The 72089-nt window shown below is 33.2% G+C and overlaps 1 protein-coding gene across 1 annotated transcript; it reads left to right on the top strand.

The window, feature by feature from the left end:
- Positions 1–35345: 35345 nt before the first annotated feature.
- Bsg (immunoglobulin domain-containing protein Bsg) lies at positions 35346–54923 on the top strand. Its single transcript, XM_073970404.1, has 8 exons — positions 35346–35382; positions 35501–35716; positions 36704–37981; positions 45523–45643; positions 51355–51515; positions 51588–51695; positions 51953–52147; positions 52318–54923. Exons 1-8 carry the CDS (start codon positions 35346–35348, stop codon positions 52449–52451), a joined length of 2250 nt encoding a protein of 749 aa, XP_073826505.1. The 3' UTR covers positions 52452–54923.
- The last annotated feature ends 17166 nt before the right edge of the window (positions 54924–72089 follow it).

Raw genomic sequence — 72089 nt, 5'->3', positions numbered from 1 at the left:
GCAATGTCTTTTTAAAATTATGTGTATGTTATGTATTAGAAAACAAAAACAAATGCAATATTCCCTAGTGTCATATTTATTTTGCTACAAAAAATGTTGTGTGGACATATTTTGTTTAAGTTTTTTTTTTAACATGTGGCTTATTAACATTATTTTGTTTTTTTTCACACAGAAACAAAAAAACAACATGTATGCACTTATATATTATGTGAATACAACAGTCTGTCAAGAAAGTCGCTGAAACAGAAATACATATGTTGAAAATGTGGTGGATGTACTGACAAAACCGGTAAAATTAAAATGCTTATAATATCGGTAATTAATGAAATTACCGGTATTGCCCAATTTACATCTAACAGCTTTTATAAAAAATGCGTCATTTAAGTTATCAATTCCACATAATATCTGTCCAATAAATGACGTATTTGCCTAAATACTCGTTTTGAAGAACCTAAGTTAGCAACCCAAATGAAGTTGTCGCTAAATCCTGCCGATAGCAACGGTGTTGTCAACTTTTATTGATACTTTTCATTTATAATTTTGAGTTATAATTTTATCGACTTATGTCGGTAAACAAAAAATGAGTTGTAAAATTACAATACTTGGGAATCTTTCTAATTAAAAAAATTAACTTGGTCAAAATTCTTTCTTGACAGACTGTACCGTTTATGTATTTTATACTTCTCTTCAATTGATTAACATACAATTAAATAAGCATATTTATTTATTTATTTTTTTCTTCTTTTTGTTTACAGCTCCCGTTAATTTATGACGACAACGTTAACGCGTAGTTACAGAGATAGAAGAAAAAACGGTACGAAGACAGAAAGAACAAAAGATTGCAAGACGACGACCTCTAAAATAAAAAATAAAAACCAAAAACAGCAACAAAACAAACAAATTAAACAACATCAAAAATATAAGCAACAACAACAACAAAATCATACAAATCATTCTAAGGAAATAATCTAAAAAAAAATAAAAAAATAATTAATTGAAAAAAATTATAATTAAATTGCAAAACAAAAAAAGTTGTATAAAGCAAATTCTGTTTAATAAGTAAAACAAAAGATAATCATCATTGCAACAGCAACAAAAAAGAATAATAATTGTCAACAAATCAATAATAAAGATTTAAAACGTCATACTTACTACCTACAACCTACCTATCATCTAGCTAATTCTAATATTACTACTACTACTATCTAACAACCTCTACCACACACGTGTTTATTGAAAAGGTCATCCATTATTTCAGCAACAACAGCAACTAAATACTACAACACCCCCCGACGACAACGGTAACAAAGCAAACGCAAAAGAAACAAATTATCATTTAGATAAATTTAATCCATTAAAGATAAGCTTTAAAGTACAAACCACGGATCAATACCAAAGATGGAGGCAAAATTTTTGGCAGGCCTACTTTCATTCCTCTCAATATTTTTAGCGATTTATGCTCAATCACCTGGTAAGTTAATGTCAATTTTTGTTAATTTTATTTAACTCTGTCTCTATCTGTAACTCTCGATCTATCGATCTTTCACTTTATCGATCTATACCTCTTGAAACATATCAAAAATAATACAAAAAATAAAACAAACAAAGAAAAAAATCAAGAAAGAAAGTTTTACAACTATTTAAGAAGACATTTGTCTTTAACTACTCTATATAATTACAGTCTACTTTTAAATGTATTTTGTTTTGGATTTGTTTCATTTACATTGTTATTTTTAATTGTAAAAATATTTGTTTTTATTGATTTATTTTTTAAGCCTATTAAACATTTAATAAATAATATAAAGTCTAAGTTATTTTATCTTTTTTAGTTTTATTATTTTGATTTGATATATAAGTAACATAATCTTTAATTCCCCTTTTTGGTTCTTATATTGTTATTTTTTTTTTTATTCAAATATATAAGGTATTTGTTATTTTCCAATCTACAAAACCCTCATATTTTTCGTATATATAGGTACTTTATTTCTTTCAAATATCAACACTGCAATACGGTTTAATAAAGTAAAATATGGCAACTCCATTTGTGATATCATGAAAAATCATAAATATTCCAAAGATAACATAAGCCAATTCAAACATCTACTACTAAATCGCCATATAAGGACCTATTTTTGTTCATTTAAATCGTCTCAAAGTGTAAACTATGGTGATTTGATTTATTTGTCGGTACGTTGAAAACGCTTTAATATTAAGCGTTTTTAATCGCCCGCTACAGTGGCTTTGATTACCAAACTCACTTATCTAGTTTATGTGAACGTAGTTTAAGTGTAATAATGACCATGAAAAACTCTAAACTAGAGTTGTATAGTTCATGAACGAACTAGTTCAATTGAACGATTCATTGAAAAGAGCGTATGAACTAGATCAGTCGATATAGTTCAGTAGTTCACTGAACTATAATCAGAGTCGGTGATCGTACGATCAACGAACGATTCACAATCTAGTTCAACATGTCGTTCACAAATACATAAAGTGACGGCGTCGTCTATGTTAAGGGATGCCTTCGTAATGTGATCAGTTTATGTTTTGGATCAAGGTACATGGAATAGCTTTCCGAAAATGAATATTTCTACAAAAACATACGAGACATAACATATTACAATATGTCGAATTTATTACCTATTGAATCTGCCTTTTTGGATAGAAAAAAAGGGGAACAAATAAAAAGAAACACACACGCACAAGCTTTTTTGCAATGACAATTTCTACACACACACACACAACATACGATTTTTGCCAGCAACCTAAATGAAAGATGTTTTTTCTAAAATTAATTAATCTTTCTTTAAGAATACAATAAAACTATGCAAATGTATTATTTTTGTTATGGAGTAGTTAAATTATATTAGTATTTTGTTAGTTTGTATTTTGTGTATGTATGCGTTTTCATCAAACGACCGATTAAGAGCCGGTGAACGATTTTGATCCGAATGATTGAACTGGACAGTGAACTATGAACTAGATTACTGACCTAGTTCAGTTTAAAGAGCTGAGCTATTGAACTAGATCTTTCAAATGAACTAGATTGTACAACTCTACTCTAAACTCGTGTATGATTTTTAAATTTTGTAGATGTTTTAAAGAAAACACAAAGTCAATATTGCCATGAAAACCAAGGTTTAGGTGTTTTTTCATTCGCAATCATTTTCTTTTAAAATAGTGAAACTGGTTGTAAATCGGTATCGATTAATTTAAAAAAATGTAATATCAATAGATAGTTTTGTCTATCGATATTATCGGATTAGAAAACCCTAACCTAAAATCTATTGAAACAAATAGAAATTACGCGGCTTTTTAATTTTGTGGATGTGAAAAATTAAGTCCGTAATCACACGTACATATTAAACACGTGCAATGGTATAACTGTTTATATCAACAAAACAGATATATCATATACATAACAGATATAATATGATATAAATGTGGGAATGAGTGTAACAGTTATGATATTGTTTGGGTTGTGTATACTCACAATAACATAACTGTTAGAAACAGTTCTGTGTTGTATATGAACAAGTGAGAACTTTATTTGTTTTTTCGTTCTCAAGTATCTGTTGTACAACAGATATTTTTCAAATACTACAGATACCAACAGATACTATAGGTGTAACAGGCTTGTGTGAATAACTTCTAAGGAAATTTTCATAAAAAATAACATTTTTGAACATTTTTATTATTTAGGGGATACATAAATATTAAAGACATGAACTGTTATAACTGAACGCATCAATTCTGGGTTCAGTGAGTGGAATGTACGAGGGCTACTAGAAAGGTTTCCGACCTAATAATGAAAACGCGAATATTTTTCAAAAATAGTTTTATTATATTCCAAATATTTATTGCAAATAGTTTTGTTATATTGAAGCGTTTTTTGTGGTTATTTCAAAACTAGGTTTAAAATACCTTCAAACCAATTTATTACCCGCAAGTCCGAGCCCGATCGGAGTATCTTACGACACAACTTGTAAATAAGTTTTCATGTCTGAAATACTCAGGCCACCACCGCCGAAAATGTTGTTGTTCTGGTCGGGGATTGACCTTAAGAGAATAATACCTTCAAAAGCCCTTAAAACGACGCGTCACTTTGTAAGGTAGGGGTTGTTTCAAGCTGAATAGGCCTACAATACATTTACCGAAGTATTATCCACCTACTTCGGACATTAAAGTCATTTCCACAGAAGTACAGTCATGGGGCTATATCGGTGTAGAAGCAGGCTGATAAAGAACATCTACACTTTATATGATCTTAAATTATTATTTCGAGGAGAATGACAAACATAATATACCCTCCATAACAAATTAAACGATTTTGTTATTTCTAATGGTTTTCATAATGCAGAATTTATTATTGGTCCATGGAATGATTCAGAAGAAATTCGAAATTCACATTTTTGATTTGGTTTGTTGTAGTGTTGTGCCAAAGGAATTATATGGAACTATATCGTTCACTTCGCAGTTCCGATGGCCCACATTTTTTCTTTGAGCAAACTGCGTATAATTAATATCACACGTTATATTTCACAATGTTACTCATACGTTTTGGAACTAGTACAAGGAACTAGGAACTAGATTACCAAACTCTAGTTTGTAGTACTCGGTCCAGTAGCACCATGTCTAACCAGATTTTGTATCCTGACTTTCGGGTCAAATAAGTAATAGGTGCTTTATATGTGCATATCATTATTATGTGACTTTCAGGAACACGATATCTTATAGAGAATTTTACGGTCGTTGTCTTTTGCTTTAGTCACTTTTTGGTAAGGCTCACAGTTTTTGACATATATAAAAAAACCCAAAAATATGACCTATGACCATGAATAAGTTTCTTTGCACGCATGGGATCAACGGAGATTCTTAGGACCTCATTTGTAATGACAAATCCTACATTTCCACCAAAATTCAGCTCTGTGGGAATTTTTCTATTTCAATTCCTATTTTGTTTGGGCTACATACAATAAATACTTATTGTATCACACCAGTATCCATTTATATCAGTTTGTACAAACCAGATATAAACAAATATGTTCCTTTTTTCTGTCTATACCAACTCATATCATACCTGTTTGAAAAAGTATCAGTATCAACTTGTAACTGAAACTACATTCTACATATCCATACTCACTCAATGTTGAAAAATGTCGGAACTGATATATTCAGTTGTATCCATGCAGGTGTTTAGTACATATTTTTCGGAAAAGTAAATTGTATTTTTGTGTCTCATTAAATAAAAACTATTATTTTTTGTCATTTATATTTCTGTGAAGTACTTGTGCAAAATGTCAACAAAAACAAAGACATTTCCGCCATTTTTATTTCCAAATAAATGGTGATGACAAATTAACGATAGTATCGATAGCTATAGATTTTTTGAAATTAAATATCGAAAATATCTAATGTTGGGAATATCGGTATTTTGACAGTTCTGTACAAACCATCAGTTTTGACTGTCGATTTTTCGGAAATATCGATTACTGTCAAACTGTCCGGCAACATCAAAATATTTTGTGGTTGCCTGATGACTGTCAAAAATGAACGGCCACACCGGTAAGCAACCGATTATTAGAGCAAAACTGTCTGTCAAAACTGAAATTGTTGGTTAAATGTACAAATAATGAATTCTTTTGTCGATTTTCGGCATCATAACTAATAACATTTGGTCTGTTCCAGTACTGCAAGAATTTACTAATTGTTACTATTTTTTTCGATAACATAAAGGAAAATATGTTATCGTAGTAAAAAAATAGTAGCTTCTTGCAGGTTCTGGAACAGAGCATATGGTAAATTTCAAATTTCCTTTACAATTCCATCGAAAAAAAAATAAAAAAATTTTGTACAAGCACATTCACGATTTTTGGTACATGGGTTAAGAAAAAAATCGTGGTTTCAAATCTGTTCGCGTTCACAAAATCGGATGCTGCGCCCAAAAGTTAGGGGGATTTTATTCCCTTATAAAGAAAAAAATTTTAAAAATTCCCTTTGTGTTGTAATAAGAAAATTTATATATAAAGCGTTAACAGCATTTAATATCTATCTGTAGATGCCTAAATATTTACTAAATGTATTTCTATTTTCGCGGAAAATCAAGAAATACTGAAAAAATCTTGGAGTAAATTTAATTTATTCTAATTTAGAGTCCAAATAAAACTCGAAAAAATAAATTAAAAATACGTACAGATTCTGGACAACGCGTAGAAAAATATGAGACCAAAATTTTAAAGATAGGATTTATAACTGCCATATTACAGCAACAACAAAAGACGAAAACTTATTGTTGGAATATTATTTCAAAAATATATTTTTTGTTCAATACGAAAAATAGAAAAAACATTTTTGGGAGTTATTCTACTACTTCGCTAAATTTCGATGCAAGGACTGACGGACTTTGCTGAAACTTCTTCAGGGAAAATGCGATGATAAACCCGAAAGTGTATTTGCTTACTTTGATAAACAATAGGATTATGAAATAGAAAGTAATATTGAAATTACAAGCAAAGAAAAAACATAAAAGTTAAAAAAAGTATAATTCGCGAATTCGTTAAAATCAGTTAAGGCGCATGCGCTTTTCAGATACAGCTAGTGCATCTCTGTCAATATGTAGCGATTTTTCCACTTTTCATTCAGCGGCCAAAGTGTGCTGTCAGCTGCATCTTACTGTTCAAAAAACCTTAATGTGGGTAAAAATTGCGCGATCTACATAAGATTATAAGGCGCATCTGATTTCAGTGACCGCCTATAAAAAATACGTCATTATAACAAATTTTAAACAAATTCTTCAAGAACCGCGGATGTGCTACCAAATTCTATTTTATATGAAATACGAATATTACTCCAGAATCTCGGTAATTTATGCCCCACGGTTTTGGAAAATAATATCATCGCGAATAAAAGGTTCCATTTATGTAAAAATAACCAAAGAAAATCGCGGTTCAATGCGCGGAATCATCAAAATATAATTTTGCAGAATTTCCTACTTTCAAGGTATCTATAACCGCCGTTTTAGTGGATGGATTTGAAAGCGGAAGGGTTCATTAGATCCGGCGCGTAAAAAAACTAAAATCACGCGGGGTTCAAGGGTACCTAAGTCACAGTTGTAAATTTTGAAACCAAAAAATAGGTTTTTAAAGAAAAATTACACACCAAAATCTCGACTTTGGACTTCTATTACTAGGAAGCTGTATGAAGCACATTCATGAGATATACATCAAACGACGTGGAATCACGAGTTCTACAATCCAGTAAATAGTTTGAGTAATTATCTGGTTGCGCCCTCCAATTGTAAGAAAAATTCAAAAAACCCAGATTTCAAAACTTCAAAATGTCAGCATCGATTTTAGGGGGATGCAGTGTATATATCGAAAAGTCATACATTAGAACCATGTTGCCCAAGGGGTATTCCTCAATTCTTTCTTTTAGCTTATGTCTGAATTTTCCGTGGTTTGACCAGAAATCAAGAAAGAACACAAAAAAACTTGTAAACTTCAACATATTTTTACCCATTTTTTAATATTACCACCAACGCAGCTTCCACGAAAATTATTTGTTATGGTCCATACTATGAGATCGTGGCTAAAACACTTCAATTAATATAAATATATTCATATTGTATAAAATATATTGACAGTTCGCGACTTATTAAATGGTGAACCTCAACTTCAACGATTGTAAAACATTTTTGAATATTACCATATATTTGATTAAAATCAACATTTTATACTAAAGCAAATTCATTTTTTTCGCCTTGTTCACAAATATTGACTTTTGCTTTTCGTTGTAGCAATTTCCAGTAGTGCGATTCTGTAACTAGTTAACGACAGAATTACCGACAATTTTCGATACCTGGAATTTTTTATTTGCTTATAATTTCGATAATTAACGAAATTTGTCGGTAAGTTGCAGACCAACATGAAGTTGTCGTTTACGCCTACCGATACCGCAAGTGTTGTCAACTTTTAGTTCAACTTTTCATTTATAATTTTGCGTTTTAATTTTACCGATTTTTGTCGGTAACGGCAAAAAAAGTTACAGAATCACACTACAGATGCATATAACTTTATTATTGTGGCATGCGTTTTACCATGGTACCAATAACAGGTACAAAATACAAAGTTTTAACATTTAAAGTGAAAAATCCTGATCAGCTCTAGAGTTTGAACGATCTAGTTCACTATATAGTTCAGTGAACATTAGTTGTTTGTATGAACGAACTGCGAATGAGTTATATTATATCTTTGTTTTCTGAAATAAAGTCCTCGACACATAAGAAGCATGGCATTCTTGCATAATTCATATCTGATAAAAGACTAAAGACCAAGTTCGACCTAATAAAAAGATTTCAGAATCACATTTGAATTAGATCGAACTTGGTCTTTAGTCATTTACCACATATGACTTAAGCAAGAATGCCATGCTTCTTAAAGCGCTCGGCACATACGATGCGTTGAGCGTCGCGGTATAACAACCACATGTAAAAAGTGTAAATGATGCCAAGTTTTTTGAAAAACAACAATATGACTGCCGCATTAAAGTTAAACTTAATTTAACTTTTTTGGGACAACGTGTGTCCCAACGTGTCACTAAACGGACCGTATGTGCCGAGGGCTTATGTGTCGAGGCCTTTACTCATACACAAACGAACTATGGTACTGAACTATGTAGTTCACTAAATTTGGCAAACATCGCCAATTTTTCCCATTAAAGTTGTTTTAATAAAATATTACAACAACGACTATGGGATTAAGCCTGACAATTTTGAAAAGCAAAAAGAAGTCGTCATCCCAAATAAAAAACGCCAATCCTCCAATTTTAACAACTCTAATCAGCTGTTTTTGCTGGCAGGCCTGTTAATTGGACCATGTGCTTCGCCTATTGCCAGTGTTCCCAAATTGTTGTCTGAGAAACATTTTATTCTAATTTTCTAGTCGACATAAAAACAGTTTTCACAATTAAAAAGCGGCACTCGAGTTAATAAAAATAAATGCTCAAAAATAATCCAACCATCCCTTGTAATCAAATTCCTGTATACATATGTAGCATTCCAATTTCAATATCAATTTCGTTTGGCTCTCAATTAAAAGTCACGTGTTTTTACGACAATATTGCTCGTCGTTGGGAAATTTATTTATGTTCATTCAATACTTTCGGGCCGATGTATTCTCGCAATAACTGGCTTCCATCATTGGTCGAAATGCATGCATACATACATATGTATGTACGACATACCAAAATATTTATGTATTTATAAATACATCGATAACATGTACAAAAAAGAATTGTTATACATGCGTATCATAAAGTGGTTCTACATATTCTGTATAATTTTATGGGTACAAAGGTCAAATAATTCGAATAAAAATAAAATAAAAGTATTGTTTGTAAATATGCAAACAAATGTATTTAATGGATTTAGAGATTGACACAGTTTAACCGGCTTTTACGTTTTTTGTGTGTCAAATACATGGCGGAATAAGAAGGTGTTAAATACAGTACACATTGTCAGTTTTGAATGACGATTTTTTGCAATTATCGATATCGGTCCAGCAACCACAAAATATTTTGTGGTTGCATGATGAATGACAAAAATGAACGGCCACACTGGCAAGCAACAACAAAGCTGTCATTCAAAACTGACAATGTGTACCCAGCTTTAGTTACATCGATAACAATAATCGGGCCATTTACCACACGAAACGTCAACATTTGTTCGCCTTATCCACCCAAAGCAGTTTACCCCTTAACCCATTATGTGCTTTTGTTGACTAAATGTGACATTTATTATTTTTGGTCAACCCACTTTAATGTACATACCACATATTTTTTTGCACACTTTTAGCATCATCCACAACTACAGTTTACAAAAGCATTTTTTTTGTATGCATTTTTTTTTGTTAGTCGACTCAATTGTCTATTCAATGACAGTTGAGTATTTTAGATAAAAAATGTCTAAATGTCATAAAATGTGTGTAAAATGTCATTAGTTTTGCTTTAAAAAACTTGTGAGGCTAATCAGTTTCCATCAATAAATTTTAATTTGATGCGTGGCCATATGCCTTAGGTACATGTAAGGCATCAACATAATAGTACGTTTATATATAACCTGTAGTGGGATTCTGTAACGCATTTTTGAGGTTATCGATAGTTGTCGGTAAAATTAAAATGCTTATAATTTCGATAATTAACGAAAATTTTCGGTAAGTTAACGATGAATAAAAAGTAGTCGCTAGCCTCTACCGACACAAACAGTGATGCCAATTATTCTTTATGTTTTTAGTCATAATTTTGCGATTTAATTTTACCGATTTTTGTCGGTAACAGCAAAAATGAGTTACAGAATCCCACTACGGATTTAACAAACCCACTGAGTTTCAAATGTCAATTCCTATTTATATACGTCAAATAAATCCTCATTAAGAAGGTTAACCCTGCAAAAGGCTATAATATAAACATGGCCTAAGTTAAGGGCTTTAACTTAAAATATACTTCATGGAAAATGTAAACTTGGCATCATTACCAAGGTTTCCTGTACAAGGTCCTCCGACAAATTACATTTATTACATTAAATGCCAAAATATACCTACTTGTTTACATTTTGCACTGTGCTCCAATCACAATAGTGCATTTTAACAATTACAATCATGAACATCTGTTATTACTTGGCCGACAAGGTCCATAAAAAAGGTCACGTAAGGAGTACAACAACATCACTATTGTCTTCATTTATCTACAAATAAATCAAATAGAACAATATCATGAAAATTATTGCTGATGTAAATGTAGACTAGAATTTGGCAGCATTTTTTTGTATGGGAGAATTTTCTCCAGTTCCTTTAATGGTTTTGATAGGAAATATTTTTACGACCCTGCTTCTCGGAACATCCCATCCGTACTCAATAAATGGGTGAATAGCTTAACACAATAGCTCTGTTCTTTTACGTGCAAGAATCTTCAAGATTTATCGCTTTTTACTTGAAAAGCGTTCCTTTACTTCAGACACCACACAATTCATATGGGAGCAGTTTATAACTTTTACTACTTTTGCCGGTTTTAGCATTTTCAAAAGTAAAGGAACAGACCAAATGCCTCAGCTCATGTTTCAATATAGTGCTTGGTTTACATTTACGAAATCCACTCTCAATTCCTTTGCGTATACGTCAACTGAAAACTCATCTGAAATCCATTGGATTTCATTTGACATATACGCAAAGGAATTGACAGTTAAAATCGAGTGGATTTTGTAAATTTAAACCAAGCATAACCTATTGTTTACGTTACATTTTCTTGTGGCCTTATTGAGAACTAATTTCACGTAAATGCAATGGAAATCTAGTGGATTTATTAAATCTGGTTATTGTAAACGTATATAAATCTTAATTTGGTTGTTAAAAAACTGTTATTGTGATTTACATTCAATTACCTTCAAATTTCAATAATGGTTTTTGACAACAAAATTGATAGTTATTTTTTTGTGGGCTCATTGAGAACTAATTTCACGTAAATGCAATGGAACTCCAGTGGATTTATTAAATCTGGTTATTTGTAAACGTTTTATAAGTCTTAATTTGTGATGCACATTCCATTACGTTCAAATCTCAATAATGTAGGCTGACTTCCGTATCGTCAGATGATTGGCACATGACTGCAAATGTCTGGAGTATTGTGTTTCATAACGCCGTGCGCAAATGCGAAGCTATTTATTTCAAAACGTCACAATTGTGCATTTTTAACGCCTGTAAAAAGCAAACATGTATCATTTTTATATCTAACGCATTTAGTTGCGTTTTCGAGGAACAATGCATGAGTGTGCAACTGAAATATTTTGACGAAGTTTAAAAATAAAAACTACATAGCATCTGACAATACGGGAGTCAAAAGTATTTTGACAACAAGATTAATAGCCAATTGGGCTTCTTGCATTGGGGTCATGTCTTAACCGAATAATATTTTCTTGGTTAACGTTGGGCCTTTACGAATCATATTCTAATAGCATTTACCCCCTTTACACTCCTTTACAATAGAATTCTTACTCTTTTTGGCAATTACATAATAACCATTATTATGTAGCAATTTATGTACCAAACATAGTATTTATTCAGTAGTTACTTTATCAATAAACAAAATTCCACTAAAGCAAACAAAAATGTACTCATTTACCCTCTGCCTTCGTAATGACCTATCCTCACATCTGTCTTTTTTCTCATCCTATGGCCATTGCCACCACAATTTACCTCGGTCGTCGGACGGCTGTCTTCAATACACAAAAAAAAAAACACTTTTTCAATTATTCTTCCTCTCTCTCTTTTGGTTTTCTCTCTATTGGTACAACCAACCCAAACCTATTATCCTCACTTGATTATATTGCCTGATTTTGTTATTTATAATTTGATTGTACAAACAAAATAAAATAGCCAGAATTTACTTTTCTCTTGACCACATTTGCCAGAGTTAGTGGTGTTAATAGTTGAGCCAAATAAAAAGAAAAAAAAAAGAACAACAATCAATATAAACTTTTTACAGTAACAAAACATACTTGTGTTTTTTTATTGCACATAAACAAATAGTAGAAAAGAAATATTTTTTGTTTGGTAGGGGTATTTGTATGTTGTACGAGTTGCGGAAGCAAAAACTTGAGCATTAAATAAATACTTGAAAGGAAATATAAATTAATTACATTTTTTGTAAATACTTATTTAAAATCTGTTTTTTTTTAAAGATTCGAAGAGGAACCAATGAAAAAAACTTGAGAAACCTCAAAAAATTACTAATGACAACTTTTTATAGAAAAAAATTCAAAGTCTAAATGAAGCTTGACTTTCTAACAGTGTTGCCAAGTTGAATTAAACGCATTTTTCATTTAACGTGTTTTATAAAACATTCATCATTTAAGTTGTCAATTCCATACAATATCTGTCAAATAAATGACGTAAACTCCCAAAACACCTGTTTAAGTGCAAGTGAAGAATGCGTTTTAATCGGCTTTTACATCTAACATGTTTTATAAAGCATGCGTCCTTTAAGTTGTCAATTCCATAGAGTATCTATCAAATAAATAACGTAAATTCCCAAAACTCCTGGTTTAAATATAAGTGTAAAATGCGCTTTACACGTAACGTAAATTTTTGTTTACTTTTCATACGATCAATTCACAAAAACAATGAATGTGACAAATTGTGTAAAATCGGCTGGCCTTACTGTTTCACCTTATGTATTGATCATGGTTGTAACCATGGCGGAATAAGAAGGTGTTACATAAATAACAATAATTGTGCCATTAACCATGCCAAGTGTCAAATTGGTTCACAATTGGCCTGCTCGATAACTCAAAAATTTGTACAATAACAAACTTAATCAATAAAAGAGAACCGAGAGAACTTGCGAGTACTTGAAAGTACTTTTTACTTGTACGATAACAAACTTAATCAATAAAAGAGAACCGAGAGAACTTGCAAGTACTTGAAAGTACTTTTTACTTGCGAAGTTATCGAACAGACCTAATAACGCATTACTGTGAATTGCTTGTTTACCTTTTGTATCAGATTTTATTTACAAAGATGAATTTTGACAACTAGTGTGACAATCAGCTGTTTTTGCCGTTGTTCCTTTATTATTGTGCCATGGTTGCACTAGAGCTGGCAAACTATCGATATTCCCAACATTAGATATTTTCGATATTTCATTTCAAATTATCGATAGTAATCGATAATATCGTTAACTTATCATTACCATTAATTTGGAAATAAAAATGGTGGAAAGTTCTATGCTTTGGAGGACATTTTGCACAAGTAAATCACAGAAATACAAAGGAGAAACAACAATTGCTTTTATTCAATAAAAAGACACAAATATATCATTTACATTACCGAAAAGTTTGTACGTTTGACATCCACATAACCGAAAAGCCGCGTAAATTCGATTCATTTCAATAGATTTTAAGTTACTGTTTTTAATCCGATAATATCGATAGACAAAACTATCTCTCGATATAGATGGTCTGTTCCAGAACTCCAAGAATCTACTAATTTTTTACTATTTTTTTTTCAATAACAAAGAAAAAATTGTTGTTGTAGTAAAAATTAGTAGCTTCATGCAGGTTCTGGAACAGATATAGAATTTTAAAAAATTAATCGATACTGGCGATAGTGTCATCGATTTTTTGCCAGCTTTACGTACAGTACACATTGTCAGTTTTGAATGACGTTTTTTTGCAATTATCGATAACTGTCCAACCGTCCAGCAACCACAATATATTTTGTGGTTGCATGATGAATGACAAAAATTAACGGCCACACTAGCAAGCAACAACAAAGCTGTCATTCAAAACTGACAATGTGTACCCAGCTTTATGCTAAGTTTACATTTATGAAATCCACTCGATTTCAACTGTCAATTCCATAGCTCAAACGTCAAATGAAATCTCATCTGGATTTCATTTGACGTTTAACCTATGGAATTGACAGTTGATTAGATTGCACATAATAAAACTTATAACGTATTTACATCAACCCGGTTCTAATAAAACTCATCAATAAGATTGTCAATTCAATTCCAATGATATTTTCTATCGAAAATACATGTTTTATATGCCTGTGTAAATCTGTCTCTGTCACACGAAAGATCTCATTCAGAATAGTAAATCGTTGACATTTTATAGAGTATTTACTGTTGTTCTCTGTCTGTCATCATCTGTGCCAATAGATTCGAAAACCAGTTAAATCATGCTTTCATTAACATTATTTTTTTTATTATTAGCACCTGGTGCCCCAGACCAGAGCACTTGTCATACAACGGAACTAGGTAACCTACACCTACTCACTCACACACTTTGTTGAACCAGATGGAACCGGGGGAACATTTGTTACTCATTTTGGTAGTTGTTGTATTCAATCATATAAATACATACATATATAAAGAGAAAACAAAAGAATAACATAGACTAAAAGACAGGGCAACGGACATAGACATAGGAAATAAAAAAGAAAATATGCAACTTTTTTCCATTAATCTATTTTTGAATGCTTAACAACAACAGAAACGGCAGCAACTACAACAGCAACAAAGAGAAAATAATGTAGAACATTTCTGTTTAGTTTATTTGTGCTGTGCTCTTCTTCCACTTTTTCTACTTATTCAGTGGCGTTATCTGCAGTTTGGCCTGGTTGGCGAACTGAGTGACTGGTCTTTGTTCAATTGTTCCATATATCCTCAGTTCAGTTCGTCTATAATGTATTTTGTTGTTGGCTTTGTTTTTTTTTTTTTGCTTCTCTTATCAATTTCATCGCGCTCTGTATTTTAAGGGGAGTACACACTATCATTCAAAACTGACAGTCAACGTACTTTTAGGACAATTTTCGGGCAAATAACAACTTTTATTTAACTAAAAACATTTGAAATACAATATATACGGTGTTATTTAGAGATTACAAAAGAAATTTTTCAGATAGGCTTTCATATTCACGAAATAGACCTCGATGACTGTCAGTTTTGCTTGTCAATGTGTACTATACTTTATATTCCACTGCTTGCAGCACTCTACTGAACAATAACAAAATCGAATGAAGAAGAGTAACAATGAATAAAATAAAAAAAGACAAATGAACACAAACGAGACAAAAAAAAAAAAAAGCTCGACACATGACAAAAAATAATAATAATAATAATAAAAAATGAAACAATGCAGTTCAAGGAGATTTTAGTGGTAGAACAAAATCGTTTATATTCCAAATGCATATTTATGCAGTTTCATATATTGAAATTATAATATTTTATGATGCAATTAATAAGGTGAAACAGAAACTTACTTTGATTGAAAATATTTCAATCTGTCATAAGTTTTGTTTACGTTTACATACGAATAATTCACAATAACAATGAATTTGGCAGATTGTGTGAAATCAGCTGGCCTTATCGCTTCACCTTATGTATAGCACATGGCACAATAATACAGGTACTACGGGAAAAACAGCTGATTATCACACTAGTTGTCAAAATGCATTATTGTGAATAAAATCACATACAAAAGGTAAACAAGCAATTCACAGCAATGCGTTATTGTGAACAATTTGACGTTTGGTGTGATTTGATGTAACACTTTCTTATTCCACCATGGTATTGCACCATGCATGCATACCGTGGTACAATTACAAAGGTAGATGCATCGGCGAATTGCTATAACAAAGCAACTTTTTTTGTAATGTAGACTGTCAAAATTTTAGCCAAATGGTCTCTTTTTATCGTTCGTGTTTGTTTATAAAGTGTAGACATGCTATTTCTTATGGGTACTTTACACGGTATGTTTTTTGCATATGAGTTGTCACTTTGCATATACATTTTGTATGGGAGAAGTGATTTTGATTTTTCATTGCGAATTCCTAGTTTTTTGACGTTTTAGATTCGATCAGCTGGGCTGAGTCATCTACCTTTGTAATTGTACCATGATGCATACACAAGTGGCCCATTAACAGCTGATTAAGGAAACAGCTCCCAGCAAAATAAATTGGAAGTAGTGCAATGTAGACTGCTTCTATCACGGCATGTTTTGATGCCGTTCAAACGGAGTCGTGAAAAAGGCACTCCAATCCTCACATTTTAACCGCATTTGGATGCAATCTAAAGAATCACATCCACTTGTCACATTTTAACAACATCCGGATGCAGTTCAACGGAGTCGTGAAAAAGGCACTCCAATTCCTCACAATTTAACAGCATCCGGATGCAGTCCAAACGGAGTCGTGAAAAAGGCACTCCGTTCGCTACATTTTATTAGCAGTTGTTAGAGATCCCTATATGTACATAAATCAGATTGTACATCTCTACAGGCAGCGGCTTTCATTTTCCAAAAAGAGATAAGCGTGTTAACATGTCCAAACATTTGTTAATACAAACTAAATAATAATTAATATTTAAATAATATTTAATTTGTGAAGGTTTTTCCGGCAACTCACCAGAAGAAAATTTCCGAATGGAGTGCTGTTGGAGTACGTGTCGAAATCTTAACTGGTGATGGGAAGACAACCCATTTAGCAAATGAAGCAAAAACAGTTCAGCTTGGAACAAATGCAAGCGGAGGAAACACGCATGTTTGCGATTGAATTCAATGGAGAATTTTCATAATTTGTGTTAATGTAATAAAGTTGTTAATATTTTTGTTTTGCACAAATAATAAATGCATTTTATTTGTTCTGGCATATTTTGTAATGGCTTGCACAATTTCCGCAGAATGCCTGTACCAAACACGTGCTTTGGACTGCCTCCTATTCTACCCCAAAGGGTTAGTTAAAATGCAATGCCAAAGGGTCAGTTAAAATGCAGTGCCAGAGGGTCAGTTAAAATGCAGTGCAAAAGGGTTAGTTAAAATGCAATGCCAAAGGGTCAGTTAAAATGCCGTGCCAAAGGGTTAGTTAAAATGCAGTGCTTTGGAGTGCATCTTTCAGTAGTCACGCTCTTGTAAAAATCATCAGTGAAAATGCATAATTTGATGCACATCCAGATCACTTGTACATATCATTTAACTGCATCTTTGGAGGCAAACATTTTGCTGGGCTGTTTAAAAACATGTATCTTTTTCGACAAACAGCTGTAGTGGAATTTTGTAACTCGGTAAAATTAAAATGCTTATAATTTCGGTAATTAACGAAATTTGTCGGTATGTTAACAACAAAGATAAAGCCGTCGCTAAGTTCTACCGATAGCAACAATGTTGTCAACTTTTATTGATACTTTTCATGAAAGCTTCATAAAGAAACTTGGCTTCACTTACACTTTTTTTATGTGGTTGTTGTTTTTAATGTTTGACGCGACGACAGCACATTTTACTTACCTATAGTTTACACAAGACAGTTTGTTTAGAAAATTATCCCAACACATTTAAATTCATTTTACATTTAGCATGTTTTACAAAACATGCATCATTTAAGTTGTCAAATCCATACAATATCTGTCAAATAAATGACGTAAACTCCCAAAACGCACGTTTTAAGTGCAAGTGTAAAATGCGTTTAATACGTATATTTTAGTCATTCAGTAATTTTACAAAACTTTTTCAATTGATAAGATTTCTCATACAATTGTAATTTACTTTACAGTTAATACAGGACATCGATTGACTTGTATTTATATATTTAAATCGACATCAGTGTTTTCATGTCAAACTAGTTTCCCAACATTTTGTAATATAATCATATCCTTCAGTCATATAAAGCAGCATTTAACAAAACATGGACCATTAAGGTTTACAATTTCCATAGAATATCTATCAAATAAGCAACATATTTGCCACAAATTCTTGCTTTAGGTGCAAGATTAAAGTGAGATTTAATGCTCCATTTCCTTATGCGTGTAACTAGAAATTTCTTTGAGGCAACTGAGTAAGTTTTTGCAACAATATTTTGTTTTGTAAACCAGTGTTATTTAGGAAAGAACAATTACAAACACACAAAAACAAATCGATGTGATGTAAACAATAATATACAGATTTCTAATGTAAACACGCACATTGTATAATTGATGATGATCTTGATATTTATGTACCACCTTGAGGGAACATTAATCAAGCTACTTATGTATTTGTGTTTTTAAAATTCGAAATTGTTCTATTTTAATTTGAAGAACATTTTTCGATGGAAGTGGACAACTGTTTAATGTTTACATTCTTTGTCATGATAATAGTTCGTTTTCATATAACCGGATTTACTAAACCCACTGTGTTCAAACATGGTGGAATAAGAAGTTGGTACGTCAGTTGCTTAAGTCGTCAAACGTTGCGGTGAAATGCTTGTTTAAGTTTTGTGATTTTATTCACAATAATGCATTTTGACAACTAGAATGATAATCAGCTGTCTTTGGTGTAGTACCCGTATTATTGTGGCATGTTTTAAATACCAGTTACGTTTACATGACTACGTATATTAATAATAATTTAATTTTATTAATTTGATCGAATACATCAAAATGAACAGTTTCTTAAGCTGTTGTGAGCTGGGTGTTTCAGTTTCATTATGGCCAGTCCAACCCATAAATACCACAAATGTTATATTGAATTTGGGAAAGCATAAAATGGTTAATAATTATTAATATATATTTGCATTAGCTTTACATATGTACGTTCTTTAATTGACTACCACTCCTGGTTTTTAGAATTGATAATTTCTTTAGAAGACATACATTAGCAGTTTTCTGCTACCACCATATCCACCAGCACCCGACAATACGATTTGTTTTCTTTTTATTCCCATTAATCAACTGTCTTCAACAACAATCACGCACATAACAAACTTGGTGGGAACTAAATTAGAAGCACATGTGCTTCGGCTACACTTTGCCTTCAATTTCTTACCTTGGCCGTTTAGGTAATATACCAAAACAAACAAGTGAATTGGTTTGTTGGTGGTGATTGGTCATCCATCCAATCAACCGAGCCAACCAACTATCGCCAAAAAACCATATGAAATATATACATTTATACATTATACTAATGTACAATATATTTGAACATTTGCATTAATTTAAATGTGTATTTCTGTATGAACTTATATGTGAGTAGTGTATATGTCATAAATATGAAAAAAAAAAAAACAAAACATGCATACAAATTGTTCAACTTGAAATTTTTTCAGCCAACCCGGCTAATTGTTGAGAGTAATTTCAATATTTTTTTGCTCTATTTCTTTCTATTACGGATTTAAAAGGATTATTTCAATATCATTGTATATAAATAAAAAATTTAAAATCAGGCACATGGTACAATAAATAGCTAGGTCAAGTGCCAGTTATAATTTATGTATTATTTATTTATTTAGAAACAACTTTACATTAATTCAAAGCCATCTGGCCAAAAAAAAAAAAAGATTGATAAAACTGGTACTGATTGAAATCAGAAAAGAAAATTTAAAGCTGAAAACACATCCAACGTTTGAGTAAAGTTTTGTATCATTTCTGGTAGAAGAATAAAGACAATATTGAAACTTGGCAGCACTTTGTCTTTATTCATCTGCCAGAAATGACACAAAACTTTACTCAAATGTTGGATGTGTTTTCAGCTTAAGCCGTCCGTTATGTGACGCGCAACGCGTTGAAAACAAGAACAACATGAAAAATGTGTAAGTGATGCCAAGTTTGTTCTTGAAGTTTTCACCATATTGGTTGTCAAAATGCATTATGAAATCACATACGAAATTAAATCACAAGAAAACGAAATGTAAACATATTTTTACGTTTGCTCTGAATTTAAGTGATTAATGGAACACCTTAAAGGCCGCTGCACATACGGCGCGTTGAGCGTCGCGGTACAACAACCGCATGAAAAATGTGTAAGTGATGCCAAGTTTTTTGAAAAACAACAATGTGGCTGACGCATTAAAATTAAACATAATTTAACTTTCTTGGGACAACGGGTGTCCCGACGTGTCACTAAACGGACCGTATGTGCCGAGGGCATAAAGGCCGCTGCACATACGGCGCGTTGAGCGCTGCGTTACAACAACCATATGAAAACTTCAAAAACAAACGTGGCATCACTTACACATTTTTCATGTGGTTGTTGTTCTCAACTCTCAACGCGTCACACAACGGACCGTATGTGCCGCAGCCTTTATTCCGCCATGTATTGGATAATTGGAAAACACTTAAATTTATAAAGTGTCCTTTGCCGTAGGATTTTGGTCATGAGTAGTATTAACAATAACGTGTTTACACGTGGTGAAATGCAAAATACAAACGGCGCCATCTATTTGTTAGATTGTAATTCCTCTTGCCTCATCATTTATTATAAATGTAGCGTTTCATTTCATGAAAAAACGTCATAAAGACAAAATAAACGTCATAGAATTTAATGAGTCAAATACAAATTATTAATTAAATGTTTGTAAATGTTCATATAAATATATATACATATGACTTAATGGCGTCTAAATAATTCTTCATTATAAATTGCATTCTAAAGTGGTTGAGTCATATGGATAGGGCGCACGTATGTTTATGTATGTATGTGTAACATGTAGCAAACCATTTTATAATAAAATTTTTAGTGAATCATTTAACAATTCGTTACTTGTTTTGTCGAATGTAAAGCCCACACAACGTAAGAAAAGTATAAATCTCGTAAAGTGAGTAAAAAACAATTTTGAAGAAAATAAAAACATGACTATTGAGAGGAACATCTAATTCTGTCTTAAGCAAATAGAGTCCGTAAATTCGAAGACAGAATAAACGCCTTATTTTGGATATGGCGTTTCGTATTGTTGTTGCTTTTCAACTATCCACTTAATATTTAAGAGTTCATTGATTCAAACTGAAAACACAATAAACGTTGATTAAAGTTTCACGTAATTTCTGGTATGATCATAGACTAATGAATATATAGACGACGGAATGCTCTCACCGAGTATGTTCGAATTGAGTGTGGTAACTAAGAAACTCAATATAAAATGAAAAAAAATACAAGTTAATAAATATTTTGTTCTGGCAAAAGACTACGTGGGGTTAGCTTTTGATGGGAACTATATTCTCAGATAAAAATATCCAAGAAAATATTGTCATTTTCCACAAAAATCGTCTTCGAACTTTTTTGAGTTTTCGGGTTTGAGTGTCTTGACCGCGGAAAAATTGAGTAATCCTTCGTCTATGGTAAGATAATAAAAGATACAAGTTCAAAATTGGCTGGACAGTTGTTTACTCATTTATTGGAAATGTTTATTGTCTTTGCAGAGTTTATAAAATGCATTTTTTTTCTTTTCATAATCCTACATTACAACACAATGAACATTTCTTAATAATATCTTTCTTTTGTTGTGATTTTGATAAAAATTTTCCATTGTATGGAGTAGAAAAACTGATACACATACATTGCAATTACGATATTTTCCTTTGTTCGTTTCTGTTTTGCTTGATCAGCTTTATATGTTGTATATACAATGATGATAATAAATAAGCTAGCTTTGTGCAAAACAACGAGATATACAATTTAGTTAATTGGGGATATAATCAAGAACCTTTAATTAAAGTAGACATCGGTAGCAAAACAAAGCGTTTTTAAAATATTTTTAATACAAATCTTTTCAAATCTTAAATTTTGTTAAGAATTCACTCTAGGTTAAAATGCCTCCAATTAAGGTGTTTATTATCATGATAAACTGGTCTATGTTGCTCTAATTGGCATAAAAGGTATTAAAATGTAGACGAAATAAATCACAATAGACGTATTATCGTTATTATGAATGCTAATGTAAATGTTGTTTGCAAATAAAACGCATCCATGCTACAAGGTGTTATGCTTGGTTTACATTTACGAAATCCACTCGATTTCAACTGTCAATTCCATTGCTAAAAGTTAAATGAAATCCAATAGATTTCAGATGAGAATTCATTTGACGTTTAAGCAATGGAATTTACAGTTGAAATCGATTGGATTTCGTTAATGTAAACCAAGCATTACACTAGTTGCAAAGACATAAATACAACAAGATAAGACATTTTGTTTGCTATCATTCTTCAGTGAATGGCTTTTGAATTTAACATAATGTTATATCACGATATGGTGATATAACATTTTTTTCTTTTATACATGTTTACGTATTTAACCGAATTTACCGATCCAATTGACATAGAATTATTCTTGAATAGCTCCTTGAATTCATAAATTTCGTTTCTGATACCATTACATGAAATGTTCCTCCTTGGTTGCGATTTTGAATTAACTGCAACCTGTTAAGGGTAATGTTTCTATACAAAGTTTCGAAAACATTTTTTTGTTGCATGCATTTTGTCTAGTCTTAGTTGTATTTATGTCTTTGCTAGTTGTTAACAATCGAAATAAATAAATTTGTTTTATTTTCGTTTACTATTTCTACTGTGAGTTCAATCACAATAATTAGTTATGACTGTTATAGTAAGTTTACATTTACGTCGATTTCAACCGTCAATTCCTTTGTGTATTCGTCAAATGAAATCTCATCTGAAATCCATTGGATTTCATTAGACGTTTAAAAAATGGAATTGACAGTTTAAATCGAGTGGATTTCGTAAATGTAAACCTAACATTAGCTGCATTTACACCGAACGTGTTACATTAACCCTGGCCATTTGGTTTGTTTGGTTCAATTGTAAATTTAGTAGAAAAAAATGACGCATTTGACTCGAAACGTACCCAAATTTATTGTAATTGCGATTTCATTGTACGAAAATTTCCATTTTATTTTCTCTTTAATGAAAGTCGACTATTACGAAAACGCCTTTTCAGCAGTGGCAACGTGACTCAGCGATTTTTATCAGGGTTTAAAATGCTAACGCCATATTAGCAAAAGCACCGAAAATGTGCAGCTTTGCCTGTTCTATTTCTTTGAAATATGTTTAGCAACAATGAACAACGGCAACATGTAGCAACAACTTTCACAAAAACATTTGGTGTGTCTTTTTAGTTACTAATGTTGCTGAAACATTTTTTTTTCAGCAATTTTTCCTTTATACAACTGTCAAAATCTGCAACATTAGCTGTGGTTACCATTTTTGCCATTTGTTACCATTTTTAACCTGCAAAGCGTTCCTTAACCCCAAAAAGTGTAAAACTGGCAGCAATTTTTAAGATAGGAGAGAGAGCACATATGCCTTTTTTACCACAAACTACCAGACAAATTTCTGCAGGTAAAAAAATGGCAGAACTGATTTTTCGACTTTTGTTTGACGATGAAGAAAAAATGGATGAAAAACAGAAGAAAAAGTCGAACGCTGACTAAACTAAAAACTGCGAAATAAAAGACGAAAATTGATTTTTTATGTTTCTTTTTGACACTGCTACCAGATCTACCATTTTTCCGTTCCTTTATTTTTTTGGTAAAAATGTTCATGAGAGAGCAATTTTGGCACTTTTCTCTTTTACCACTCTAACCATTAAAAAAGTAAAGGAACAAAGCTATTAGTAATAATTATTAATAATCACGTAAAAAGACACAGCTATTGCTAGCGATGCTGATGCTATTTGACATTGTTGCTATAATAAAACAGCATCAAACACGCATACTTATATTTTGCAGCACACATGATCAACACATAACAGAAAAGAGAATAAGCAACATATGACCTGTAAAAGTCGTAAACGATTTTGTATACGGGAACGCAAAATGTGTAAAAGTGGTAAAAATTGTAAAAACTTTTTAGTTCTGGAACAGAGCTATAGTTTCAACGGCTTAGCCAGGTTTTCAGCAAACAATTGTTTTTGATATCAGGGTTACAAGTGTAATGCATTAAAATCACGATATAATTAATTCCATTTTTTCGTTCAAAGGACATTTTGGTGAATGCGTTTAATATTTGTTTTTGTTATTTTAAATAATTATTATAACAATTATAATAGGTATTTTGTATGTTCTACCATATGATGGAGGCATTTGACATTAAATGACACCCATTTTTATTACTGCATTGGCAACACTACTCGCAAAAACACCCCTCGATTGTGGATTTGCTTCGACGATTTGTCAGCCGTGTGCTAAATATGTAGCGTTGTTGTCGATTATGCCTAACGAAAAATAGCTTAGGCGTAAAAAATCAAATAAGCAAAAATTTACAAAAATAAATATGCGTTCGGTTGCTTATTTAGCCGTGTGTGTTAATGCTGTGTAGCATTTGAAGTGTACAGCTAATGCTAATGGTTTTAGATGCAGGCTTTTAAACCCTGATTTTTATATGTGAACATTTGTGCTCAAATCGTCTAATTTGGGCGATTTTCAATAAAAATTTCGAATGGCCTGTTGAAAACTTGTATTTAGTTGCAATTTTCGAGACATTGTTGAAAAACATTGATAGCTGTCTGCCTGATGATTTAGCTGGCTCGACTTTAATGGTACACATTGTCATATATCACATATAAATGTATACTACATACCATTACTGTACGTTAAATATAAATATTTATCTTTTAAATACCATATAATAATTTCCTTTTTGTATAAACAAATAATGCAATCGGGATTTTCTGTTGTTATGCATATACATATGTATGTATGCATGTATAACAATATGTATGTAAATATGTACGGCTAAACGAATAATGAGTTAACAAATGCAAAAACAAAAATTGTAGGAGTAAATGTCACGAGGTTTATTAACTAAACAGAAGATGCATACACAATCAACATCCAGTCATTTGGTCTACTTATACATACATACATATAAACTACATTGTATATATACACATACATATGTATTTATATTTGACCATATTTAAATACTTGTTTAGAATTGATAATATGAAAATATTTGTTTTAAAATTTTTCTCCTTTTTCATTCATACCATCATAATATGTTTATTTTGCTTTAGAGATTTTTTTCTTCACAAATCCCTGGTATTTGCTTTTATTTATAAATCAAAATATGTGTTTAAGATTAGCAACAACACAAGAAATGTGAATACAAAACACTTTTGGGATGTTTAGTTTTAGGGGTCGATTATGGATAGCAACCCAACTCCAGTTGCGTTGCCTACAGCAAATTTTGTAATATAATTTTGAAGCAATCCATATTTCAATAATTACACTTTCATGCCCTCTACATTTCAATAGTAACAATTTTCATAGTTTTGTACCTTTGTCATTGTGAGTTTGTAAATATGCCAATTTCCCATTGTGATTGATTCATTGTATTTTAAAGTTAACAGACAGAATGCAACCATGTAAATATTTTAATCTACTACTCATGTAAACCAACTCATTATTGTTATTTACTACTAAATTACATAACTATGTACTAGTAACTACTACGTACTTCTCATACTCAGTACCTAAATAGAAGAAATTTTAATAAATTCGCTCAGTTTGTGATCTACATTCTAACGCGTTACATAACCAGGGGTGCCAAGTTGGTGGTTTTCCCGCTACTTGTGGCGATTTTTGACGTACAAAAACCACTGTTTTAGCAGGAACGTCAACTGTTTTAAGGTAAAAATCGCTACAGACATATGGTGCGTATGTGGCTGTAGCGATTTTTGCCTCGGAACAGTTGGCATCCCTGTACATAACAATCAGATAAGATCACAAGGGGTGATCTCCATTCTAACATGTTATGTAACTATCAGATAAGATCACAATGAGACAATGTGCTCCTCCAGCAGTCAACATCAATCCTCACTTGTGTTTTCCTGAACAATCGACACCAGATTGTTATAATTTTCTATTTCGGCATTTAAATTTCTACTTTTTCACAATTAAATTAATAGCTGAAGGTACAAAACACTAATATTGATTGAATTTGACAAACTTTTCCGTCTTATTACTCATTTTAATTGCATGATTTTCTCTTCTGGCAACGCAACTACAGTTGAGTTGCTATCCATAATCGACCCCTTAATTTTACAATTGCACCTAATACAGGAGTTACTGGCTAACACGTCACTGATTTGACAGATAATATATCGGATTTTGCTAAAACCCATATGATGTGTAAAGGCTCTATAAAACTTGTAGATTACTTTTTAATAGACCATTTACATATAACCGGATTTAATAAACGCACTGGGTTTCAAATGTCAATTCCATTGTGTATACGTTAAAGAAATTCTAATATAGTACGTTTGACTGGATGTATTTAATTCCAATGGACTTAAAATGTCTTAGTTAGACATGACATAAGAAAGTATTTGTATTAATCGGGATTTAATCATTGAGATATAAATTATCAATTCCATTACATAAACCTCAAATAAATGTAGCTTTGTTCCAGAACTATTTCTTTTTTACAATTCTTACCACTTTTACACATTTTACCCGAAAACCGTTCCCGTACACAAAAAGGATGTAAAATGTTCACGCCTCTTTAAAAAGAAATGGCACTGAATGACGCTCTCTTTAAAAACTTTTTACATGACAAATTTGAGCTTGTAAAAATAATAGCATGATTGCCGCCTTCTGCCTCGTAGGCCGGCTTTGACATTTCTGTCAGTTTTTTTTTACTTTTTTTTCAATTTTCCGTTTCCGTACATTTTGAATAAAGTTGTATGTGTATCACATTTTTCACAGTTCGCTCGTTTGCTATTTTTACCTTTAAAAAAGTACGGGAACACACCTTGCGTTTTTTTCTTAATAGTGCCTTTAAATTTTATTCGATTTGGTAAATCCAGTAGATTTAAATTGTCATTACATATGTATATGTACGTCAAATAATCCTCATAAAACTGATTGACCCGTCAAAAAGCTCTAATTGAAACATGCTATAAGTTACCTAGATTTCTTCTATACCTATAAAATACAAATATATTGACTCAAAATGTTCATCACTGTGTAAAAATCTGTTTTAACTTTTCCATCCATGACAAATGAGAGCGAAATTCTGTTGATTGTACATTTTTAATGTGTATTTGTTGATGCTGTAAAAGCATTTTTTTTTTCTAATTAAATAAATATTATGTTTTTGGATTACATGTTGATAAATTAGTATCCCAATATGACATATAGGCAAAAAACAAATACATTAACTAAATGACAAGTTTACATTTTGCTTTACAAAGGTACTATATTTGTATGTTATTGTGTTTTTTCTAATGTCAAGATTTCTTCATGTCACACATCATGTAAATTAAAATAATTTGTTTGTTGGTAATCAAAATTTTGCTGATGACGACATAATAAAAAAATACAAACATATACAACTATATATTACAAGAAGCCCAACAACAAATAAACACTCATATTAAATAAAACTATTTCTATGTTATTGTTGTTTCAGCTGCTGTTGTTGTTGACTTGTGTATTTTTTTTAATAATTTGATGACGCTACTATATAGTATTGCTTTGGGTGTTCTATTTCATTGTCAGTGTCATACATAGTACGAGTCATTTGTAGATGTCTATTTTTAGATATAATTATAAAGAATTTTTGCAATACGTTTTAGAAGGTTGACATTCTTTGGGAAACATTTTTTTTGTAAATGTGGATAAAAAGGTATTGGCAAAAACGTTTTTGATTCATTTTGTCTGTGTCCCATTTTTGTCCCATTTTAATAATTTCAAATATCTGTAAAATTTTGACCAATATTTGACATAATTTCGTAATCATTGGTAACCATTAGTTTTAGTAACAAATTTTTATAGTTACCGACAAAACTCGGTAAAACTGAAAGCTTACAATTTTGGTAAGTCACATGGCGAAATAAATTTCATGAAATTATGCGTTTTTAGATCGAGTTCCATACTACAGTAATTTTATTAAATTTCTTTAGTGGGAAACTCGATCTAAGGACCCCTATAAAATGAGAAAATTTTTAGTGCAAGTGTTAGCGTGTGGCATAAGACTATGTTAGGAATCACTGTAAAGTAGTCGTTATGTCTTGCTTAATACGCTTAATACAATTGTCCAGCCAACTTAAATTAAAACATTTTTTTATAATTTTGACCATTCATTTTACGCATTTTTGTCGGTCACCAAGAAATTCCACTACAAACGTCTTTTTATTACCTTTTATAGTTCGTTTACATTTACGTTATCCACTCGATTTCAACTCTCAATTCTATGCTTAAACGTCAAATGAAATCCAATGCATTTTAGATGAATTACCATTTGACGCATACGCAAAGGAATTGACAGTTGAAATCCACTCGATTTCGTAAATGTAAACGTACTATTAAATAGGCAATACCACAGTTAATACAGTTGGACACTAAGCCCACCTCATTGTTATGTTTGTTGCATGGTACAATTAGAAAGGTAGATGCCTCAGCCCAGCTGATCGAATCTAAAACGTCAAAAAACTAGGAATGTGGCATGAAAAATCAAAACAAAAAACCATATGATTCTGTAAGTAAGAGATAGCATGTCTACACTTTATAGACAAACACAAGCGATAAAAAGAGACAACAAGAGACTATTTGGCGAAAATTTTGACAGTTTACATTACAAAAAAAGTTGCTTTGTCGTAGCAAAGCAAAAACATTGTCAAAAACATTATTGTGATTTAAAATACAAGGAAACACAAATCACAATAATATAAAATCTATAATAGCTGTGTTCCTTTACTTACCTGAGGTTACCATGTTTACCATTTGTTACCATTTTTAACCTGCAAAGCTGGCAGCAATTTTTAAGAGAGTGAGAGAGGAGAGAGTGCACATATGCCTTTCTCTTCTACCACAGGCTACCAGACAAATTTCTGCAGGTAAAAAATGGTAGAACTGATTTTTCGACGTTTGTTTGACAATTATTTCACAATGAAGAAAAAATGAACGAAAAACAGAAGAAAAAGGCAAACGCTGACAAAACAAAATTAAAAACTGTGAAATAAAAGAAGGAAATTGATTTTTTATGTTTTTCGTTCCTTTACTTTTCTGGTAAAAATGTTCATGAGTGAGTAATTTTACAGTTTTCTCTTTTACTACTTCTACCATTAAAAAAGTAAAGGAACAAAGCTTATGTATGTTGTCAAAAGTTGTTAACAGAACTCTGAATGGCCGACCTTCTATAGGCCTTGGGCAGTACCTTTCTCTACATGCAACACATTAAGGGCGCCTTACACATTCGGCTCAAAAATATACCAGTAGTGTGATTCTCTAACTCATTTTTGAGTAACCGACAAATGTCGGTAACTATAAAACCCAAAATTATGAATGAAAAGTTCAAATAAAAGTTGACAACACAGTTGCTATCCGCAGAACTTTACGACTACTTTCTTTTGGTCTCCAACTTACCGAAAATTTTTGCGTTTTACAGCCAGTTTCTGTATGTCGAAAGAAGAATGTGTGCGAATGAAACACGCCCGAACTTTAGTTTTCGAAATAATTTTACCTTTGCTTTTGCTTCAAAACAAAAAACAAATTTGAAAGAGACAAGAGTTTGGACGTGTTTCTTTCTTTCGCACACATTCTTCTTTCGACATACAGAAACAGGCCGTTAAAGTTACCTATTTTGTCGGTAACTCAAAAAATGAGTTAGAGAATCACACTAAAGAGACATGTGAAAGGCAATAGTAACCTTTCAAACATTTATCTTCTCTTTTTCCGTCACCTTTTCTAACGGCAATACTAAATAAAAGATATTTTTAGATTTATGACATCTCTCCAGACAACCAAAACGCTTTAAAATAATAACATGTGACATAATATCATAGTCACTGGTATTCAGACTCTTTTAGCACATTTTCAGTTGGCATCACTTATTTTTCTACAAGCAACACATTAAGGGCGCCTTGGACTGTTTGACTCATTATGAATGTAAAAGAAAATAAAAATGTCCCAATCCTTTATCTCATCGTTTTCATAACATTTTCTAGGGGCTATACTTTAAGAAAAGATCGTGTTAGATTTTTTTTAACATCTATACAAAAATTTAAAACGCTTTAGACGCAATATTTTAGACATATTTCGCTATGAATTCCTAAATTCATAGCAATTTGTTGCGATAAAATAATTCTAGCCAACATTTAGCACCATTTGATAGGTCCCTGTGTCATTTTTTTATCATATTTCGCAATAACCTTCGTAATATATAACAACCCGAGTTGGTGATTACTGCAGTACAATATCACCGTTGTTGACATGTTGTTGACGTTTACTAAAGCAATCGCATTGTTATCTTATCAGAAAAAAAGCCTGTATTTGCTAAAGTAATCTAGACATTATAAAGATTATTTGTTTGTTATTTATGAATTGTTAATATATTTGTTTAAATGAAAAAAGAAACATCTTAACAACTTGCCAACAATGTACTTGTACTACTTTTCAGTTTTAACTGCATTATTATGAAATTTATTGCGTATATACATATGTCTCAAAATTGTTTTGTTCAAATAAACTTTAGTTGTTGTATAAAAATACATGGGCACTATTATTCCTCTTATCTTGCAAAAATAATTTATTGCCATTTTTTCCGTCAGAAAGTAGTTGAAGTTAAACTACAAGTCTTTCATAATACACAAAAATTGCTCTAATTGTAAAATCTAAAAACTAATGGGCTATCGCAATGAACGAACGATATGTTGAAAAATCTAATTTATTATGACACCAAAACACCAGGTTTGGGAAAATACGCACGGTGTTTGGCAAATATTCATTGGAATTGACTACATAAATAACACACTCGATGTAAATGTGCTATAAGATACTACAAATCAGCTAATACCAAGATCTATTTAACAGGTCACGTAGAGAGCATAACAACAACTCTATTTTGCTCGAAAATTCTTCAAGCTGTCAAAATATTCGTTTACGTTTTCATACAATTTATTCACAATAACAAATAATGTAACAGATTGAAACCAACCACCTGGCCGTTTTAAGCCACCACATAATTTCATTATGGTTCATACCATGGCGGAATATAATATAAATATAAAACACGTCTTAGACTATATACTTAAACGCATTTTACACATGCATTTAAAACAGGTGTTTTGGAAATTTACGTCACTTATTTAACAGTTCTTCTATGGAATTGACAACTTAAATGACACATGTTTTAAAAAACATGTTAAATGTAAAAGCCGCTTAATACGATGACAGCTTAAATCCACAGGATTTGCTAAATCCAGCATAGTCTCATGGCACAATAATAAAGGTAAAGTCATTAGAAAAATCTGATATGGCAGCGCTTCCACTTTTATAACTATTGTCAATTTTCAATTCAAATTAAAAAATATTCCATACATTTGTACGTACGACAAGAGGCAAAATTTTTATGATATTTAAAAAACTGATAGTTTTTATCCCTAGACTATTAATTCAAACGCGATGTGCATAATTCTTCATTAATTTTCAGGTACGTACTATATTTTTTGCAGATATGAAATATATCATTGCATAACGTTCAAATCAAATGAATTTGCAAAAATGAGATTGGTTTGCGATAAAGGTTTAAACTTAACCGGATTTAATAATGGTCATCAAGTGTCAATTCCATAGCACAAACGTCAAATAAATTCTAATATATAAGGTTAACCCGGCAAGTTGAAATCGAGTGGATTTCGTAAATGTAAACCAAGCATTACATTCTTTGGCATTGTTTACCTTTTATATGTGATTTCATTCACAATAACACAAACTGCCAAAAATGTATTATTGTGAATGAAATCACATAATCAATAACGAAAAAATGTAAACAAATTTTGACGTTGGTCTGAATTTTGGCAACTAATGGAACACCTTATTACGTCCTGGTATAATAAACTGAATACGTAGTAGCTTATAGCACATTTACATGTTATTATTCCACCATAGTTTATACTTTGCCACATCTTTAAGAATGGTTCAGTGGAAACGGAGGAGGAACTCCTCTAGTATAAAAAAGTGCTGCCATGATCAACAACTTTACATTATTGTGTAGCAAAACTTAAGTGTTTAGACGATATCAAATAAATTACTCTATTATATTTCTAATGTATTAGAGGGATGTTACTAATTCTGAAGAGCATACATGTAGATTGGAAAATATTCAAAAATAAAAATAAATATATAATTTTTACAAGTTTTTGTGTACGCTATCATACGCATAATAAAATAAACTATCACGATTAAAACATGTTTATATACCGTGATGCAGTGTTGATATTTTTAATATAGCTAAAATTAATAATAGTTTAGTTTTCTTCATAATTGTTAATAATTTTATTATTATTTTTTCAGTTTATATCTCTTTTTTTAGTAATAAATTACCCAATTAAGTTTATCCTTAATTAAAGTTTCTGTTTCTCTATTGTTGATTTATGTTTCATTTATTGTGTGCTAAAAAAAACTACCTTGATTTCCAATTACATTCAACTTGGAGCTGAAGAAAAAAATTGTCCTAACATGAGCAACTTAATCTGAATTCATTTACTAAAAGAAGAAGAAGTACGTTCTTTTAAAAACAAAATTAAAAATTCCTCTAAAAAAAACTTATTAAAAATTGTATGCCGAAGCCCATTTTTGGTTTTTAATTATTTTTTCCGTTTTCTTTCTAAACATATAATATACACAAACACTTACATTACAGAACAAATTATTCTTTTTTTATTATTTCTTTCGTTTTTTGTTTGTTAATATTTTTCAATGTAAAATAATAAAAACGAAACAAATGTATTTTGTGTTGTTGTGTTATTCAGTTGTCTTTGTTTTTGTTGGGGTATTTTGCAATCTTTCCTTTTAGGTTTGGTTTCCGATTTATTTTTGTTTTCGTTTTCTGTTTCACTGTAATTATTTGTGATTTTTCAATTTCGTTCATTTCCTCTTTTTATTACCTTTGTGTGGCAATAATAATACTATGTATTTTATATTTCTTTGTTTTATCAAAATTATTAATGTGTATTTACGAAAACAAAACACACTAAAATGTTTTGGTTTTTTAGGAATCATACCTTCTTGTTATATTGTATCTCTATGGAAGTTTGATAAAGGGAATCCAACTATAAAGAAAACACACACACGTAAATAAAATATATATTTTTGATTTTTAAATATTATACCGGATTAACCCAGTGGGATTAGGTTTCAAATGTCAATTCCATAGTGTAAACGTCAAATAAATCCTCATAAAGAAGGTTAAGCTGGCAAAAAGCTCTAGTACAAACGCCGTTTTACTCTAATAGAAGGAAAGTTCACCATGTTCACACAGAAGAAATTCACCAGCAAAATGTAACTCTACCTATGTGTAACACTTTTAATTTAGGTTGACCAGTTGATTTGCATTCAAGAATACCGCCATGGATTGTAGGAAATGGTGGTAAAAGATGATTGGCCCTTTACATTACAAATTTTTCTAAATACAAAATTAGGACAAATTTTGAACTGCTTTCATATTAATTGTATGTTTTTTTGAAGTAAGGGAACGCTTTTCATGTAAACACTGGTAAAACTTGAAGATACTTGCACGTAAAAGAGCAGAGCCAATGTAACATCACTTGTCATTACTTGTCAACGCACTTTTTTCGATCCCTTTCTTTGTAAGATTTTTATTGGAGTAAAAGGCCGCTTTTCGCAAAGGATCAGAGCTAATGTGAAGTTTATCATCGCATTTTGTTCTTTGGTTTGCTCTCTTTGTAACAATTTCATTGAAGTGAAAGGGCCGCCAACGCATAAAAGTGCGTTACAATCATTCTTTACGACATTCGTATATAGGTCGATCGTAAATGTTAAAAACCACCGGGTGATTCATAGAATATTGCTAGGTTTACATTTGCGAAATCAACTCGATTTCAACTATCAATTCCATAGCTTAAACGTCAAATGAAATCCAATGGAGATTTCATTTGACATATACGCAAGGGAATTGACAGTTGAAGTCCACACGATTTCGTAAATGTAGTATAATTTTTTGAACTTAAACTACATTTACATATACATACATTGAAGTGAAGCGAACGCTTTTTAAATAAAATGTGGCAAAAGTTCAAGATTCTTGCACGTAAAGGAACATATCTAATGTATCATTTTTTATTTTCTTTCTTTTCCTCTCTTTGTAACAATTCTATTGGAGTAAAAGGGCCGCCAACGCATAAAAGTGCAATACAATCACTCTTTACGGCCTTTATGTAGGTCGACCATAAAAGTTAAAAAAAGAAAACGAAATCAAAATATCAGGTGATTCATAGAATGATTTGAACTTAAACTATGTTTACATATACCAGTATGATACTAACTACAAAGATTTTATTTATATGATTGTTTTTTCGTCCAAAATGTCATATTTAAAGAAAAGGTAGAGTAGTTATTTTCATATGTAGTGAAGTTATTTTATTTGCAGACTATTTTAAACAGGGACTAGTTACAATGTTTACATTGCGCTACTCTATCACTTAGACAATTAGGCAAATTAAAGATTTTAACTTTCCTAAAGCAGTATGGGTGTCTGTTTTTAATATAGAAGGAACAATTACTCATTCTCTTACAAGCATCCATAGAAATATATTTAGGTTTTTGATTTCTAAAAAGCTAAAAAAAAAAACAAATGATAAAGAAAGACAAAAAACCAACAGACGTATCTTGACTTAATAAATATATATTATGTACATAATCTATATATGAAAATCTTAAAACATGCCAAACTCTGCCATTTCTCTGTCTATTACTACTATACTGCTACTAACATCAAACTACAACTGCGTTCGAACATACAACAAAAAATATCATCGTTGGCTTCAATGTAAAATTTTTACCTACTACCACCACTTGATGACAACTTAATTTATTTATATAAATATGGCAACCCTGTGTGTATTTAAATGCTGCCAATATAACACCAACTAAATGACCTCTAACTTTAATATGAAATAATGGTGATGATGATGATCTGCGATGTGAACAAAAAAAAAAAAAAAAAAAATACGAACCAACCAACACGCAATAATTCGTGTTGACCAAATGGCAAAATTTTCCCCAACAACTATAAACATGACATTGAATAAATTTTATTTGTGTGGCGGTGTCGGTTGGTCGGCCGGCGTTTGCTGATGACTCTTGTGGACGAAATTTTCTTGCATGCCACCTAATTACCATGGCAACGAACAACATTTATACATGGCCACCACATCTTCTATAATGTGTAGTAAATGATGTTGAAGATTCAACAGAATTTGAATTTGAAACAGCGCTTTACTATGGTGATTCAACCGTTAATGTGGGTGAACGTTTTTCAATTACATGCATTATACCCATAACAGATCCAATAAACTGGTTAAAGGATGACGAACCCATAAAATTACACAATTTACGACATGGTCATGATGAACATTCATATGTCTTAAGTGAAAGTGCTATTGAGGGTGAGTTTTTCTTAGAACGTCAAATACTACTTTAGTGAAAGGGGAAAATAGAACGCCAAAATTGGTTAATTCTAAAAGACATTAAAAAAACAGTTTTCTAGTTTCCTTTTGACACTTAAATGTTTATAATACAGGTCATTTGAATTTATTCCAAGTACATACATACATATTTGAAATTCCTGACATGCACTAATTCAAATTAATAGGGGAGGGATTGATTTTATTAGTAATGCCCTGAATTCCGAATGACTTCAAGTACGTTAAAATTAACGTTTAGCAGTCATTATCATGATAATCGATTTAGATTTATTTTCCATGATATTAAATGCTAGTGGAAACGTCATATAGCCCCGTATTTAGAAAAATAATAAAAAGAATTCCATTGCAAGTAGTCTACTATTTTTCAAATTTTGACAATTTTTTACTTGTTCTGGAACAGAGCAAATGTGTAATTTTCTGCCACTTGATATGTCTCCCTGTGTCGTTACCACACGTCATTTAAATCTAAAGCCACACGTTGAAACTTTTTGAAACTTTTACCTATTCCATATGCCTTGATATGGATGATTCAAAGTAAAAAAAACGTTGGTATCTGTACTTAAGCTTCATTTAGACTACGTTAATAACGATAACGTAGGGAGATTTAGCAACTCAATCTAAAAAAATATGAACAGCACCGGGTGTTACATTTAAAAATTATTAAGACATAGCATCTCAACCCTCCCTGATTGCATAGAATTAGTTTAGAAAATACGTTGGGCGTAATTATTAAGGTTTACCGCACATTTATACTATATCGGTTTAAATGACTTAAAATGTATGAAAAGACCTGTTATATAAATCAAATTAGAGCCATTAGGCGTGGTAATAAGTACTAGTGTAAACGTACAAAAATCCTTAATAAACTCTAAGCAAATTATGACCTACTTTCAATTTTTCTTCCCTTTCGAAACAAACAAAAAATTATTTCGCCAATTCGCCCCACAGGTGAAAAGCACAAAATTGAAGCTCACATTACAGTTCGTCATGCCCTAAAAGTACACGAGGGCAAATATCAGTGCAACAATTTACACACCAGCTATCATATGCTGCAAGTACGCAGTCCGGAACCGGATAAACCTGAAACGCTATCACCATTTCTAATACAACAACATCATATGGGTGGTAGTCGTAATCGTAACGAAGAATATCAAAGATATTTTCCCACAGAATCGGGTTATGTAACAATACACGATCTAACGCCAAGTCAATCGAATGAAGATGACTTATTTACACGCACCTGGGAGCCAACCGAACCAGAAACACCGCCACAAATTCTAGCACTGCCAACGAAAAAACCAATTACAACGACAACCAGTGGCCAGCAACAGCAGCACCATCACAGTCATCATCATCCGCATGAGCATGATCACGATGGACATTTGCCACATATCCAACAAATGGAACATGATCTGAAGCACAAGTTATTTCTGATAAATACAACAACAAATTTTGATGGTAGTCCTGTGGCCTCGATGGATACACGCTATCACAATAAGACAAAAACATATGATTTGAATCCGCCACCAACACCGCCCCACTATACAACCGAATCGTGGAGACCTACTGGTATTTATTATGCTGCCACGCCACCTAGTTTCCCGCCACCGCGTACCACTCCAGCACCAGTAACTGCAGCACCACCACCACCTCCACCAGGGCTATTTCCCTATTATATGCAACCGTATTATATACCAGGTTATCAACATAAGACCCATGATGGTTATCACATGGCCCCAGGTTCGCCAGGAGGAATACAACAGGCACCGCCTCAATATCATATGCCTCCAAATTACTTTATTCCGCAATATATTTCACCATCACAACAACAACATCCACATCCATTCTATAATCCAATGGTGACATTTCCCTCACATGCACCGGGTGTAATGAGTATGTCTCCGGGTGCGGTCGGCGGTGGTCAACAACAGATTCAGCATCCACCAATTACATATTATCCGCATCCATTTCAGCACTACCCTCAAATGCCACCAAATCAACAGTATATGCCAATGCCGGTGGATAGAAGTGTTACCGCCGCTGCCACATCAGCACCTATTTTTGCCCCAGGGGCGGTAACGGCAGCAGCAGCAGTACCCGGCGGTGGTCAACAGCAGCAGCAGCAACTACAACAACCTGTGCTTATTTTACCAGGCGTGGTAACCCAAACTATGGCGGCTCCCAGCAATATTTCACTTATCTATCCTCCTCTTCCTGTCAATAAGGGTGAGATTCATAACTTTAGCTTTTATTGCTAAAACGAAAAACAAAAACTTCCCAATCAAACAACTATTCATCATTATTATCTCGAATACTTTGATTTTGTTTCCATTCGATTCCAAACAAAAAAATGTTTCTCCTAAAATTTGAGACTACAAAATATATGTTTTTGGTTTTTCACCACCTCCACCACCAACTCATCATACGCCTTACGTTACGTATGTTGTGCATTTATTAATAGCTAATTTTAGCAAATAGCTATGAAATATTCTTGTTCTTTGCTCTTTTCTAGTCATCTCGTCATAGTTTGTTATTCCCCCCTCGAGAATAAAAAAACAAAAAACAAAGAAGCATACAACCAAACCCAACCCAAAACGTCATCACGCATTGTCATACATTTTAATTCTATTGTTGTTCTTCTTCTTGTTTTATTTTCTATGAATTTCTTGTTTAATTATCTTCTACACACTATTTGTCTTTCACTCGCTCTCTCTCTCAACAGTAAATATAGTAACAATTCATTTATCCCCCCCAATCAATCAAATCGTCAATCATTTTCATTGTATTCATCATGCAATCATTTCTCATGCTGTGTTGTGCTGCTAGTTGCTAATAATGTTTGTTCGTTCGTTCATTATTGTTCGTTAAATGTTCGTTTTAACGATTTTTATGATAACAATTGAAAAAAAAAAAAATAAAACTAAAAACCCAAACAAATCTCTCGTTTATCAATGTTTTTTGATTAGTATTAAGAAACGTTTTGTTTTAGCTGTATATTTATAAATTGCTCTCTCACTCTCAATTATTTTATATTTGTTTTGCCATATTTTTTATAAAATTCCACCTATCTTTCTCTTCTATTTTGCTCTTGATGTTTATTGTTTTTAATAAAATTTCTAATTAAGTTAATTTACAAGTTTATAGTTTAGTTAAAATTGTTTTACAATTAATATTTTATTAATTTTCTTTTTTAACATACGTACATTATTCTTGTTAAATTTTTCTACAAAACATAATTTACATTTTATATAATTCAATAACAAAGGCTTTTCCAATTTTACACATGTTTATGTTTCAATGACATGGAATGAAATACCAAACTGTGAATATTTTTTAAATGCCAATACATTTATATATATGAAGTTATTTATAATACCGTAAGGTATTTATTGTATATTTATTTTTTGTATTTGTATATAAATTACTATGTATAATTATTTTACAATGGCCCCAAGCTGGGGTTTACACAAAACAAACTCTTCAAAAATACAACCCTGATATACAGTCGCATACAAGCTATCAATAAATGTTCATAGACAGAAAATACATAAAAATCAGTAAACAAAAATTTGCGTAATAAAAAAAGGCATATATTATAAGATTTTCATTTATGATTTTTTATTACCTTTAAATTTCAAATAAATATCAAATTTATAATAACTATTGTCTGATGTTGAAAATGTTTATACGATTTGATATATCGTCAGGTTGCTCATTACAAGATGGCATTTCACTTTTAAAGTTAACATACACTGAATCACCCTGTGCATGATGCAATATACAAGGTGAAACGATAACTCTGCGTTTACAAATGCCAGTATTGGCAAGACAATAGCAAAAATACAAACCTTTTTCACAAATACATTTATAAATTTTTAAATATGTATAGAGAAAATTATGAATGTATTGGTGAAAATGGTTTGTACCTTTGCTATTGTCTTGCCAATACTGTCTGTGTGTAAACCAGTGATGGCCAATAAAACACATTTGCAGATTATAACTTGCGCTAGTGTGAGTGGAAACATAAACAATGCGTTAACCGAACGAATGTGTTTACAGTGTACGTGTGTGTCGTATGCCCGCGGGCATAGGAAAGTTGTTGTTGGTGGCCATCACTGGTGTAAACGCCTAGTTAGACCAGGGGCTCAATTCTTGTTCTATGAAGATTTGAAACAAAGACATAAATACAACAAGATAAGACATTTTTTTTTGCTAACATTCTTCAGTGAATGGCTTTTGAATTTAACATAATGTTATATCACGATATGGTGATATAACATTTTTTTCTTTTATACATTTTTACGTATTTGACCGAATTTACCGATCCAATTGACTTAGAATTATTCTTGAATAGATCCTTGAATTCATAAATTTCGAATCTGATACCATTGCATGAAATGTTCCTCCTTGGTTGCGATTTTGAATTAATTGCAACCTGTTAAGGGTAATGTTTCTATACAAAGTTTCGTAAACATTTTTTTGTTGCATGCATTTTGTCTAGTCTTAGTTGTATTTATGTCTTTGTTTGAAATGAAAACTTTTATAAAGGCAATAAATGTCAAATGAAAAATTTTATAAGGCAACTATTTAATTTTCACATGAAAATTTGAAATGAAAAATATTTTCTTTATAATTTTTTTTTTCATTTGACACTTATTTCCTTTATAAAATTTCTCATTTCACATTTTCATAGAAACAGAACTGAACCTCTGCTCAAGCTCAAGATCTATTTTTCAGTAGTGGGATTCTCTAACGCATATTTTGGAATGAAATGTATCACTAAATGTTGACAACGCTGTTGCTATCGGTAGTACCTAGCAACAAGTTTATTTTGGTCGCTAATTTGCCGAAAAAATTACCAAAATTATAATCAGAAGGGTTGGCGTTTTTTATTTGGGGTGACGACTTCTATTTTGTTTTTCAAAATAGTCAGGCTTAATCCCAGAGTCGTTGTTTTAATATTTTATTAAAACAGCTTTTGTTTGCAAGTGAAGTTGCTCGAGTTTAGTTAGTGCCAAAGAAATTCTCGATCAGAGTGTTTCTTTGCACACGTATCTATTTGAGCGGGCAATTGACACTTGGGTATAAAAAGTTTCTTGTTGAAAAACAAGAAACAAGGGAACTGATAAAGATCTGTGGCGAGATCTGAAACTGTAGTCTTCCCTGCCTTACCCCTTGGCAAACATCGCCAATTTTTTCCCACTAATAAATTAAAGTTGTTTTAATAAAATATTAAAACAACGACTCTGGGATTAAGCCTGACTATTTTAAAAAACAAAAAAAAAAAAAAAACAAAATTATAATCTGTTTAATTCTACCGATTCAATATGTTCAATACGTCAAAATGTTTGCGTTTTCATACAATTTATTCACGCTGGCGTTTTACGCCACCTTATATTATATGTTATTGCGAATTAATCATATTTAAACGTAAACAAAAGTTTGACAGATTGAAGAACTTCCGAACTTTCCGAACAAATTTGTTCGCTCTCTAGTCTAGTTTTACCATTAAAAAAGTACTGGAACGGTGCTATTGTATAGTCACAAATAATAAGGCCTGTTCTATAACTTCGCAAGGAAAAAGTACTTGCAATACAAGTTTGTTATCGAACAGCATTTTGTAAAACTTTTGGTTACCGAACAGACCTAGAGGTTGGATACCAACTATTTTATTTTTGTTATTGCTCTTTATAAACTACCCTGTTACCTTTAATTTATGGTGAAAAAGTCGTGTTTATGATGCAATAATAAGGTGTACAACAAAAATACAAAAACACCAAGAAATCTTTCGAGCAGTCAAAATTTCGTTTTCTTTTTGATAAATTCACAATAACAACGATTTTGACAGATTGAGTTCAATCAGCTCATGGCACAATAATACTGGTACTACACCAAAAACAGCTGATTATCAAACTAGGAATACGCAAGTCGATTTTCGAGTAATCGATTTCTCGATTCTTTGATTTGAAGAATCTAAAAATCGGAATCGAGCTTTGACTTCATAGAGAATCGAAAGATCGATTTTCTATTATGATTCTTCGATTCTTACAGTGAGAATCGAAAGATCAATTCTGTTTTGGCTTTTTGATGTACCACGAAAATGAAATATACAGATTACGTTGGTAAGAGCAAGACAACAATATTATATTATTTGTTGTACTGGTGAACAAAGTTAATCTAACGGTACGGCAGTATTAAACGCGAAGCATTGTACACTAAAACGTTCACATTTTCAACTAAGGAGTCATCTCGATCGAACGATTCTTTTATCCAAGTGTAAGAATCAAAAGATCGAAAGATCGATTTTTGCTTGGAAATACGTATCCCTATATCAAACTAGTTTTCAAGTTTCACTAGGGATAGGTAAGTCGACTTTCGGTTAATCGATTAATCGATTTTTTGCAGTCAAAAATCTAAAAATCGTAGTCGACTTTTGTCTGGAAGGAAAATCGCATAATCGATTATCTTGTGATCGATTTTCTAGTTTGACCATAGATTGTTGACTTGGCGGTTTTACAGTTTCAAAAGAAAACTCGAAAATCGACGAATAGTCGATTATAATCGATTTTCTGCTGTTATGAAAAAGTCGAAAGTCGAGTTTTAAGACAACTGAAATAATCGCAAGACCGAAAAATCGCATTTTTAAATTTAGACCATAATCGAATAGTCGAAAAATCGATTATTGCTTTCCATTACCTATCCCTAATATGAACATGTGTGTCTGGTTATTTGCAAGTTCTTCCAAGAAGAAATTTCTCCAGCAAGAACTTGCAAGTTCTCAGTAAAAAACTGAGTGAAGTGTATGAAACAAAGTGGGTTAACAGGCAACCATCAGTAAAAATTTTTACAAATTCTTACAAACTTTTGAGTAAACAGGCTGTCTTATTGTTATTTTTTTACCATGAATCAGCTGGCCGCTTTACGCCATCCATTATGTCATCATGGTTGTCGCAAAAATCTGATTTCACAAAATACGTTGTTATTGCGAATTAATTGTATGAAAACCTAAACGTTTTGACAGCTTGAAGGATTTTCAATCGAAATAAAGTTGTTTTACACTTGGTTGCATGGCACAATAATACAAGTACTACGCCAAAAACACGTGATTATAAACAAGCACTTCACAGTAATGCGTTATTATAAAGTTTTGACGTTTGGTCTAAATTTGAGCAACTGATGTAATACCTTCTTATTCCGCCATGCCATAGATCGAGTTCCCCACTATAGCAATTTCATTTTATTAAAAGTCTTAAAAAGTCCATACCATTGGCATTCTTGCTTAAGTCATTTCTGGTAAAAGAATTGCCGAGCCAAATTGAACTAGCAAGAAAGCCAGCCGCTTAAACTTGGTTCAGACTATGCACTTATATGATGATTAATTGTATTATCTGGATTTATTGGACATATATTGTATGAAAATGACAACTTTAATCCACTGGATTTGCTAAACCAAATATAGTCTATACGGGGTATTAAGGTATTAAGATTAAAACACAGTGAAATTTGTTGTTTATTTAACACGCATGATTTCATGTAAAAGAATAAAGGGCATGCACGATCTAATGCAAATGCGGTCTGTCATTTTTTTAATCTTTTTCATAAATTGAGCCATTTCTGGTAGAAGAATAAAAGACAAAGGGCAACCAAGTTCGAATTTTTCTTTATTCTTGTATATGGCGGAATACGAAGGTGTTACAGCAGTTTTATTCACAATAATGCATTTTGACAACAAGAACGATGCAATACCTGTTTTATTGTGCCATGTTCGCTTACCAAAAATGATGCAAAACATCGTCATGCGAACGTCACTCCACTAATAAATTTCTTTTCATGAATTACTGCAAACAAATTTTCAACTTCAGTGTGATGTTTTTATTACAAAATTTTGGACTAATGAATGTGAGAAACAAACAATAACTTTTTTGGCAAACATTTAATATATGCTCTGTTCCAGAACCTGCAAGAAGCTACGACTTTTTGCTATGATAACAGTTTTTCCTTTATGTTATCGGAAAAAGTAGTAAAAATTAGTAGATTCTTGCAGTTCTGGAACAGACCAATAATAAAACTAGACCAAAGCACGGAACAATTGATTCCATTTTCACACTAAACATATCCTAAAAGTTTATTTAAAAAGTAGTGCGTACCAATAAAAATATTCCAGTTTGGTATAAACAATTATTTTCTTTTAACAAAATCTATGTTTTTTCCATATTTATCTTGTATTCATCTTATTTTTTACCACATATCCAACACAAACTCAAAATTTAATTATCCTCTTGTTTTGTTTTTCTTAGTAATTTCACTCCAAGTTGAATAAGATACATTTAATGCGAATCAAAAACAAATAATTATTCCTTTTATGTTATTTTTTTTTAACTAAAAAACTTGTGATTTTTTAGTTTAAATAAACGATTTCAAGAAGCCATCATAACCTAAACACATCAACTACATCTTCATTGTCAAGTGTCACCTAAACAACGACGATGACGGCGAAGACGACGACGCCCAAAAACCACAGTCATATCTTACTTGTCATCATTATTGTCAACGTAATATAATTGTTATTTTTTTTTTTTTGACATAATTAATATTAATCATCCTACAAAACTAATATATACTATATACATATATGCTTGTGTAAAACATATATATGTATGTATTTGGTATAGCTAAAAAAACATCTAAAAGACAGTACAATAATGACAACCCATGTGTACGGAATATACAAATATTTGACAACTTAAAATATTGATTATGATAAAAATGGAAAGCGGGGTATATTTGGGGGAATAATATTTTGAATTGTAGACACATATATACAATTGTCATTCATATTCATAAGTAATTCATGTGGACGACAAAACATTCAAAAATATTGTTTCTCCCCTGCTCTCTCCAATTGATTTTGTTGTACATTTTATCTCCTTTTTAAGAAAAAGAACGTATCCATTGTATCATGAAAGCTATGATATCATTTTACACACCATCTTCATATCGTTTTTTCTTTTTCTTTTTTAGCTATTCCTTATTTTATTATTTCTTATTTGAATTTAGTTAAGGAAGCATTTTTTGTCAATGGTACAATTTCTATTTACAATTGAACAATTAATATTGATAATGGGCTTTTTCACGATATGTATTCTTCATATTGGCTGTCTGTCACTATTGGTATACATAATGAATACTAAAAGTGACAACACATATGAAAAGAACATATCGTGGAAAGAGACCATTGCCTTTTTACGTTTTCATCTAAATTGCAATATCATAGTCATGGATCAAATAAAAATTTCGTTTATGTCCGTCATAGTTTTAAGTTTTTTATTACTTTTAAATATTCTTCTTTATTTTAAGATTATTTATTTCTCCTAGATGTATTCCTCCCGAAATTTGTCTTCTACAATTTTATTCTAAGCTAGTATCAGTTTAGATATTTTTATTATTCTTCTTATATTGTTTTATTATATAATCTTCTTATCCACCATCGTTCCTTCATAAATTTTAGTATTCTCTTTTTTATAACTATTATGAATTTATTTATCTCATACCAGTTTTTGCTATATATGAACGATTATTGTTTCTATTTCTTTATTGTATTCTCATTCTCATTTAAGTGTAAATATAAGTAGAGCTTAGTTTAATTGTCATTTTCCCTTAACTTTCTTGTTATTTATTGAATATTTCTTGAATATTATCACTTTGTGCAAAGTCAAATAACTAATAAACAATTTGTTTTTCTAAATTTCTTTTCTAAAATTTTGCAGAGCAAGAATTTTTGGTGCCAAACTATGATAATGTCGAACAACAGTTAAAAGTTTATGATATACGTGCTCCATTAGTATTAAGTTGTGAAATTACAGGGGAAGGAAATTACGAATTAACATGGTGAGTATAAAATTTTTATGGAAATTTTGCTTTATGAGAAACTTTAAAACATGTTTGACACTCTTTAATTATATTGATCTCGAAGTACTCCACTTTTATGCTTTATTAATTAATTGATTTACCTGAAATAGTCCTAGCTTGTTCCACACATCCCAGCAAAAAGTTTGTACACAAAAATTCAGTTTAATTACTAGTAGTATAAGTGGCGCTTCACCGCACCATTTCTGTGAATTCAACCATGATTTTTACAAGAGAGCGCGAGGCTAGGATGCAGTCAATTTTGCATCCACAACATATCTAAGGATGTAATAACATAGTTTAAAGATTATTTATTACATCTTACATGCAAACCAAGATACAATACATAAGGTGGAACCAAGGCATGTTGACTAACCCTGCGTCTACACATGACAGGACAGTTGAGTTCATGTATTGATTGTCAAAAACCCAAAACTCTGCAAAAACGTCCAGACAACTGTAAAAACAGTTGCAAAATTATGAATGAAAATCATCGATTTATTTTCGTTTTCCGTTCACTTATTTTGTTTTTGTAGATATTCTTTTGTTTTCAGCACATTTGAATTATCATCGCACTTCTTTTTTCACAAAAATGTCAAAATTTTGTTAACCCGACTGTCTTTGAAAAATTGATGGACAGCTGGGAGACAAACGACAAATATATGTATGTGTTAGTAAATCAGAGTTGTATTTGCAGACAGTCTGTCTTGTGTAAACGCCTAGTTAGTCGATGCATTGACAACTCGTGGTACCAAGGCCTATACAAGGTCGGTTTGTTGTAAAAACATTATTGTGATTTAAAATACAAAGAAACTCAAATCACAATAATGTAAAATATATTATGTTTGTTGTCAAAAGTTGTTAACAGAATTCTGAATGGCCGACCTTCTGTTGGCCTTGCGTGGTACCATCAGCTGAGCTGATGCGGGTGGCTGCATAATCATATGCCGTGGGTGGAACCATGGTATAATAATGGAAAGGTAGACCAGGTTTGAATATGAAAAATACAACCCTGTAGTTATGGCTTAAAATGTCAAATTAGCAATAATAAAAGTAGATGTATCGGTTTTATACATGATGAAATTATAAGGTGGCGTAAGACGGCCAGCTGATTCAATCTGTCAAATATTTTGTTATTGTGAATAAATTGTATGAAAACGTAAACAAACATTTTGACATATTGAAGAATTTTCGGCCAAAATAGAGTTGTTGTTGTGCTACTTACGTTACCTGTAAAATAGATCTTGGTTTTATAATGAAAAATATGGAATTTAGAACTTCTCCGTTTACGTTAAAAGTATCGCAAATTAGTCTTATAAAAGATTAGCAACTACTTATTCTTTAGGCTCCATAACTAATAACTTTAGTTGTGCTCCAGAATATTATTGCTCGAAACGTGTTCCCGTTCTCGGAAAATAGCAAAAGTTGTACACAAAGAGAGTGAAAAATCTACTAGACAAGATTGGCTGATCTAGATTCTGATTTGCTAAAACGTTGACATTGCAGCTAGCGTTTTTACAATATTTCTTATTTTTTCGTTCCAGTACTTTTAGAAAAAGTGTCGAACTAAAAGCTTTTGTCCTTCTTTTCAAATTTTAAGATATTGTGTTTCAGAAGAAGTTTTTTGTTGAAACAATTCGCCGATGCATCTACCTTTATTATTGCATAATGTCAACAACAGTAAAAACTATCAAGCCTGTTTTTCACAGAACAAGCCATAATAATAGTAATGATAGGTTTACATTTACGAAATCCAATCGATTTCAACTGTCAATTCCACTGCTTAAACGTCAAGTAAAGTCCAATGGATTTCAGATGAGATTTCATTTGACGAATACATAAAGGAATTGATAGTTGAAATCCACTCGATTTCGTAAATGTAAACGTAGTATAAGAAAAAAATTGTAGTCAGCTGTTAGCTTTGGCCTACCCATGGCGGAATTAAGGTAGAAACACAATCAGCTCGTTGCTTGCTTGGCTTGCTTTCCAAATATCAAATTATATGGGGAACGCCGGCGGAATTGCGAAGAGGCTCTGGTATTCCTTTATAATTTGACATTTGGAAAGCAATTGCTTGTTGCTTAAGCAACGAGCTGAAGCTGAAAACACAATCAACGTTTCAGTAAAATTTTGTCATTTCTGGTAGAAGAATAAAATTTGAAGTGCTGCCAAGTTTCAATTTTTCTCCATTCTTCTACCAGAAATGACACAAAACTTTACTCAAACGCTGGATGTGTTTAGGGCATGATTCTGTTTCTATCTTAAGCGGGGTACACACGATCAGTTTTAACTGTCGATTTTTCGGAAATATCGATAAATGTCAAACTGTCCAGCAACCACAAAATTTATTGAGGTTGCCTGATTACTGACAAAAATGAACGGCCACACTGGCAAGCAACCGATTATTTGAGCAAAACTGATCGTGTGCACCCCACTTTAAAAAGGTGTTAAATCGATAACAATAATCGGGCCGTTTACCACACCAAAATTTGGTGGAATAAGAAGGTGTTACATAAATAACAATAATTGTGCCATTTATCAGACCAAGCGTCAAATTTGTTCAACATAACCCATTACTGTTAATTGCTTGTTTACCTTTTGTATGTAATTTTATTCACAATAATGCATGTTGACAGCTAGTGTGATAATCAGCTGTTTTTGCCGCTGTACCTGTGTTATTGTACCATGGGGCATACCTTAACATTATGACCAGCTGATTTCACCCAATCTGTCAAATTCATTGTTATGAAATGATGTTTATTGTTTGTTTTTGTTCACGTACTGTACGCGTGAAAAGCAAATGCAAAAACAACTCAAAATACTTGGTCTGTTCCAGAACTGCAGGAATCTACCATTTCTACCACTTTTTTTCGATAACATAAAGGAAAAATTGTTATCGTAGTAAAAGTTTGTGGATTCTTGAAGGTTATGGAACAGGCATACTGTCTTTGAAAAGATAAGCATTCCTGCTTTAGGCTGTTTTTTGCGGTTGCAGAATTCCAATATCCAAAGTCCATGATGTATCATATGTTATGTAATCTGTAAAAATGTCAACACATTATGTCCTTCCAATATTGCTGTAAGTCGTGGGTTCGATTCCCAGTTAACATCAAATTTTCAACGGTGGCAAAATATCCCTCAGTAATGTTGGCGACATTTCTTCAAATCATTGATGTGAGAGAAGTCTGGGATGTTTTTGGAACAATTTTTATTATCATCAATGCTAATGTGTACGTCCAAACCAGCAAATATGCAGTGAAATTACGTATCCACATTGTCTGTGTGGGTAGATATAGAATGTTTTTATTTCGATACATATGACATTGATTGCTAGTCTAAACTACCTCTAAAGGGCTCTGTACATTCGGTGCAACTACATGAAAACATCAAGAACAAATTTGGCATCACTTATACATTTTTCACGTGGTAGTTGTTTTTAACGTTTGACGTGACGTACAACGCACCGTATGTAATTTTTGTAATGCTTGGTTTACATTTACGAAATCCACTCGATTTCAACTGTCAAATCCATAGGTTAAACGTCAAATGAAATCCAGGTGAGATTTCATTTGACGTTCGAGCTATGGAACTGACAGTTGAAATCGAGTGGATTTCATAAATGTAAACTTAGCATAACATTGAGAATTTTGACTTCTGTCATACGTTGATTTTCAAGACTTACCACCCATCTGTAAATGCTATTGTGAGTGATGCACTCATTTTATTCACAATGATCGTGTACATATCCTCGATCTGGACCCTGTACATGCCAAACTATTTCCGTTTTAATGGTACTTGTTACAGCCAAGTTCTTTTGAACTTCCTGGGGCTCAATTCTGTTTTTATGAAAATGAAAACTTTTATAAAGGAAATAAATATCAAATGAGAAAAAATATAAAGAAAACATTTTTCATTTCAAATTTTCATAGAACAAGAATCCAGCCCTTGTACTTGATCTCCCGCATGCATTATATATGTAAAACCATAGCATTTTTTCATCTCAAAATCATTTACATGTTGTTTTTTGTATTTTCTTATATAATAATTTTGATACTTTTCCACAAACCGTAGACGATAGTTGGGCAATCACAAAATGGCGCACACAAACACCAGAGACATTAGGTGTGTTCGTTTACTCAACAATTTCTACAAATTTGTACATGTTCAGTAACTTCTTGCAATCGACTAAGGTCTTTTGCATTGTACTGTAGAGTAAACGAACAACATCCAGTAACAATTTGTACAAATTTTGAGTAAACGAACACACATATTGTCGTCGTTTGTGATCATTAACTTTTTTCTCCAATGTCTTGAACTAATTTAATTATAGATCAATATTATAAAATAGTACAAAAGGTTTTAGGTTTGTTCCTTTACGTTAAAGTTTCATAAAGTTTGACCAGTTTTACCATTTTTAACTCGGAAAGCGTTCCTTTACCCCAAAACGTAGTAAAACTCGAAGCAAAATTTAAGAGAGAGCATGCCAAAATGGCTTTCTCTTTTACTACTTTTTGCTCGACAAATTTCGTGGTGTAAAAAGTGTAAAATCTGTCAAACTGTTGATTGACATTTATTTGACAATTAAGGTAAAGGGAAAAAAAACAACGACCACTGTCGAAGCGAAATAAAAATAAATATAAATAATAATAAAATAAAAAATAACAAACTGTGAAATTTATTTTATTTTATGTTATTGTTTAGGCAGCCATGTTTGTTTCTTTACATTGCTGCAAGATCTACTATTTTTCCGTTCCTTTAAGGCCTCTGCACATACGGCGCGTTGAGCGTCGCGTTACAACAACCACATGAAAATTTCAACAACAAACTTGGCATCACTTACACTTTTTTCATGTGGTTGTTATTTCTAACGCGTGACGCGACGCACAACGGACCGTATGTGCCGGGGCCATTACTTTTGTGCAAAACTTGTTACGTGAGGGCAATTTTGACAATTCTCCAATATTTCGAACATCATCGGTGTTCATCATCAGGGATTTTCTTTGAAAAAAACAAATAACATTTTGTTATAAAAATATATAAACGAAATATGTGAAAAATAATTACATTTTTTGTTTTTCTTTATCGACTATCGGTACATCTCTTCTTGCTCACAACTAATTTCCAACTAACTAAAGTTTTTTGTGTTTTTCTACAAAAATTAAATCAAATATGTAAACCTTACTGATTTAGTATTATAGCATGTTTATATTAGAGCATGATAAACACTTTGCAAACAAATTGGTACTATAAATCCACGGGATTTACTAAATCCAGTACAATGTAAACGTACTATTAGGTCCATACTGAAAAGGTATAATAATTAACTAATAGTACGTTTACATATAACGTTACAACAACCGCATGAAAACTTAAAGAACAAACTTGGCATCACTTACACCTTTTTTCATGTGGTTGTTGTTATAAACGCGTGACGCGACGCACAACGGTCCGTATGTGCCGGGGCCATTAGGCAGTAATGTCATGCTACTTTTTGCGTCCACACTAGTAAAAATGCAATGAAATTACGTCTCCACATTGTCTGTGTGGCTAGACATGGAATGTTTTTATTTCGTGTCATATGACATTGATGGCTAGTGTAAACACCACTTTAACAGTTTCTTATTTAAATATCTAACTACATATATATTATAATTAATTACATTTTCGCAATATGTTTTCTTTTATTTTTTTAGGGAAAGAAACGGTACAGAAGTGAGTAAAGTTAAAGAACTTGAAGGTCGCTATCGCATATTGGCGGCCGAAAGAAAGTTCATTATTGAAAAAACAGATGTCCATGATGATGGCCTTTATTCATGCGTGGCCAATAATGTAAGGAAAGATTTTAATGTAGTTGGTAAGTCGGGTTGTTGTGATTTGTAATAGAAACCTCCTACTGACCGTATTGACATTACTGTTTTTATTTAAGCTAAAATTGCTGTTAGAGTGCCTTCAAATTCTGGCGTTGTTGAGGGTGAAAAATTGTCAATTGTATGTACTGTTGTTGGTACTAATCCACAATTGTCATGGAGTTTTGGTAAGTTCAGCAAAAAAGAAAATAAATTTGTGTGGTATAGTACGTTTAGATTTATAAATCCACTTGATTTCAAATGTCAATTCCATGGCGTATAAGAGTACGTCAAATAAATTCTCGTTATAAATCCACTTAATTTTTATTTGCCGTATACGCTATGAAATTGAACTTTTAAATCGCGAGGGGTTTTAGTAAATCTAAGCGTTGCATTTTTATAACGGCTTTAATTGTTTTTCTTTTTTAATTATCTTTCCCTGCAGGTAATTTAACCATCAACAATAGCACAGGTCGTTATATTTTAAGAGCCGATGATAATAAAATTCAAAATGCTATTTTAACCATTGAAAATGTCAGTTTGGATGATAGAGGCGAATACAAATGTATTGGCCGTAATTTAGCCACCGAATACGCTAAAGTGCCAGAAGCTAGTGATACATCTTTTGTACGTGTAAAAGGTATGATGAAATCGTATTGAATATGTATAGAAATCAAAGCGTTGTTTCAAGAGTCAATTAAAGGATTCTTATGTCTATTTTACACACTATGTTTTTTTACATATGTGTTGTCACTTTGTGTATATATTATGTATACCCATTAATGAATTGTCCTTTTTTGTCTTTCACAGGCAAATTTGCCGCTTTGTGGCCTTTCTTGGGTATCTGTGCTGAGGTGTTGATACTGTGTACCATCATTTTGATTTACGAGAAGAGACGCAACAAGAACGTAGTGGATGATGACACAGATGCCCAGGATCAGTAAGTTTCTGTAGATCAAAGACTACATACACACACAGACACATACACACAAAAGCCTATACAACAACAAACAACACTTCCTTAAACATGTCTCTTTATTTTCGAACACAAAGAAATTTGCTCTTTATTTCATTTCTAAAACTTCCGTTGACTTATCAACAACTTCTTTGTTGTCTCTTTGTCTTTTCTTCTGCAAAAGTAGTTAAAAAAAAACAAGAAAGAAAATTCAATTTAAAAACAAAACATAGTTTGAACAAAACACATTATTATCGCTATAGAAAACAGACAATATACAAATAAAAAACGACTTAAGTATGTAAAGTAAATAAAAAAGAAACTAATATGAAAATAAGTTAAAAACTATAAACGGAAAAAATTAGTTAAATTTTAGTTGAAATTTTCAAATAAGTTACAAATACAAATTATAATTGTTTGCCATGTTTTTTTGTTTTATTAAGTCTATTTTTTTTTTCTAAATAAGAAATACAAAGAAAATTTCAGCAAATTATTTTTGCAGTATATTCTTCTGTTCTCTACAAGCCATTTTTTCCAAACTTTCATTTATCTACAAAAAAAGAAAAACAAACAAAACTTTATTAGTGCAAAAGTACATTAATTTACAACAACATGTTAATACTATTAATTTAAAGAATTAAAGTTTATTATAAATAATAACACACCAACGTTCTAAATTTACCAAACACAATATATTTTTATGTATTTCTAATTATAAATTTATTATTTTTTTTTTTCATTTTTGTTTTTGTTCGACATATATGTATATTTAATGATACAATCATGTAATGAGAAAATAAAACAAACAAAAAAGTATTTTGCTTAAGTTACAAAAAACCACTAAAGTTGATAATTAATTTATAAAAAATGAAACTATGACTTATTATAAATAAAGTAACTAAAAACAAAACAAACCTCATCCAAGCTCCCTTACAGATGTAAAGAAAGAAATAGACTCTTTTAAAAAGAGCCACTAAAAAGTTCGATTATTTTTTTGAAAAATGTCTCTGAAGTATAAAAATAGCTATACATACAACCAAATGCTAGTGGAAAATTGTTAAATCTATTGAAGTTTGATTCATTTCTTCCATATTTACCAAAAATTCCTGTGTTTCTGTTTGCAACTGTGAACTTTGCCATTTGTTGCACGTTGAAATTGAAGGTTGTAAATTTTATTGTGAATTATGTCCTTGTTTTGTTATTCGTCGAGCACAGTTCACAATGGAATTTTGCAAAACGGTTACAAACAAAATTTCGGAATAGAAAATAACAATAGTCTGTTGAGTTTAAACAGCTTTATGGGGAGACAGTATGGCCCAATTAATATGAACACAGCTAAAACTGCTTATCATGATTGAGAAACACTGAATACACTGTCAACTATACTGGAGCAAGTTCCTGTTTCCAGCAGAGATATTTTTCAAAACGCTCGACTTTTATTGTTTTATAAATACTCTGTTCGTGTTGAGTTGTTATTCAAAGAGGGAGGTTACATCAAGCACTGCAACAATATTAAAAAACACAAGAGTAACTTCTGGGAATGCTCTTTCCTAACACTAAAATTTGCTAGGTTATATTAAGTTATATAGGCGCGTGATTAAAAAAATAAAAACAAAACTGAATTAAACAATATTTGTATTTATCCGCCCCCTTTTGTCCATTTTATTTAGTTTTGAGTTTTGTAAAGCAAGAACTGTATGAAAACAAAAACACCAAAGATGATTTTGATTTCCAATATTCTAATGGTGTTTTTGATATTTACACCAACTCCAATCGCCAAGTGTGCTTAAACATAAAAATTCCATATGTTTTGTTCACCTACACCCACACACTCACACACAAAGAGGCAACCAATACTTGATCCCTAAATAATGAAGTTTCCTTCGTCCTAACAAGTGTTAAACTTCATTTGGTATACATATTAAAATGTCAAACGAAAAAGTGCCGGCTGCCTTTTGTGTCATGTAAAAAACACCAACAACAACTAAAGTCATTTGAAATAGTTATTAAATACCTAATAATTTATTTTTGTTATTATCACTCAAGATTTATTATTGTTTACTCTACAAATTAGTTTCAGCTCCGTTTCACTTATTTCTCTCTTTCTTCAGTAATTGTTAAATAATCATATTTAAGTACTTATATCACACACACACACATCCAAACATACATATATAAGTCTACAATATATTGTTTTGTCTCTCCACTTATTAAAATTTTATATCCATATACCAATAAATTAGTTTTGAACATTTTGTGTTTTCTTTAATTATTTTCTATATTTTTTAATAATATAAACTTATTTTTTCTTATCACTTAAATACGAAATGGATTTAAAAATTGTACTATGATTTACATATTATTATGCTTATGTTGTGTTTTCTCTTTATTTAATAATAAATAATAATAATTTAAAAACAAAGCCTTTAAAATAAAAATTAAACAAAGAAATTACAAAAAATTATATGTGTTTTTCATTTTTAAATTTTAATTATGTTTTAACAATAAGTTAGATAGTTCGAATAACACAATTTACGTTACCGAAAAATTTTTACTTTGCTTTTAAACTACTGCAATTTCATTAAATTACTCTAGTATGGAACTCGATTTAAGAACCCCTAGTTTCATGCACAAATACAAAGCAACTGACAATACGGAAGTTAGCCTACTTCACAGTTCTCTTTTACAGAACAAATTTGTAATCGATGCTGTTCGATTTTTAAAAGTTTGTACAAACTGTTGAGTTATCGTACAGACCTATTATCAATTCTTTTTTTTTTTTAATTCAATATCGATAGATAGTTTTGTCGACCAACATTATCGGATTAAAAATCCTTAACCTAAAATTTTACGCGGTTTTCCGGTTTTGTGGATGTGAAAAAGCAGTAGTATTTAGTATTTTGTGAAAAATTAAAAGGCTTTAATGCATTTTGTGTCTTTTTATTAAATAAAAACAATTGTGTTTTTCCTTTGTATTTCTGTAAAGTAGTTGTGCAAAATGTCAACAAAATCATACAGGGTTATCATGAATATTTCCCTAGGAATTTTCCGCACCGAAAATAATTTTAAAAAGTGAAATTATTTTAAAATCAATATTTTAAAAATTTGAGAACAAGTAGAATCACTTAATTATGGAATATTCTTGCCGAATCGACAAAAATATTCCATTTTTGGATATAAATATGGAAATAAAAAATTATTAAATTGGGGAAAGGGAAAAATTCCGCACGGAATTTTTATTCATGATAACCCTGATAGAACTTTCCGCCATTTTTATTTGCAAATTAATAGTTATGACTAATTAGCGATAATATCCATAGCTATCGATACTTTGAAACGAAATATCGAAAATATCTAATGTTGGGAATATCGATAATTTGCTAGTTCTAACCTAGGGAGTAGATGTTCGACAGTCTCTATCTCTTCTGCATCTTCACATAGTCTACAGCATTGGTACCCCTAATGGGTACTTTACACGATATGTTATTTTCGGCGTACGTAAAAATACTTTAACCCCCAGTTTATGTATTTCGAAACGAAAATGTGTGCGCATGAAACACACCCAAACTTTAGTTTTGGAAATATTATTGCCTTTGCCTTTACTTCAAAACAAAAAACAAATTTGAAAAACACACTCAAATTTGGTAGTTTTTCTTGCGCATTTATTTTCTTATCGACATACATGAACAGGCCCTAAATAAAATTTTCAATCGTTTCGTATTTTCCATAGGAACAATACAAAACGAAACATAACTCAAGCTGGCGGAGTTCGCTGTTTAGTTTCGTTTTGTTTACATTCGTGAGTGCGAAAGTACTCAACCCACAAGCGCAGATAGAAAACTAAATAGTACTAAACACATGTGAATAAATAAAAAACGTTAAAAACGTTATAAAATATTCACTGTAGTATGTTGATGTTAGTTAATGTTGTTGTTGTAACAGTGCTTTTGTTACGTTTATTTGTTCGTTCTTCTGTTCAATCTGGCTCTATCTCCAGTTGGCTCTATCTCCAGTTCCAGAAAAGTGGCTGCTTCGATGGGATGTAGCCACAGATCCACTGGAGTTAGATGGGTAGGTTTGGCGGGGCAGTTAAAAAGGTGTTGTGTGTCGTGCGGGCCCATGCCGCATACTGGGCATATGTCTTGCACGGCGCGATCGATTTCTGCGACTGCAATATCCCGAGCGTAGTTGAGCCAAAACTACTCTGGTTTGTCGTGGCAGCTGACTCTCCTCAGCTGCGATAGATGGAGGATGTACTCCGAGTTCTTTATTCACACTATAATTGCTTAAGGCCTTGGCAACTGCGTCCGTGTGAATGCTATTCAATCCTGCTTGATATGCTTGTTGATCTAGGGGTTCTCTCCTGTATCGTTGGACCTCTCCCTCTAGAGCATGGATATCCTTCCTGATCTCCCTGAATGGGCCGGGCCTACCCACAAGATGGCGATTGGGATGGCTCACACGATAACATCCAAGCAGGTACTGCAACGAAAGCATCTCATTGTGTTGCTTTACAGGAAGAATTTTTGCCTCCTCATGTAGATGGTCCACTGAAGATTTGAGGAGGCACCCTGTCGCTGTTCTCAGGGCGGCATTCTGGCAAGTTTGAATCTTTTTCCAATTCGAATCACACAATCTCGGGGACCAGACTGGAGCCGCATAGCTTACCACAGACCGACCTATCGCGTTATACGTGGCCAACAAGGTTTCTTTATCTGCAACCCAAGTGCTGCCGGCCAGGGACTTGAGGACCTTGTTCCTACTTTTCAACTTATCGCAGATAGCTGTGGCGTGTGCGCACGACGTGAATGTAGTGTCGAATGTGACCCCTAAAATTTTAGGGCAGTTTGTGGTCGGAATTCTGCTACCGTCGACCACGACATTCAACTCACGTCCAAACTGCGCTGTCCATGTGGTGAACAGAGTGGCTGTAGATTTTGTGGGGGAAATCTGCATATTCCTCGAATGGAAAAAGGTGGTAAGATCGGTTAAATAGTTGTTCAGTCTCTCACAGATGTCATCAGGATAGGTACCCGACGCCAGGATCGTGCAATCATCCGCATACGTCACGATCTCAATGCCGTCTGGAGGGGGTGGAATACAGGAGAAGTAGAGGTTAAACAGTTCCGGAGATATCACCCCACCTTGGGGAACTCCCTGTTTCACTCTGCGGGGTTTGGACTTCTTATTCCTGAATTCCACGTACGACTGGCGTCCACACATATAGTTGACTATCCAACGTTTCAAGCTTGGCCGGAGGGTTGTCTGCTCAATGTCCTCAAACAGCGTGGAGTGCCTGACTGTATCAAAGGCTTTTGATAAGTCAAGCGCCACCATCACTGTTCTATCGCACGGCCGTCTCTGGTTGAGTCCTTTACAGATATATGTGGTAATGGCGTGCAGCGCTGTTGTCGTGCTGTGCTGCTTACGGTTTTTTTTTTTTTTTTTTAAATGGGCGTAATGATAGCGCGCTATCAATAGTGGCCCTACACAGGAACAACCACTCCGGGACCGCTTGCGCATTACTTCGGAGTGGAGTTCATAGACTGGATTCATCAGCTTTCTTAATTGTATCTACTCCCCCATCCATTATATGTTGTGATTAGGGGTTCGACTGTAATCTTTGGCGATATTTGTTTTTCTCTGCCATAAGTGTTTGTGCAAATGTAGTGTATTTCATCCATACACTCTTTGTCTCCAGCATTTCCTGGAAAAAATCATCAATGGTTATATGATTAGGTATTTCATATCGCACTCTCTCATTCTCCCAAATTTTGCACTGTAGAAGTGTATGTTGCACATTGTCTTCGCCAAGGTGGCATAGTTCACATACTGCATTGTCTTTTAACTTGAATCTGAAAAGATAGCTCCGAAAATTTCCATGATTGCTGAACAATTGTGTTAAATAGAAGTTAAGTTCACAGTGTTTTCTGTCTACCCAAGGTTCTATGTGTGGGATTATTTTAAAGGTCCATCTGCCTTGAACACTATTATTCCATGAGGATTGCCATTCTTGGAACAGCCTTCTCCGGGCTTCGTTCTTAATGCTTAATACCTCCCTATTTGTGTATACGTTTGGAAGTGACTTTCGTTGTTCATATATGTAACTCCTTTCACGTAGGGTTAGATGAATCGGTGGTATACGGGCCAGCACGGACAGTGCCGCTGTTGACGTTGTTCGGTATGCCGATATAACTCGTATCGTGCATGCCCTTTGCACTCTCTCTAGATGTTTACGCAGTTGGGAGCTTCTTGAAATGCTTTCGCTGAAGACAGGAGCCGCGTACGTCATTTGCGCATAAGCTACTGTAGCTATTAGTCGCCTTGTTGATTGGTTCGGGCCTCTCATACTTGGCATCAACCTTACTATGTTCTTAGCAGTTGCTAGCGCTTTCTCTGTTATGGTTTTGACATGTGGTTCAAAAGAGAGCTTCCAGTCAAGGATCACTCCTAAATATTTTAATGTTTTATTTATCTCAATGTTATAACCGTCAACGTTTAGTTTAGGATAGTTGAACTTTCGTCTACTCGTTATGAGTATTGCTTCTGTTTTGGCCGCAGCAAGTGCAAGCTTTTTTGATGCAAGCCATCTTGAAATTCGAGATAAGCTATCATTTGCTATAATTTCGACAAGTGGTGCTGATGGTTGGTCGACGATGAGTGCTACGTCGTCCGCATAACCCACTAGTTTGGTACCAGGTGGAAGACTCATGTTTAATAGGTTATCATACATTAAGTTCCAGAGGAAGGGACCTAGTATAGAGCCCTGTGGCACTCCAGATGTTATTGTATATGATTTGACTCCTTCATCAGTGTCATATAAGAGCTTTCTGTTATCCAGATAACTATCAATCATTCTTATCAAATAATCAGATATATTTCTATTTCTTAATGTCTGTCTGATTTCACTCCAATCGGCAGAATTGAAGGCATTTTTAATATCGATTGTGATTATTGCACAGAAACGCTTTTGTTGCATCGAGTTCATTGCCGTATCCACTACTTCTCGGATGGCGTCTACTGTCGATCTACCTCTTATAAATCCAAATTGCATTGACGAGAAACCACCATTTGCATTTACTTCTTGTTCTAATCTGTTTAGCAGCATTTTTTCAAGGAACTTCCCGCATGTATCTAACATGCAGAGTGGTCTATAAGATGATGGATTATCTAACGGCTTGTTATTTTTACGCAGTAACACCAACTGTTGTAATTTCCATTTCGTCGGAAATTCGCCCATTATTAAACACTTATTTAGGACTGTTACAATTAATTCTGGCCATATATTCCCCACAATTGCCAGCGCTTCATTTGGGATGCCATCTGGTCCCGGTGCCTTGCGTTTCTTAAGCTTTCGGCTTACATCCGCGACTTCATTGATTGTGAAAAGATCTTGATTTCTCAGTTGGGAATTGACTGTTGGAATATTCCTTTTTGCTTTATTCGTTGGGAATAGTGTACTAACAATAGTAAGTGCCCACTTCGGGTTCTTTATACCTGGTATTGCGTTTCTATTGCCAATCTTCTTCATAATAATCTTGTATGGGAGACCCCAGGGATCATTTTGCACTTCACTAAGGAGTGCTTCAAACGATTTCCTTTTTGAATCTTTGATTGCTTTTCGTAGTTCACTTCTAGCCATTCTGTAGTTATTCATTGCAGCTTCGTCACCCTTCTTTCTCGTTGCTATTCGTTTTGCTTTGTGGACCTTTTTCGGAGATTCGCGATTTCTTCATTCCACCAGTATACCTGTTTTTTTGACTTTGTGATTACTTTCGTCTTTTTCATTCCTGAGGCGCATATCTGGGTAAGAACATTCGTCAGAAGTTTGGTTGCGCAATTTACGTCCGTGACGTTGCTGATATCAGTCATGTTTTTTATTTCTAGGAGTTTTCCCTTACATCTTTCAACGTTTATGCTTTTTGCGTTCCATCTTGGAGCTGCCTCGTTGGGTAACGACGTATTGTGTCCTATTTCGAACGTAATGTACTGATGGTCACTCAGTGTTTCTTCGCTTAAAACCTTCCAGCCAGATATTTTGTAGGTTACTGGTATTGATGCTAGGGTAATGTCAATGATCGAATTGGCGTTTCCCCTCATAAATGTTGGCGTATCCCCGTTATTGAGTATAATTAACCCCAGTGATGCAACCATTTCACTGACAGCGACGCCTCTTTTATCTGTTTTCCTCGAATTCCACTCAGACGATTTACTATTAAAATCTCCTCCAATTATGACAGGAGTGTCATAGCTTTTTACGTGCTGTTCCAGTTTAGATAATTGTGTAAGGAAATCTTTCAGCTCTAAGTTTGGTGAGAAGTAGCAGCTATAGATTCGTAAGCCGTTAGTGTGTACAACTACAAAGTTATCTTCGCCCTCCTCCACTTTATTTATATTTATCCTAGGGTTTCTTATGTATATCAACGCTTTTCCTTGGGCACTTTGAAACCAATCCTTGCTGGCGCATTTAGCGTATTGTTCGCTTATCAGTACGATGTCTATATCAAATTTTATTGCATTGCTAAGCATTAGGTCTTGAGCCTGACGTCCTCTTCCCAGGTTTATTTGTAGAATCTTAGTGGTCATTTTTGCAGAGATTGCTTGTACCCATGTAGTGGTCTATGCTATCTCGGCCCGCTTCAAGACATAGAACACATCTTGGTTCATTGGTGCAAGAAATCGCCGTGTGACCATCGATACCGCATCGCCTGCACATTTTGGTTCTATCTACACCTTTGCAGTGCCGAGCGAGGTGACCTTTCTCCAGGCATCTATAGCAGTGGGTGCCAAATATTTTCCTTCTGATTCGGCATCCGACTAACCCGATGTCGATCTTTTTCTTCTTTAGAATCTTTATGGCTATATTCGTAGGGATTTCGACTAGTGCTTGTTTGGTCCCCCCGTAGAACTTTCGGATGTTGCGGACTTTAATGTTATCTGCATTGGTTTCGTTCGAAGCTTTTAGAATACTGTTTACAATTTCTTCTTTCGTTGTAGTTTCCTCAATATCTCTGATGTCTATGAGGAATTTTTCGACATGTGTTTGTGTTTTAATCTCCTCACCAAATGATGTTTTAATAACCTCTTCTAATTTTTTAGCACTTCCACCTCTTGTTCCCATTTCAATATGGACATTTCCGTCTTTGGTTTGACGGATCTTTTTTATTCCAACTCCGATTTCGTCGAGCTTGATGCAGGTTTTCATCTTACTCACTATGTCTGCATATGAAGAATTATCACTATGGATAGTGAGAGACTCGCCTTTTGTTCTAATTGGCTTTTTTTCGGCTCTTTTTTTATCGGAAGTCTTTTTTCTTTGAACAAGGGACCACGATTGTGTATTAGCTCGTTCTTCTTCAGCCTTCTTCGGTTCAGTTGTACGCACTTTCTTGTTAATTTTACTCTTTTCGGGAGAAATTGAGCCATGTTGATGATCGGCAACTTGATAGCTATTTCTGATACTGGGGAGGATCAAGGCCTCAAGTGTCTTTGCTACGGGCGACAAAAGCGAAATCGGTCTGTACGATTCACTTTTGCTGGCATCCTTGCCTGGCTTCCGTAGTGGGACCACCCTGCCCATTTTCCAGACTTCGGGAACAACGAGGGTGGCTAGCGACAAGTTGAAGACTTTGGTGAGATACTCGACTCCCGGCTCATCCAGCTGCTTCAACATTACCATGGAGATTCCATCAGGGCCCAACGCTTTGGATGATTTAGCGTTCCTGATGGCATTGGCAACATCATCCATTGTAAATTGTGGTGGTTCATCCTCGGCAAGAAGAGATCTGATGCGACGTAATACTCTTCTCGTCGCCCTGTCACTCTCGGGATGCTCGACAAACTGTCGATTGAAATTACTTGCGCACCTCTTCGGGTCAGTCAACGTAACGTCTCCAAACGTGACTGAGGTCCTATCTTCCCTTCTTCCAGGGTTCGAGAGTGACTTAACCGTTGCCCACAATTCACCTATACCGGCTCCAATGTTGCAGCTCTTCAGATGATTTAACCATTTGTTCCGCTTATGCTCGCCGACCAGCCTGTTAACTTCCAGTGTCAGCTACCTGACTCTGGGGTCATTGGGGTTGATACGACGAAGCTCATCACGCTCATTTCCTAATCCCGTCGCCTCTGCTGGGAAATTTGGTCTTACTTCAGGTATTCGACCAGCAGGGATATGGCGAGCGGCTGCAGCAGTGATGATGTCCCGGAACGTCCTTTCCGCTACCCGAACATCAGAAGGATTGGGCAATTCTGTGAAGCGGTGATTGGTGAACTCTCTGAAACTCGGCCAATCAGCTTTTTTGTCAGACCAGGTGACACGATGGTTATGTCAGGCGAACTGTGACACTCTCCTCTAATTCTGGTAGGGGCGTCCTCATTGACCGTGCAAAACGTAGAGCTATCAATCTGCTCAGCCAGCGCTGTACCTCTCTGGTCGTTTCCGAGGGCCGAATGCCACATCTCATGATGCGCATTAAAATCCCCTAGGACCAGACGATTATGACCTTGCAAGAGCGGGCTAATGTCAGGCCTATACTCAGGGATACAGCTATTTCTCGGCGGGATGTATACATTCAGCAACTCTATCTCGGCAGCTCCACACCTGACTGCTACCCCCATACATTCCATGTACGGGTCATTAGAGACAGGCTCATGCGAGATAGGTCTGTATTGGACAGACTGGTGCAATAGGAAAGCCAATCCCCCACCTCCACTTCTGGTGCGATCTTTCCTCAAAACATTGTAACCATCACAATGCTCTAAGCTGTGGTTGTTGTTCAGCTTGGTTTCCTGCACCGCCGCGACCTTGATGTTCTTCCGACTCATAAAATCTACTATCTCCTCGATCTTACCTCGGAATCCATTGCAATTCAATTGCAAAAAGGCTGCATTTTCGGGGATTGGGACAACAACGGCTGGTGTTAAAGGCTGCTTGTGCGGTTGTTGTCGAGGGGACTGCGGGGGAGTTTAGTAATCAGACGACGAGCGAGTCTCGTAATCCGACGACGACTCACTGAGGACTGTGTTCACGCAGCATGCAGCAACATAGTCCCTGTCGTAGTCCCTCACGTGGACGAGTCCAGAGCAACCCCTTAGATGCACCCACTCCTGACATCTATTGCATCCCACCGAAGGTTGGATGTGGGTGAAGATGCGGATGTGACAAACTGAACACAGATATATTGGTCCTGGGTTTTCCTCCGTCCCGGCTCGGACCAATAGAATTCGGAGCAGGCATTCCGGGATATGCTGCTCCCAATACAGAAAAACGAAACAAATACGAACATGTAAACACTGAGGTGGCAGCCGCTGGCCGGAACATTGGTTTTGTGTTGTTCCGGGTCAATCCGGTACGAAAGAACCCGCTGCCGTGGGATTGTAGTTAATGGGGTTGTTAAGCAATCACATGTGTGTGCGTGCCTGAGTGTTTCATTGGCCATAACGCACGGCAAACGTTTGTCAAAAATTCTTTTCGTTCCAGTGGTGAATGAAACAACTCGGCTAAGCATAGCCGAAGTACATTTGAGCAATCGTACGGTTTTCATCTTTTTACATTGAAAAGTTTGTGGTTTTGGTTGTAAGATAGAAACGATTCAGATAAGCTGAAAAGTTTGTGGCGTTGTGTGATTGGTACGGGAATCGTTTTGTTTGTTCACGTGCATTGGTTATTTTACATATGTGTTGACACTTTCCATATGTAAAAAACATTTCGCGTAAAGTAGCCATTAGTAGCACACTGGGTTGGTGGCCGAACAAATTCACCAATTGTTAGGTCGATAGACCTAGAACAACCTACTGGACTTAGAACAGCCGGTTGGTCTTTTATTTGCTTGGAAAGTTCCATATATTAAATGGATAGCTCCGCGGCTCTATCGTGTCGAGTAGCTCTTATTTTCTCGATTTTATCAGATCTTCTAAAGCGTGAATACATTCCACATCCTCCAGTTTTTATATGGGAAGACTGACCCTGTTATCTTTAGATCGTGATTACTGCAAACTTCTATAAAAAGCGCTTCATAGTCATTCCATATATCGTCACCATAAATGGCCGAAGACGTAACCGACATGAAAATCGAAATTCGTTTTTTGGCGTAATCTGATACATAAAGCTAAAATAGATACATGATCTGGCAACATTTCAAGCTTCTACGTTCAAAAACAACGATGCTATTCAAGAAATGGCATTTCGGAAAATGGGATAATATTGCAGATTTTGTTGTAATGGAGGATCTCAAAACTAAGCACTTCAGCGGTTTTGGTTTCACTACTATGTAATGCCAAGTTTATACTTGCGCTCCAAAATCCACGGGATTTCACGAAATCCTGAAATACACCCCGGTGTTTACACTTATTTTTTTGTTGATTTCAAACATATCACAATGATCAAGGTGGATGCATATGCGCAGCTGATCGAACATGAATTTTCAAAACAAGTTGTTGTAAATTGAATTAAGCATCAAAAATATACGACAATATAGAACATTAAAACTTTATATTGAAAATTATCGTAAAATGACCTATATATCGTATTAATTGCGTATAGTACTAACAAATGAAAATATCAAAAAAATGATTTTATCGTTGAGACTTCGTTATAATAAATTTTAGCTTTGTTCCAGAACTAAAAAGTTTTTACAATTTTTACCACTTTTACACATTTTCGTTCCCTTACGCAAAATGTATATGAAAATCGTTTACGACTGTTACAACTTTTACCACTTTATAAAGTTCGGGAACAGGCCATTCGATAGATAAAAATTGTGCTCAGAACCTGCACAAAATTAGTACTTGCAGTAGTTTTCCCGTTTAGTGCTAAAAATGCGTTCCCATACTCCGAAATCTAGCAAGACTTGCACTTCTCTTTAAACAAAAATAGCGCCGAATAACACCCTCTTCTTCTGTTTTCTGCCATACAATTTTGGCCTAGTAGAAAACTAGCAGCAAGCATGTTCATTGGCATCTAATATTATAGCCGATTTTGATATTTATGCTGGAGTTTTTGCAATTTCCGTAATTTTTCCGTTCCCTTATTTTTTATGAAATTTGTATGGGAAAGCAAGTTTTGACAATTCACACTTTTTTCTAACATTACCATTAAAAAGTACGGGAACACAATAAAAAATATCATTGTAACAAAGTAATTTAATATTTTTTCACATTGTTTACAAATTTTGATTCTAAAATTTTTTGTTGCAGCAATTGACCATCTACCTTGTTTATTGTGATACGTGAAAAGTGTTGCAACTTTTGGTACTTTTTTAGGCAAAAGCAGGGTTGTATATCATGTGTACTGTGATTTCGATGTTGATTTCGCTGAAATCACGAAATGAGAGGATTTCATTTTTGTATGCGAAATCATGATAAATTTTGCTTGATTTCGCGCGAAATCACGAAACGCCCTCGAAATCACGAAACGACGCCAAATGTAAACTAAGCATAATTCCCCTTCGTATATGATCGATAATATCCCATATACTCGCCTTCATAAGATTAATATTCCACAAAACAGTTTTTAATTTTATAACGTTTTTTGCTTCTCCTGTAAAGTTTTGGTTTTGTGGGTTACGTCTTCGAACATTTATGGTGACGATATGTACCTGTCCCATATTTTAGTATGTTTGCTTTAATACAAACGACGTTTAGTCCCAATTTACATTAGGCGAGTTTACTTGCGGCAATTGTCAGTTTGAGAGAGAGAGAGGTGAGGCATATGGTAACCCTTTGCCTCTCAGCCCCCTCTCTCACCTACAAACTGACAATTGCCGCAAGTAAACTCGCCTAATGTAAATTGGGACTAAGTCTATAACATTTTAATTTTCGGAATTGTCCTGCACCATTTAGTTATTTTCATTTTGTTTGTTCACTTGAAGTGGATTTGGACTATACGACGATTAAGTGCATTATCTCGATTTATTTGACATATATTGTATGAAAATGACATCTTAATTCCAATGGATTTCCAAAGTCAAGCAATAAAATGCGTTTACATTGGAGCTTTTTGCCGGGTTAACTTTCTTTATGAGGATTTATTAAATCCGGTTAAGTGCCAACAGCATGATTTGACAACTACTCCGGTGTCTAATCATACTCTTGGCATCGATATTCGTTGATCGTAAAAACTTCCAGCCCAGAGAACACCTTACATTACACCATGTTTACATTAGACATTGACATTTGAATCCCACTCGATTATGTATGTAAATTCAGTTATATGTAAACGTAGTCTTATATGCAGTTCTTGAATAGTCTCATGAATCAAGTACGTTTACATTTTAGAAATCTGGTGAATTTCAATTACAAATCCATTGCGTAAATGTCAAATAAATACTCATTAAAAATCCTGCAAATGTTATTTGAATGGATTTGACATTTGAAATCCATTGGATTTTGTAAATACGTTTACATTTACAAAATCCAATAAATATGCACAATTTTAATTTTATATTCTTTTTTTATTATTAATTGTTTTTACAAACGCAAAAGCAAATGATTTTAAAAATTTTATATAATAAAATATCATAGAAATTATATATGTACATATATTGTTGCTATTTACTTTAATTTTGCATTTGTTTTTTTTTTTTCTTTTCTTATAGAGCGAATGATGATTAGAAATTTCCCCTACCACAACTAGAAATAGAACTGCTAATTTAGATTTATATAATTACTACTACAACAACTACTAACTATTACTACTACTATTACTAACTAAATACTAAAAACAAAACTAAAACTGTTACAATACAACTACCACCACAACCACCAAGAACAACAACAACCAGTAAAGAAACAAATTAAAAAAACAAACGAATGAAAAAGATAGTAAAATTGTGTAAAAGAAAATAAAAAAACTAAGCGACAAAAAATCATCACCACAACTAAAAAGCAACATCACCACCACCTCCAACTACTATCAAAATCTCTCAACATCAACATCATCGCCACCTATTTAGATTAGCGCCATTAGTGATGTCATTATTGTCATTATTCGGGGTTGCCGCCGCCATCGCCTTCATCATTAACGTAATTAAATTTCTTCCGCACTACTCCCAAGACCCAACCGACCGACAGTCATCAGTACACGGGTCTTGTGACAGACAGACAGGTGTGTGAGTGTGATCCACGAAAATTATTCAAAAAGAAAAAAAGCTGCAGCATTCATTACAAAAAAAAGTTCATAACGAAATACCATTTCACGTGCGCGTCAGCCTTCCGACCCACCACTACTCAAATAAACAGCGTTGATTATTTATGGCGTAAGAAATAAAATCTGAAACGACGAGTTGAAAATATTATTTATTTTCATAAATTTGCTAAATAAATTAAATTGTATTATAATTAAAAATCTAACTTAATAATGAGAGTACACATATGTATATACTTATATCTATAATTATACATACATATTTACGAATCAATCCCTCACTTCCTGCGCCCCTTCGAGAGAAGAAAACCAACAGACAAACAACAAAAAAGAAACATTAATGAAAATCACGTAGTTAAAATTAACAATAAAAAGTAATAATAATTATTGATTAATGAAGAAGAAGAAAAACAAATTTTGTAATTGTTGCTAACAAAAAGAAGAAAAACAAAAACAGAAATCCATTTTTAAACAATAGGATATCTCTCACAACTCTCTCTGTGGCAATTTATGATATAAACATGTGTTTTTAAAAAACCATCTCATAAAATGGTCACAGTATTTTTCCAAGTTTACAATAAATTGTTATGACATTTTAAGACACGAAAATGAAAATTATTTCTATTTTTGCAGCGATAGTGGCATAAATCCTACATTTTTCACATAGACGGAGTTTTTAACAAAAACAGTTGCATACTTTTAGGCTTATTTTTTCATTAACGGTTTATGTTTTTAGAACAGAGTTGCCGTTTCACATTTTAGTCTTTCTGAACACAATGAGTAGCATTACAGACAGATTCTCTATTTCTTTTAATTAATAATTAAGCTTTTCATATTTGCCGATTTTTGTCAGTCTTCTGTAGTGCGCTTCTCTAACTTATTTTTTGAGTTATCGACAAAAATCTTTAAAATTAAAATGCAAAATTATGAATGAGAAGTTCAAATATAAGTTGGCAACACTATTGCTATCGTTAGAACTTTACGACTACCTTCTTTTGGTCGCTAACTTACCGAAAAATAGCTTTAATTGCCGAAATTATAAGGTAAGCATTTAAATTTCACCGATTTTTGTCGGTAACTCAAAAAATGAGTTAGGGAATCGCACTACTGGTCGTGAGAATTGGACAGCGACATAATAACTAGGCGCTTACACAAGACAATTTGTGTTATGGGACTTTTACACGGTATGTTTTACTAGGCGTTTACACCAGACAGTTTGTCTTCAAATACAACTCTGATTTACTTACTCATACATACATTTGTCGCCTGTCTTCCAGCTGTCCATCATTTTGCCACCGACAGTAGGGTTAAAAAAATTTGACATTTTTTATATAATAATAATTAATATGTATTGAAAACAAAATAACATGAACAAAAACAAAATATGAGAACGGAAAATAAAAATAATCGATGATTTTCATTCATAATTTTACAACTGTTTTTGCAGTTGTCGGACGCCTACGTCACACAGGCAAGTTTTGGGTCTTTGACAATCAATACATGAACGCAACTGTCCTGTCATGTGTAAACGCAGGGTTATGCATAACTACTGCCACGTTTTATAAATCTGAATTTTGTACATACCATACAAAAATGTGTATGCATCAAAGTGATATGGGTATACGTATGCATTTTTACGAATAGAACACGCTCTATTCTCGTCTGTACAACAAAAGGAAAACAGATTTTTCGTTTTTTTTTCGCAATATAAAAAACGAAAACAACAGAAAACGAATGAAGAAACAAAATTTTGCTGTGCAGAAGGAATAACATATGGGCGAAATAACAGTGACATTTGCTATGCATAACATGTATAAAACATACCGTGTAGAAGCCCCATTAAAATACAACCCTGTTTGGCATTTTTGTAAAAATAAGTGAGATAATAATTAGAATTTGTCGAAAACAAAAGAAAATGAACAGAAATCGATGATTTTCATTCATAAATGTCCAACTGTTTTCGCAGTTGTCGGGAGGCCTACGTCACACAGGCAAGTTTTGGGGTTTTGACAATCAATACATGAACTCAACTGTTGTGTCATTTGTAAACGCGGTCTAACCGCGATATATTGTTGTTGTTGCATATGTGGTCTGTTCCGTACTGCAAGAATCTACTAATTTTTACTATTTTTTTCGATAACATAAAGGAAAAAATGTTATCGTAGTAAAAAATAGTAGCTTCTTGCAGGTTCTGGAACAGAGCAATGATGTGTTTGTAAGTGTTTCTTTTTTGCTTAATCTGGCTCTATCTCTAGTTCTAGGGATGTGGTTACTGGAGTTAGTTGAGTATGTTTGCAGGGCAATTGAGAAGGTGCAGTATGCAGGCCTGTGCTGCATGCTGGACATATGTTTTGCACGGTGTCACCAATCCTTGCCCTATAGCATAGTTGACCCAAAACTACTCTGTTTTGTCGTGGCAGCTGACGCTCCTCAGCTGCAATACATAGGGGATGTTCCCCGAGGACCACAATCACACGATAATTGTGTATGGCATCTGCGTGAATGCTATTTAAACCTGCTTGATAGGCTTGCTGATCTCAGGATTCTCTCTTGTAACGTTAGACCTCTCTATAAATGAAGGTACATCCTGACATGCCTGGGTGGTGGATCCTTTCCACCATATTGTAATTAAGATGGCACTCACGGTAAACACCCGAGCAAGTATTGCAACGAGGTCATGCCATTGTATAGCTGTACTGAAAAAAGGTGCAAAGATCAGTCAATTAGGAGTTCAGCCTTTCACAAATGGCATCTGGGAAGGTAGCACACGTGAAGATCGTACAGTCATCCATACGTTACGATCTCAATGCCGTGTGAAGGGATGGAATACAGGAGAGGTAGAGGTTAAACAGCGTGGAGTGCTTGCCAGTATCAAAGGCTTTCGATAAGTCGAGCGCCACCAATACTGTCCTATCGCATGGCTTGCTCTGTTTGAGTCCTCGACTAACATGCGTGCAGATGACGTGCAGCGCTGGGGAGGAGTAAAGCCTCAATAGTCTTTGCTTTGTTTCGGGAATGATGTGTGGTTGGCTAGCGACAGTTTGAGAACTTTAGTAATATACTCGACTCCCGGTTCATCCAGCTGTTTCCTTCTTTCCAAGGTTCGTAAGTAACATAACGGTTGCCAACAATTCAACAGGTCCGGGTGATTTAAAGAGATTGAAGGGGTTTATTGCCCATGAAATTTTTGGACGATCTGCTTGCGTTTAGAGAGCTCTGTGGCTTCCGTTCAGTCAAGCAAGTGACTATTAGCCAGGAGATTCAGAATTTGTTGGCCCAACTTTGTCCATGTACAATATTCCCGTTTGATACTGCCGATGGATTTGGTGTCCTTACACTATGGCATCTGGGTACTTCCTTGATCCTTCTCTATCGACTCGCTAAAGATCCTATCGCAAATGTAAGATGTACGTTTAACTTTTATCAACGTGATGATGGTTCCATGCCTATTCTTTTGACAGATGTTTTTATATATTTTACGTCAAACAACTTTATCATCATATAACGCCATACTTACATTATACTATGTTTACATTTACGAAATCCACTCGATTTCATCTGTCAATTCCTTTGTGTATACGTCAAATGAAAACTCATCTGAAATCGATTGGATTTCATTTGACGTATACGCAAAGGAATTGACAGTTGAAATCGAGTGGATTTCGTAAATGTAAACATAGTATTACATTAGATTTATAAATCCACTCGATTTCAAACGTCAATTTCATAGCGAATACGTCAAATAAATCCTAGTACCACTGGATTTTATTTGACGTGTACGCTATGAAATTTATATTTTGAATCGGTTGGGTTTCGTAAATCGAAACGTACTATTAGTCGGTATTTAGATCACATTTGAAATTACATTTTACGTACTCCGTGAGCAGTTTTACTAGGCGTTTACACAAGACAATTTGTCCTAATATGCAACCCTGATCTACTAACACATACATACATTTGTCGGATGTCTCCCAGCTGTCCATCATTTTTTCACAGATAGTCAGTCTAACAAATTTTTGACATTTTTGTAAAAATATGTGAGATAATAATTGAAATGTGTTGAAAACAAAAAAAAAAAAAAAAAAAAACATGACCAATAACAAAATATGTGAACGGAAAACAGAATGAAATCGATGATTTTCATTCATAATTTTACATTGTTTCTGCAGCTGTCGACGTAGTCGTCCGCACAGGCAAGTTTTGGGTTTTTGACAATTAATACATGAACTTAACTGTCATCTTTTTGTTTATAAAATATCAAAATGCTGCAAGATTTCGAAATGACTTTTAATGCCTGGGTACATAAGCTGCCTCAGCTGATTGCCTTGCTTTCCAGCTTCATTTCTGACATAATAAAAATAAAAGAATAAAGAAGGCCGAGCAAATTTCGAACTATGTTGCCGTTTTCGTTTTAATTCTTTTATCAAAAGCAAGCAAGGCAAGGCAGCTTATGTACCTAGGCCTTTAGTGCTTTGGATTTAT

Source organism: Musca autumnalis, unplaced genomic scaffold (assembly GCF_047663935.1).
Source record: "Musca autumnalis isolate F117 unplaced genomic scaffold, ASM4766393v1 scaffold_2, whole genome shotgun sequence".
NCBI lineage: Eukaryota > Metazoa > Arthropoda > Insecta > Diptera > Muscidae > Musca > Musca autumnalis.
Note: the sequence above shows the minus strand (reverse complement) of the source record. Positions and strands in the feature narration are given on the sequence as shown.

What these genes read in the sequence shown, in the direction of transcription:
- Bsg (XM_073970404.1), top strand. Translation starts at nt 35,346, where the DNA reads ATGACATTGAATAAATTTTATTTGTGTGGCGGTGTCG. An exon ending in TTATTTGTGTGGCGGTGTCG is followed by an intron (nt 35,383 to 35,500) that starts GTTGGTCGGCCG and finishes TATAATGTGTAG; the next exon opens with TAAATGATGTTGAAGATTCA. An exon ending in TCCTCTTCCTGTCAATAAGG is followed by an intron (nt 37,982 to 45,522) that starts GTGAGATTCATA and finishes AAAATTTTGCAG; the next exon opens with AGCAAGAATTTTTGGTGCCA.